We start from the raw sequence: 64,069 nt of genomic DNA on the forward strand, positions 1-64,069 counted from the left end.
AGACACACACAGACACACACACACAGACACAGACACACACACACAGACACTCACTCATAGACACACAGACACACACATACAGACACACACACACACACAGAGACATATACACACACCCTCATAGACACACACACAAACACACAGACACAGATGCACATACAAACACAGACACGCACACACACTCATAGACACACAGACACACACACATACAAACACACACACAGACACACGCACACACAGACACTCACACACACAGAGACATATACACACACACTCATAGGCACACACACAAACACACAGACACAGACACACACATACATACACAGAGACACATACACACAGATACATAGACACACACACTCATACACACACACACAGACACACACACACATAGACATATACACACACAGACACAGACACACACATACAAATAGACACACACACACAGACACTCACTCATAGACACAAACACACACACACAGACACACACATAGACACAAACACAGAGACATATACACACACACTCATAGACACACACACAGACACACACACATACAAACACACACACGGACACACACACAGACACTCACACACAGGCATATACACACACACTCATAGACACACACACACAGACACAGACACACACATACAAAGACAGAGACACATACACACAGATACACAGACACATACACATACAAACTCACACACGGACACACGCACACACACAGACATGCAGACACACACAAACACACACAGAAACACACATACAGACACAGAAACACACAGACATACATGCTATTTTCATCATTGTAACTCTAGGAATTATAGTCTTATTAAATTAAAAGAGTTTACTAAAGAGTTGGGACCTCCCAACTGATTGTACAGGAAATTACAAATCATGAAATGTATTTGATGCTTTAATATAATTAAATGTAATTAGTTAATATGTAATATGTATATAATTTAATGTGTATATAATTTATTTTATATAATTTACTATAGTTATAATGCATTATATATAGAGTATATTATATATATATATATAAGACATATAATTGATATAGAATCATCTGACAGGCCTGAGGGAGACGTCTGCAGGGAGATGAAATCCATGGGACACAAGAGGAGAACCAACAGGCAGTTAGAGACTTGAGAAATGCCAGACTTAAACCCAGCCATGCAATGAGCTGCATTAAATACAAATGAAATGAACAGTGTAATAAAGAAAAAGGCAGAAATTGTCATTTTGGATTTTCAAAGGAAGACTGATGTACATGAATTCTTTTTTCCTTTTTTTTCCCCTTTGTTTTTATGATTAAGATTTCTCTACAAACACCTTGCTGCTGCTGCTGCTGCTGCTAAGTCGCTTCAGTTGTGTCTGACTCTGTGCGACCCCATAGACGGTAGCCCACCAGGCTCCTCTGTCCCTGGGATTCTCCAGGCAAGAACACTGGAGTGGGTTGTCATTTCCTTCTCCAACGCATGAAAGTGAAAACTGAAAGTAAAGTCACTCAGTCATGCCCAACTCATAGTGATCCCATGGAATGCAGCCTACCAGGCTCCTCCGTCCATGGGCTGTTCCAGGCAAGAGTACTGGAGTGGGTTGCCATTGCCTTCTCTGCTACAAACACCTTATAATTCCTTTGATCATGACCTTTGGAAATCTTAATATAAACAGAACTGCATGTATTCTAATCACAATGCATGGCATCTCTTTGTGGACAAAACCCCCTTCCCAGGTATCTTACTGAAACGGAGCGGGACCCTATGGTCCTTGCCCCTCACGTCCTCCACCAGCCTTTGGTCTGTGAAAAAACTTTGGCCAAAGAATCAGTTTAATCAGAGAAATTAGAACATGCAGACAAAGGAAAACAGTCCAAGGCTAAACAGTAATAGTATAGCATCAAGGCCCTTTAGTTTTTCCTGAAGCACTATAGACAATATTCTGAGCCACGTTCTGTGACCTGTCCTGTATTTACTGAAACCTCCACTAGGTGGAGAAGGTAGCTAGACTGTAGCCAGGATGAACGCTGTCACAGTTCCAAGAACTAGCCTCCAGAGAATGGGAAGGAGCGGACCCTGGAACTGAAGACTGCTGTTGTTCAGTCGCTAAGTCATGTCCATCTGTCCACTCTTCTCACCACATAGACTGTAGCCCACCTGGCTCCTCTGTCCATGGGATACTCTGGGCAAAAACACTGGAGCAGGTTGCCATTCCCTTCTCTAGGGGATCTTCCCAACCCAGGGATCAAACCCATGTCTCCTGCATCGGAGGTGGATTCTTTACCAGGTGAGCCACCTTGAAGCCGTTTCTGTTAGACACCTTTAAATAACTTCCAGAACTCTAAAACAGTCGTCTTTGATAACGTCATAGTTTTGCGAGCTTCATAGTTGTCTTGGATGTTGGAAGAGAGAATTTTCCGAGTTCCTCTTTCAGTCTTTCCAGAAGTCCTATAACAAGCTTTGGATGTTCTGTCCGCTGAAACTGCTCAATAGACCTTCCCATCGGTGAATTTTTGTTGAGAAAACAAGGGTCTCCTGCATGCTAAGTGTATTGTTCATTGCCAGTAGGTAAGTGGAAATTTTGTTTACCTAAAATAGGTCCTGGCTTCGTGTGTGTACCATGCTGGTGTGGTCTCCTAGTCAAACTGGATTCTGTAAGTATTGGGGGTTTGTGCATTATAGCCACGAGTTCATCTTCCATCTGCATTGTCTTCCTGCAACTTAAACTTCTCAGATTTCAGCTCATCTTTAATGGCTAGTCATTATAGTCTATTGGAGAAGGAAATGGCAACCCACTCCACTGATCTTGCCTGGAGAATCCCAGGGACAGGGAAGCCTGGTGGGCTGCCGTCTATGGGGTCGCACAGAGTCGAACATGACTGAAGCGACTTAGCAGCAGTAGCAGCAGCAGCAGCAGCAGCATTATAGTCTATAGGAGCTTCCCTGATAGCTCAGTTGGTAAAGAATCCACCTGCAATACAGGAGACCCTGGTTCAATTCCTGCGTGGGGAAGATCTGCTGGAGAAGGGATAGGCTACCCATTCCGGTATTCTTGGACTTCCCTGGTGGCTCAGACAATAAAGGATTCGCCCACAGTGTGGGATTCCTGAGTTTGATCCCTGGGTTGGAAAGATCGCCTAGAGAAGGGAAAGGCTACCCACTCCAGTATTCTGGCCTGGAGCATTCCATGGAGTGTATAGGGTTCCATAGGGTTGCAAAGAGTCGGACACAACTGAGGGACTATCACTTTCATCATAGTCTAAGGGAAATGATATCTCTCATTTTCAGGAAAGAACTATAAGTAGATGAGGTGTGGAGACAATATACCAGTTGAAGCTTTCTCTAAATTACAGCACTGGTCATTTTGTCTTTACATGGGTGTATGTGTGAGCTCAGTCTTTGTGACCCCATGGATTGTAGCCCCAAACACAGAATGGTATTTTGAAACAGTCCCATCTCTCACTGACATCTGGTGGGAACTTCATGTCAAAGTTAGTCACTCAGTTGTGTCCGACTCTTTGGGACCCCCATGGATTATAGCCCACCAGGCTCCTCTGTCCATGGGATTCTCCAGGAAAGAATACTGGAGTGGGTTGCCATTCCCTTCTCCAGGGGATCTTCCCGACTCAGGGATTGAACCCAGGTCTCTCTCATTGCAGGTGGATTCTTTACAGCCTGAGTCCCCAGGGAAGCCCTGTGCAATATTTTATTAAAATGTAAAACTACCATCTGTGATTTATTCTCTCTTCTCACCAAGACACTTGCAGGATTCACACCCTGTGTCCTAAGCAGAGCTACCCTCCTGTCACATTCTTTACTCAATTTCCTGCATACTTGCATTTACATGAATCGTGCATTTGGAAACATGGCACCTTTCTTCACTGACACATTTGTGCGTTGATCAGTTTATTGATCAGCTTAGAAATTCAGTAACATCAAGAAGAGCAGAGAGGATTCATGGCCAAGAAAGCCATGGGTCCAAGATCATAAATTCTTGAGAAAGAAGAAATGATGATTTTGAGGAAAAGGCCCTTTATCTTCATATGGATGATTGTGACTCATTATTCATGATGATCGGTCTTATATTCTTGCTTCCTTTTCTTCTTTAAACATGAAAAAGATGTAAAACATTGTTGAGTTGATTAGGATTAACATGATATTGGTCAGAGCATGAAAGAAAAAGTGGAGGCAGCGGCTAATGGGAGCAGTGGAGAAATTTCCTGACAAGGCCCATTTCACAGAAGTCCCTCTGTGTGTGTGCCCATGCGGGGTTGCCTAGAACTACCGCCTGGTGAAACTAGCTGAGCAGTGCAGTATCAGGTCTTATCTGACAGTTCACAGGTCCACGATGTAGGGGATCGTATATGATGTAACCTGTGTCACTTACATCTTCTGTAATCTTATTTGTCATCATGCATGTGTTATAGCTACAAGGGCCTTCATTCTCAGGAGGATTCCGTATCCCCTGATATGGACGTCCATATCCCCTGAGCGATCGTCATATCTCACAGCTCAGGGCTTCACACCGTCTCCACCTTTGTCTTCCAAGCATCTCACTGTGGAGTCTGGACCAGCGTGACTGTTTGCACGAAGTTTAAATCCAAACACTTATGGGAGCTCCCGCCTTTGTCACCTGGCAGGGTGCAGTGTTTGGTTGTCCTATTGTTTTTCTAAATCAGTTTTTATTGAACAGAGGATGAGATGTTTGGATGGCATCACCAACTCAACGGACGTGAGTTTGGGCAAGCTTTTGGAGTTGGTGATGGATAGGGAAGCCTGGAGTCCATGGGGTTGGAAAGAATCAGACGTGACTGAGAGACTGAAGGGAACTGATACTGAGATGTAGTTGACTTGCAATGTTGTGTTAGTTTCAAGTATGCAGCCAAGTGATTTCTTATTGTTTACTTGCTAAGTTGTCTCCCACTCTTTTGTATCCTATCGACTGTAGCCCACCAGACTCTTCTGTCCCTGAGATTCTCCAGGCAAGAATACAGGACTGGGTTGCCATTTCCTTCTCTAGGGGATCTTCCTGACCAAGGGACTGAATCTGCATCTCCTGCATTGGAAGAGGGATTCTTTATACTGAGCTTCCAGGGAAGCCCTCAGTTACACACATATGTAGGTAAATGTATACCTTTTTAGATTTTTTTTTCTTTATATGTTATTTCAAGACATTGAGTATAGATATCTTTGCTTTAGAGCACATTCTAGTTGTTTATTTTATGTTTGGTAGTATGTCTCTCTTAATCCCAAACTCCTATTTTATCCCTCCCTTCCCCCGACATTTCCCTTTGGTAACCATCAGCTTGTTTGCTGTGTCCGAGACTTTCTGTTTTGTAGATATTTGCATCATATTTTATGTTCCACATGTAAGAGATATCATATGATACTTGACTTCCTCTGTGATGTATTTCACTCAATACGATCATTTCTTGGTCCGTCCATGTTTCTGAAACGGCATGATTTCAGCCTTTGTTATGTTAGACTAAGAGTCCACTGTGTCTATAACCCATTCTTAAAGCAGTATGCCCCAGGAAAAAAAAAAAACTCTTAACCTGCTAAAAAATACTCAGCGTTGTTCAGTATCATGTCTCTACTCACCCAACGGAGGTTCTCCGTTCTTATTTAGGACAGCTGTCTGTGAAAGAGAATGAAAAAGGGGGGAAATGACCATTGATATGCCTCTATTTCCAATAATTATTTCATAACTGCCTTTATAAAAGATGAATGAGTGAATACGAAGTTTGAATCAAGAATCCTCATGCTGTGTTTTCATTTCTGATCCCTGTTGTTCTCCGGGGCTTTACCTGTTTTGGTGGCATCATCTATATTTTCATTTGGAATCCCCCTTTCACTGTTCAGTTCCTCATGCTTCTGAATATCTTCTTGAGTCAAACTGTCTCCTTTGCCTGGGTGTTATAACAGAGCAGAAGAGGTGTGCGTTAGAATCCTTCCAAGGTTACAGAGTGTCCTCTGGCTCTTACCTGTAGTGATCGCTAAGTCTCACAGTCATCACTGCCCTCCCCCATCAACTAGACCCGGCTCACCTGGGAATTTTCTACAGAGGTGCCACAGTGTGCACACAGGTCTTCAGGTGGGTCCATGGGGTGGAGTCCACATAGTTAACATGTTAGTTCTCCACATTCCAGTTCTCACAACTACTGAGACAACTGCACACCACTAACCTGTAAGATTAAGCAGCCCCAAGTCAACCTGTCTCTAATGGTACAGCCCAGATGGTCATGGTGGGACTTGAGACGTAGAATTCCTCCCAGCTCTAAGTCTTGCTGTCCACTTTGTCTGCATACTAGAATTCCATCCCTGGGGTTTTGATGCACTCCCGTCAAATGTGGTGGGTAAGATAGCCTCATGGACTCTGGACATGATTTTGAGCAAACTCTGGGAGATAGTGGAGGACAGAGGAGCCTTGTGTACTGCAGTCCATGGGGTCGCAAAGAGTCAGGCAGGACTTAGTGACTGAATGACAATATTCAAACAATGGGGGAGAAATGATTTGAACTTTTTGCCAGGCACACTAATTTCATCACACATGCTACTGAGAGAAAAACTCACGTTTGCCATTCTTAGGGACCAGACACAGCCCCCACCCACCCCAATGCACATGTAATACTATAAAAACTAATGGGACTTAGCAGTGACCCCATGGGGTTGTCTGGACGGCAGAGTGATTGACATAACTGACCAAATGCCTCTGAAGGATTCAATATGAAGGAGTGATTATTTGAAGAGCATTGATTTCAGGTCTCAGGATTTATTTTAACAGTTGTGACAAAGAACAAAGCATTTGTGGTGGAGACGAATGCATTCATGATGGGGAACTGTGAGTCTGCTAAACTCAAAATTCAAGCTTTGGTTCACTTTGGTGTCAGAATCTGGCAACTCCAATATGGGATATTTGAGAAGAAATGCATGGACCATCCTGGACTATTTCATTGCACCTCCAGGTCAAGTGTATCTACTTTTTGTAAAAGCCACAGCACCTCCAGGTCAAGTGTATCTACTTTTTGTAAAAGCCACATGATAGAATTGCCAGTGGATACACTTGTTCAGTTTCTTAGTAGACAACCTTTCCTCTGCTTTAACTCATGTCACGTGAAGTCAGTTCTCCCGTGTGAACACGTCTGCTTCAGTGTGCTTAATAAAATATAACGTTGGTGTGCACTTCTGTCCTTTGTATAAAAATACTGATAATATGGACATGATTGGTTTCCATAGAATAAGCTACAGTACATACAAAGGGCATGAGTCACTTTTTTCTTCCTGACTCCGTCAAAGTTTTCAGCATAGAATAGTATCAAGTTTTCTGAAGCACGATTAACTTCAAAAGAATTTTCACCTATGTCTGTAACAGAAAAAAATTCAAACCTCAGTGCAATCCACTACTTTCCTTTTCAACTGGATATGTCCTGTTCTTCTCGAGCTATCATTAGTCTTCCCTCCGATGGTGATCTTTCTCACTGAGATTTCTAGGAGTATGTTGTTAGAACCAGTTAAGACAGGTAATGAACTAGGAAAGCTTTCTCCAAAGACTCCTCCTCTTGCTAAGACAGCAAAACCTTCCAGTTTTCTAGACTGTACAGTCTGTGAATGATAGCAAAGTTACTTTTCACTATAATAGTAGGAAGTGGACTTCAGCGACCTCATACCAGCTTCTAAGACCCGACAGTTAAATTTTCAGGAATTTTGGAACCAAATTCTTAAGTACAGTCATGATTTAAAAAGCAGTTCTACAAATTTATGTACATCATGTCAACTCATAATTTAACTCAGATGACCACTACATCTACTACTGTGGGCAAGAATCCCTTAGCAGAAATGGGGTAGCCATCATAGTTAACAAGAGTCCAGAAAGCAGTATTTGGATACAATCTCAAAAATGACAGAATGAACTTTGCTCATTCCTAAGGAAAACCATTCAGTATCACAGTAATCCAAGTCTATGCCCCAACCAGTAATGTTGAAGAAGCTGACGTTGAACAGTTCTATGAAGACCTACAAGACCTCCTAGAACTAACACCCTAAAAAAGATGTCCTGTTTATTATAGGGGACTGGAATGCAAAAGTAGGAAGTCAAGAAATACCTGGAGTAACAGGCAAAAATGGCTTTACAGTACATAATAAAGCAAGGAAAAGGCTAATAGAGCTTTGCAAAGAGAACACACTGGTCATAGCCAAACTCTCTTGCAACAATAAGAGAGAAGACTCATGGAGATCACCAGATGGTCAATACTGCAATTAGATGCATTAGATTCTTTGCAGCCAAAGATGAGGAAGCTCTATAGAGTCAGCAAAAATGAGACTGGGAGCTGACTATGGCTCAGATCATGAACTCCTTATTGCCAAATTCAGACTTAAATGGAAGAAATTTGGGAAAACCACAAGACCATTCAGGTATGACCTAAATCACACCCCTTATGATTATACAGTGGGAGTGACAAATAGATTCAAGGGGCTAGATCTGATAGGCAGAGTGCCTGAAGAATGATGGATGGAGGTTCTTGCCATTGTATAGGAGGCAGGGACCAAGATCATCCCCAAGAAAAGGAATTGCAAAAAGGTAAAATGGTTGTCTGAGGAGGCCTTACAAATAGCTGAGGAAAAAAAAAATAAAGAGAAGTTAAAGTATAAGAGAAAAGGAAAGATATACCCAATTGATTGAAGAGTTTCAAAGAATATCAAGGAGAGACAAGACAGCCTTCCTCACTGATCAATGCGATGAAATAGAGGAAAACAATAGAATGGGAAAGAATAGAGATCTTTTCAAGAAAATTAGAGATACCAAAGGGACATTTCATACAAGATGGGCTCAATAAAGGACAGAAATGGCATGGACCTAACAGAAGCAGAAGATATGAAGAAGAGATGGCAAGAATACATGGAAGAGCTATAGAAAAATATCTCCATCACCCAGATAATCACGAGATTGTGATCACTCACCTACAGCCAAACATCCTGGAATGCAAAGTCAAGTAGGCCTTAGGAAGCATCACTACGAGCAAAGCTAGTGGAGGTGACTGGATTCCACTTGAGTTATTTCAAATCCTAAAAGATGATGCTGTGAAAGTGCTGCACTCAATATGCCAGCAAATTTGGAAAACTCGGCAGTGGCCACAGGACTGGAAAAGGTCAGTTTTCATTCCAATCCTTAAGAAAGGCAATGCCAAAGAGTGCTCAAACTACCATACAATTGCACTCATCTCACATGCTAGCAAAGTAATGCTTAACATTCTCCCAGCCAGTCTTCAGCAGTACATGATCCATGAACTTCCAGATGTTCAAGCTGGATTTAGAAAAGGCAGAGGAACCAGAAATCAAATGCCAACATCCGCTGGATCATGGAAAGAGCAAGAGAGTTCCAGGAAAACATGTACTTCTGTTTTATTGACTATGCCAAAGCCTTTCACTTTGTGGATCACAACAATCTGTCAAAAATTCCTAAAAGATGGGAATACCAGACGACCTGAGCTGCCTCCTGTAGGCAGGTCAACATGCAACAGTTAGAACTGGACATGGAACAACAGACTGGTTCCCAACTGGGAAAGGAGTACATCAAGGCTGTATATTGTCACCCTGCTTATATACAGAGTACATCATGAGAAATGCTGGACTGGATGAGGCATAAGATGGAATCAAGATTGCTTGGAGAAATGTCAATAGCCTCTGATACACAGATGACACTACCTTTATGGCAGAAAGTGAAGAAGAACTAAAGAGCCTCTTGATGAAAGTGAAAGAGGAGAGTGAAAAAGTTGGCTTAAAATTCAACATTCAGAAAACGAAGATCATGGCATCTGGTCCCATCAATTCATGACAAATAGATGGGGAAGCAATGAAAACACTGACAGAATTTATTTTGGAGGCTAATAAATCACTGCAGATGGTGACTGCAGCCATGAAGTTAAAAGACGCTTACTCCTTGAAAGAAAAATAATGACCAACTTAGACAACACATGAAAAAGCAGAGACTTTACTTTGCCAACAAGGGTCCATCTAGCCAAAGCTATATTTTTTCCAGTAGTCATGTATGCACATGAGAGTTGGACTATAAAGAAAGCTGAGCACCGAAGAATTGATGCTTCTGAACTGTGGTGTTGGAGAAAACTCTTTAGAATTCCTTGGACAGCAAGGAGATCCAACCAATCCATCCTAAAGGAGATCAGTTCTGAATATTCATTGGATGGACAGATGCTGAAGGTGAAACTCCAGGCCACCTGATGGGAAAAACTGACTCATTTGAAAAGACTCTGACTGGGAAAGATTGAAGGCTGCAGAAGGGGATGACAGAGGATGAGATGGTTGGATTGCATCATTGACTCAATGGATATGAGTTTGAGTAAGCTCTGGGAGTTGGCGATGGACAGGGATTCCTGGCCTGCTGCAGTCCATCCAGTTGCAAAGAGTTGGACATGACTGAGTGACTGGACTGAACATCAAATTAAAATAAAAGTTAAGTTAAGCCAAAGTTGTTTAATAGTACAAGAGGTTACAAAATGGGAAGAAATAAGGTTATTGCCAAATGTTGGAGATATATTCTCTGAAATGATTCTTATTTAGTTCCTGTTGCTGCATGGCTATTTTGCAAATTTAAAAAAAAAATGCAGGACACATAATTAGAATGCTCCATTGTACTTTTTCTCCTTGGAAATCATATATGGAGACATTAGATCACTCAGCACTACCGGATTTGTATTTGAGAATTATTTCCAGTTTCATAAACTATAGAGATTTTCTTGGCAAAACTCTATTAGTCTTTGCCTTGCTTCATTCTGTATTCCAAGGCCAAATTTGCCTGTTACTCCAGGTGTTTCTTGACTTCCTACTTTTGCATTACAGTCCTCTATAATGAAAAGGACGTCTTTGGGGGGTGTTAGTTCTAAAAGGTCTTGTAGGTCTTCATAAAACCGTTCAACTTCAGTTTCTTCAGCATTACTGGTTGGGGCATAGACTTGGATTACTGTGATATCGCATGGTTTGCCTTGGAAACGAACAGAGATCATTCTGTCGTTTTTGAGATTGCATCCAAGTACTCATTTCAGACTCTTTCGTTGACCATGATGGCTACTCCATTTCTTCTGAGGGATTCCTGCCCATGGTAGTGGATATAATGGTCATCTGAGTTAAATTCACATATTCCAGTCCATTTTAGTTCACTGATTCCTAGAATGTCGACATTCACTCTTGCCATCTCCTGTTTGACCACTTCCAATCTGCCTTGATTCATGGACCTGACATTCCAGGTTCCTATGCAATATTGCTCTTTACAGCATCGGACCTTGCTTCTATCACCAGTCACATCCACAGCTGAGTATTGTTTTGCTTTGTCTCCATTCCTTCATTCTTTCTAGAGTTATTTCTTCACTGACCTCCAGTAGCATATTGGGCACCTACTGTTCCTCTTTCAGTATCCTATTATTCTGTCTTTTCATATTGTTCACAGGGTTCTCAAGGCAAGAATACTGAAGTGGTTTGCCATTCCCTTCTCCAGTGGACCACATTCTGTCAGACCTCTCCACCATGCTTGCCCATCTTGGGTGGCCCCATAGGGCATGGTTTAGTTTCACTGAGTTAAACAAGGCTGTGGTCCCTGTGATTAGATTGACTAGTTTTCTGTGAGTATGGTTTCAGTGTGTCTGCCCTCTTGCAACACCTACCGTCTTACTTGGGTTTCTCTTACCTTAGATGTGGGATATATCTTCAGGGCTGCTCTAGCAAAGGGCAGCTGCTGCTCCTTACCCTGGACGAAGGGTATCTCCTCATCCTCGCCCCTGACCCTGACCCTGAACGTGGAATAGCTCCTCTAGGCCCTCTGGGGCCGTGCAGCCACAGCTCCTTGGACGTGCTGTAGCTCTTCCTCTCCTACGTCCCTGGCCTTGGGCACGGAGCACCTCCTTCCGGCCACCACCCATGGCCTCGGATGGGGGTAGCTCCTCTTCACTGCTCCTGCGCTGTCACAGCCTAGCACTCTTGGCACCACAGCTGACATAGGACATGGCTTAGACCCTCTCTGCTGCCGCCCCTGACCTCGGAGGCGGGACAACTCCTTTCGGCTGCAGCCCCTGACATCAGATGTGGGGTAGCTCCTCTCCGCCACCACACGGTGTGGGGTCCTCCCGACTTCTGCCCCTGACCTTGGACTTGGGGCACCTCCTCTCACCCACGCTGCGTGCATTGTCACAGCCGCCCATGCTCTGCGCGTATAATTCCTCTGAAAATGCACTGGTCATAGCGAACACCCTCTTCCAATAACACAAGAGAAGACTCTACACATGGACATCACCAGATGGTCAACACTGAAATCAGATTGATTATATTCTTTGCAGCCAAAGATGGAGAAGCTCTATACAGTCAACAAAAACAAGACCAGGAGCTGACTGTGGCTCAGATGATGAACTCCTTATTGCCAAATTCAGGCTTAAATTGAAGAAAGTAGGGAAAACCGCTAGACCATTCAGGTATGACCTAAATCAAATCCCTTATGATTATACAGCACAAGTGAGAAATAAATTTAAGGGACTAGATCTGATAGAGAGAGTGCCTGATGAACAATGGATGGAGGTTCATGACATTGTATAGGAGACAGAGATCAAGACCATCCCCATGCAAAAGAAATGCAAAAAAGCAAAATGGCTGTCTGAGGAGGCCTTACAAATGGCTGTGAAATGTAGATAAGTGAAAAGCAAAGGAGAAAAGGAAAGATGCAAGCATCTGAATGCAGAGTTCCAAAGAATAGCAAGAAGAGATAAGAAAGCCTTCCTCAGTGATCAATGCAAAGAAATAGAGGAAAACAACAGAAAGGGAAAAATTAGAGATCTCTTCAAGAAAATTAGAGATACCAAGGGAACATTTCAGGCAAAGATGGGCTAGATAAAGGACAGAAATGGTATGCACCTAAGAGAACCAGAAGATATTAAGAAGAGGTGGCAAGAATTCACAGAAGAACTATACAAAAAAGATCTCCATGACCAAGATAATCAAGATGGTGTGATCACTCATCTAGAGCCATACATCCTGGAATGCGAAGTCAAGTGGACCTTAGAAAGCATCGCTATGAACAAAGCTAGTGGAGGTGATGGAATTCCAGTTGAGTCACTTCAAATCCTGAAAGATGATGCTGTGAAAGTGCTGCACCCAATATGCCAGCAAATTTGGAAAACTCAGCAGTGGTCCACAGGACATGGAAAAGGACAGGTTTTCATTCTAATCCCTAAGAAAAGACAATGCAAGAGAATGCTCAAACTACCACACAACTGCACTCATCTCACACACTAGTAAAGTGATGCTCAAAGTTTGCCAAGCCGGGTTTCAGCAATATGTGAACTGTGAACTTCCAGATGTTCAAGCTGGTTTTAGAAAAGGCAGAGGAACCAGAGATCAAATTGCCAACATCCGCTGGATCATCAAAAAAGCAAGAGAGCTCCAGAAAAACATCTACTTCTGCTTTATTGACTATGCCAAAGCCTTTGACTGTGTGGATCACAATAAACTGTGGAAAATTCTGAAAGAGATGGGAATATCAGACCACCTGACCTGCCCCTTGAGAAACCTATATGCAGGTCAGGAAGGAACAGTTAGAACTGGACATGGAACAACAGACTGGTTCCAAATAGAAAACGAAGTACTTCAAGGCTGTATATTGTCACCCTGCTTCTTTAACTTCTATGCAGAGTACATCATGAGAAAAGCTGGGCTGGAAGAAGCACAAGCTGGAATCAAGATTGCCAGGAGAAATATCACTAACCTCAGATATGCAGATGACACCACCCTTATGGCAGAAAGTGAAGAGGAACTCAAAAGCCTCTTGATGACTGTGAAAGAGGAGAGTGAAAAAGTTGGCTTAAAGCTCAACATTCAGAAAACAAAGATCATGGCATCTGGTCCCATCACTTCATGGGAAATAGATGGGGAAACAGTGGAAACAGTGTCAGACTTTATTTTTCTGGGCTCCAAAATCACTGCAGATGGTGATTGCAGCCATGAAATTAAAAGACACTTACTCCTTGGAAGAAAAGTTATGACCAACCTAGATAGCATATTCAAAAGCAGAGACATTACTTTTCCAACAAAAGTCCGTCTAGTCAAGGCTGTGGTTTTTCTAGTGGATGTATGGATGTGAAAGTTTGACTGTGAAGAAAGCTGAGTGCCGAAGAATTGATGCGTTTGAACTGTGGTGTTGGAGAAGACTCTTGAGAGTCCCTTGGACTGCAAGGGGATCCAACCAGTCCATCCTGAAGGAGATCAGTCCTGTGTGTTCTTTGGAAGGAATGATGCTAAAGCTGAAGCTCCAGTACTTTGGCCACCTCATGCAAAGAGTTGACTCATTGGAAAAGACTCTGATGCTGGGAGGGATTGGGGGCAGAAGGAAGAGGGGACGACAGAGGATGAGATGGCTGGATGGTATCACTGACTCGATGGACGTGAGTCTGAGTGAACTCTGGGAGCTGGTGTTGGACAGGGAGGCCTGGCATGCTGCGATTCATGGAGTCACAAAGAGTCAGGCATGACTTGGTGACTGACCTGAAGTAAACTATAGAGATAATAGTTTTTGCCAGTCCTCCTTTTCTTTTCAAATTACATAAAGATTAGTTTGAAATTTGTCTGTGATTTTCACTAATCTCATCCTTATCTATGGGATTTAAATCAACCAGTTTCTACTGCTTAAACGTGCTAATAAAAAACGTTTAATACTTAAAGAAGTTCTTCAGTTAAACCAAATTTGATCTTGTAAGCTTCAATACAGGGCTTCTCGGGGGCTCCACTGTAAACAATCTGCCTGCTAGCACTGGAGATGCCAGAGATGTGGATTTCGTCGCTGGATTGGGAAGATTCCCCTGGAGGAGGAAATGGCAACCCACTCCAGTATTCTTGCCTGAAGAATCCCATGGACAGAGGAGCCTGGCAGATGATGGTCCACAGGGTTGATTAGAATTGGGCAAGACTGAGTGACTTTGCATACACACATGCAGGTCAAATCAGAGAGAGAAATTTTTTAAAGGATTGTTGTACTCATAAGTAGTTTTCAACACTTCCCCATGTCTGAGGAACATGGGGAATCCACGTCCAGGGCTTCTTTTCAGATGCCATCAATGGCACCTTCCAAATTGGACCTTATCTTGATTTTCTGGTGCAGAATTAATTCCTGGACAATTAAGTGTCATTTCCAAGGTTGCTTTTGTAATGAGTAGAAGAAATAATTCACAGTTCCAGACATCTACTTGTCTTGGATTGAGTCAAGACCATCAATCTGAACACATTCTGTGATTTTGCCCTCCCCTGGTGGCTCTGAGTATAAAGAAATCTACCTGCATTGCTGGAGACCCAGGTTCAATCCTTGGGTGGGGAAGATCCTCTGGAGAAGGAAATGGCTATCCACTCCTGGAGCCCCTTAGAAAGCAAGGAGATCAAATCAGTCACCCCTAAAGGAAATATTCATTGGAAAGACTGATGCTGAAATGAAGCTCCAATATTTTGGCCACCTGATGAGAAGAGCTAACTAACTGAAAAAAGCCCTTTTGCTGAGAAAAGTTGAGGGCTGCAGGAGAAGGGGATGACAGAGGATAGGATTGTTAGATGGCATCAATGAGTCAATAGACATAAGTTTGAGTACTCTCCAGGGGCTAGTGAAGGATAGTGGAGCCTGGGGCTATGCAGTCCACGGTATCGCAAAGAGTTGGACACAACTGAGTGACTATCAAACTTGAGAAGAGGCACATCTCGGCAGAACTTGCATACTCACAGTTTACGACATAAACATCTCCTTCTCTGGTTCCCACTACTGTGAGTAACGTGCAGTTATAGTAAGCCCTGAGAAACAGACAAACACAATGTTCCTTCCTCACCATCCATTCACCAGCGCTTGAGCTCACCCTTCCATGAACAGATCTCACAACTCACACCCTCACAGCCATGACTCACACCTTTCTTGCACATTGGAGACTGGACTCCATGTCGGAAGTCAACAGTCTCATTGTTCTCAGTTTAGGCAGGTTGGGCTTACTAGATGTAAAAAGTAACGGAGAGTTGTTCATAGTTGTTGATACATTCAAAGTGATGGATATATGCCCGCAGTGGGCCTCCTTGCTGAATCTTCTCCTTGTTATCCGCAGCAATGTAAATGGTGTTCCAGTCCCCTGTAATCTAAGAGGGAAAATCTTTGTAGTGTCATTCACTCATTCACTCTCTTCACCAACACACAGCACCATCTTTGTGACTGCATTTATCTCAGAAGTAAATTCAATCTTATTAAGTAAAGAGTCGGGTTCACCTCCCTCCCTTGCTGAATAGCATGAAAGGAAAGCATGCTCCGTATTTGAGCAGAAAGCCTAGAATACAGAGTTTTTTGAAATGGCTAAAACAATGCCAGTAAAGACCATGACAGTTCATAGGTCTCTGAATGATAGCATATTAGGTTTTTATTTCCCCTACAGACAAATAAGATGAAAAAAAAAAAATACAAAGGGCAGAAAGACAGAGGGTTGCATTGTCGCATGTAGATAGATGGACCATGGTATATCTATACAATCTGGTCATAGATATAGTCAAGAAATACAGCAGAAGAAAAAAGATCTACAAAATCAACCCCAAACAATTAAGAAAATGGAAATAGGATCATAATACCAATAATTACTTTCAATGTAAATGGATTAAATGCTCCAACCAAAAGACACAGACTGCCTGAATGGATACAAAAACAAAACCATATATATGCTGCCTACAAGAAACCCCCTGGAGACCTCAAGACACATATAGACTGAAAGTGAGAGGATGGAAAAATATGTTCCATGCAAATGGGATGCAAAAGAAAGCTGGAGTGCATATCAGACAAAATAGACCTTAAAATACAAAAAGGTTGCAAGAGATAAGGAAGGACACTACATAATGATCAAGGGATTAGCCCAAGAGGAAGACATAACAATTGTAAATGTCTATGCACCCAATACAGGAGCACCTCAGTACACAAAACAAACACGAACAGACATAAAAGGAGGAGTTGACAGTAATGCAATAATAGTAGGAGACTTTAACACCCCACTCACACCAATGGACAGATCACCAAAACAGAAAATTCATAAGGAAACACAAGTCTTAAATGATACATTAGATGAGATAGATCTCACTGATATCTTCAGGACATGCCATCCAAATGCAGACGAATGCACCTTCTTCTCAAGGGCACATGGAACATTCTCCAGGATAGACCTCATCTTGGGTCACAAATCAAACTTCAGGAAATTTGAGGAAACGGAAATCTGATCAAGCATCTTCTCCAACCATGATGCAATGAGACTATATATCAATTACAAGAAAAAAGTGTAAGAAACACAAACACATGGAGATAAAACAACACATTTATAAAAAACACATTTATAAAAAACACAATTATAAACAACCAAGAGGTTACTGAATAAACAACACATTTATAAACAACCAAGAGGCTACTGGAGAAATCAAAAGGGAAATTCAAAAATTTCTAGAAACAAGTGATAATGAAAACATGACAACTCAAACCCTAGGGGATTCAGCAAAAGCAGTTCTAAGAGGGAAGTTCATAGCAATACAATCCTAGCTTAAGAAAGAAGAAAAACATCAAATAGAAAGGCTAACCTTACACCTAAAACAACTGGGAAAAGAACAACAGCAAAAATAAAAAAGAAAAACCCTAAATTAGTAGAAGGAAAGAAATCATAAAGATCTGAGCAGAAATATGAAAAAGAGATGAAAGAAACAATAGTAAACATTAAGAAAACTAAAAGCTGGTTCTTTGAGAAGATAGAGAAAATTGACAAACCTTTAGCCAGACTCATTAAGAGAAAAAGAGAGAAGAATCAAATCAAGAAACTTAGAAATGAAAAAGGAGAGGTTACAACAGAGAATGCAGAAATACTAGGATGATAAGAGACTATTATGAACAACAAAGTTCCGTTTAGTCAAGGCTGTGGTTTTCCCTGTGGTCATGTATGGATGCGAGAGTTGGACTGTGATGAAGGCTGAGTGCTAAAGAATTGATGCTTTTGAACTGTGGTGTTGGAGAAGACTCTTGAGAGTCCCTTGGACTGCAAGGAGATCCAACCAGTCCATTCTGAAAGGAGATCAGCCCTGGGATTTCTTTGGAGGGAATGATGCTGAAGCTGAAACTCCAGCATTTTGGCCACCTCATGCGAAGAGTTGACTCATTGGAAAAGACTCTGATGCTTGGAGGGATTGTGGGCAGGAGGAAAAGGGGACGATGGAGGATGAGATGGCTGGATGGCATCACTGACTCTATGGACGTGAGTCTGAGTGAACTCCGGGAGTTGGTGATGGACAAGGAGACCTGGCGTGCTGCGATTCACGGGGTTGCAAAGAGTTGGACACGGCTGAGCAACTGAGCTGAAGTGATAAGGCAGTAAAGTAGATAACCTGGAAAAATGGACGGATCTTTTAGAAAAGTTTAATCTTCAAGACCAAACAAAGAAGAAACTGAAACTATGGACAAGCCAATTACAAGCACTGAAATTGAAGCTGTGATCAAACATCCCCCAAAAAACAAAAGCTCAGGACCAGGTGGCTTCACAGGAGCATTCTATCAAACATTCAGAGAGGAGCTAATGCCTATCCTTCTAAAACGCTTTCAAAAAATTGCAGAGGAAGGAACACTTGCAAACTCATTCTATGAGGCCATGATCACTGTGATACCAAAACCAGATAAAGACAACACAAAAAAAGAAAACTACAGGCCAATATCACTGATGAACATAGATGCAAAAATCCTCAACAGAGTTTTAGCAAACAGAATTCAGCAACACATGGAAAAGCTCATATACCATGATCAAGTTGGGTTTATTTCAGAGATGCAAGGATTCTCCAGTATACACAAATCAATCAATGTGACACAGCATATTAACAAATTGAAAGATTAAAAACCATATGATAATCTCAATAGATGCAGACAAAGCCTTTGACGAAATTCAGCACCCATTTATGATTAAAATTTTTCAGAAAATTGGCACAGAAGGAACCTACCTCACCATAGTAAAGGCCATATATGATGAGCCTACAGCAAACATTATTCTCAATGGTGAAAAACTGAAAGCATTCCCCCTAATATCAGGAAGGGTATCCATGTTCACCATTATTATTCAATATAGTTCTGGAAGTCCTAGCTACAGCAATCAGAGAAAAACAAGAAATAAAAGTAAAGCTCTCACTGTTTGCAGATGACATGATACTATACATAGAAAACCCTAAAAATAGTATCAAACAATTGCTAGAGCTGATCAGTGAATTTAGCAAAGTTGCAGGATACAATGTCAATACTCAGAAATCACTTGCATTTCTATATACTGACGATGAAAAATCAGAAAGAGAAATTAAGAAATCAATCCCATTCACCACTGCAACAAAAGGAATTAAATATCTTGGAAGAAACTTACATAAGGAGACAAAAGACCTGTACACAGAAAATTACAAGACACTAATGAAAGAAATCAAAGACAACATAAACAGATGGAGAGATATTCCATGTTCCTGGGCCGGAAGAATCAATACTGTGAAAATGACTATACTAGCAAATGCAATCTACAGATTCAGTGTCAAATTACCAGTGGCATTTTAACAGAACTAGAGCAAAAATTTTCACAATTCATATGGAAACACAGATGACCCCGAATAGCCAAAGGAGTCTTGAGAAAAGAATGAAACTGGAGGAATTAACTTTCTTGACTTCAAACTACACTATGCAGCTATAGTCATCAAGACACGATGGCACTGCCTCAAAACCAGAAATAAAGACCAATGGAACAAGATAGAAAGCCCAGAAATAAGCCCATGCACCTATGGGTACCTTATTTTTTACAAAGGAGGCAAGAATATACAATGGGGCAATGACAGCCTCTTCAATAAATGGTGCTGTGAAAACTAGACAGCTTCCATGTAAAAAAAAAACAAAACAAAAAACCTCTTAACAGCATACACAAAGATAAACTCAAAATGGATTAAAGACCTAAATGTGAGGCCAGTAACTATAAACTCATAGAGAAAAACATAGGCAGAACACACAATGAGATAAATCAAAGCAAGATCCTCTGTGACCCACCTCCTGCTGCTGCTAAGTCGCTTCAGTCGTGTCTGACTCTGTGCGACCCCATAGACGGCAGCCCACCAGGCTCCCTCGTCCCTGGGATTCTCCAGGCAAGAACACTGGAGTAGGTTGCCATTTCCTTCTCCAATGCATGAAAAGCAAGAGTACTGGAGTGGGTTGCCGTTGCCTTCTCAGACCCACCTCCTAGAGTCATGGAAATAAAAACAAACAAGTGGGCTCCAACATCACTGCAGATGGTGACTGCAGCCATGAAATTAAAAGACGCTTACTCCTTCAAAGGAAAGTTATGACTAACCTAGACAGCATGCTGCGATTCATGGGATCGCAAAGAGATCAGTCACACGACTGAGTGACTGAACTGAACTGAACTAAGACAGCATATTAAAAAGCAGAGACATTACCTTGCCAACAAAGGTCCGTCTATTCAAGGTTATGGTTTTTCCATTGGTCATGCATGGATGTGAGAGTTGGACTATAAAGAAAGCTGAGCGCAGAAAAATTGATGCTTTTGAACTGTGGTGTTGGAGCAGACTCTTGAGAGTCCCTTGGACTGCAAGGAGATCCAACCAGTCCATCCTAAAGGAGATCAGTCCTGAGTGTTCATTGGAAGGACTGATGCTAAAGCTGAAACTCCAATATTTTGGCCACCTGATGTGAAGAGCTGACTCATTGGAAAAGACCCTGATGCTGGGAAAGATTGAGGGCAGGAGGAGAAGGGGACGACAGAGGATGAGATGGTTGGATGCCATCAGCTACTTGATGGGCATGGGTTAGCGTGGAATCCGGGAGTAGGTGATGGACAGGGAGGCCTGGCGTGCTGCAGTTCATGGGGTCACAAAGAGTCAGATACGACTGAGTGACTGAACTGAACTGAAACCTGCAGGACCTGATTAAACTTCAAAGTTTTGCACAGGAAAGGAAACTATAAGCAAGATGGAAAGACACCTATCAGAATGGGAGACAATAATAGCAAATGAAACAACTGACGAAGGATTAATTTCCAAAATATACAAACAGCTCATACAACTCCATACCAGAAAAACAAACAACCCAATCAAAAAGTGGGCAAAAGAGGTAAGCAGACATTTCTCCAAAGAAGACATACAGATGGCTAACAAACACATGAAAAGATGCTCAATATCACTCACTATTACAGAAATACAAATCAAAACTACACTGAGCTATCACCTCACACCAGTCAGAATGGCCCTCATCAAAATGTCTACTGACAATAAATGCTGGAAAGGGTGTTGAGAAAAGGGAATAGTTTTGCACTGTTGGTGGGAATGTAAATTGATAGAGCCGCTATAGAAGATGGTATGGAGATTCCTTTCAAAATAAGAAATAAAACCCCCACATGACCCAGCAGCAATCTCACTCCTAGGCATATACTCTAAGGAAACCAAAATTGAAAGAGGCACATGTATCCAGTTGTTCATTGTAGCACGATTTACAATTGCTAGAATATAGAAGCAACCTAGATGTCCATTGATAGACTAACAGATAAAGAAATTGTGGTACATATATGCCGGGAGCCAGCACGGGAGATCCCACCCATGACAAGGTCATGTGGAGAGGCCTGATGGGCAAGGCGAGTCAGGTCTCAAGGGGTCCTCTGTCTGAGCATCTACCCCAAAACCAAAATGTGTCTGTTTACTGTTATACTGTACTCTTCTGACATAACAGGGGGCTATCCCTGAAAGAGTTGATTCAGAGCTCCAGTTAACAGTCTCCTGCATATAAAAAGAATGTCTCAGTTTAAACTGCTTTGATGACTTTCTAACTTACCTGACTGGTCTGCCCAGACTTTTACAACTTGTGAATTGTTTACGGCCCCCAACCGTGAGAGGCATCAAGCTTAAAACATCTTAAAGATATAGAGCCTTTTAGAGCTAAGAATTAGTTTGGTGAAGGGTTTGTTGAGTTAATGTTTGCCACCAGACCTCCATATCCTTTATCTTTTAGGCACCTGGGAAGATATTAATCAATGTAAACAGGATGCAGAAATAAGAATATAGTAGTTTTGATGTTAGCAACACTAGACTTTTGAGTTAATGAACTTTCTCTTTGTTATAAATCACTGTACTCCTTTTCCTTGTTATAAATTGTTGTGTCCTTCCTATGTAAGAATGTAACTTTATTCAGTGCTTTCTGAGAGTGGCACCAGACTTTGGGAAGAACAACACTATTACCCTTATCAGAAGAGGGCTGTAAAATGCTAATTGGCCCTCTGGCCAGAAGATGATGTAAATCACCTAAGACTTGCGTATACAACTAGGTATGCAGAGAGAAAGCCTGGTCTCGATAAGAGTCAGGGCTGCTGGCGCTGCATAATTTTGTATTATCCATTGATCTCTATGTAAAATCAAAAGTATAAAAGGCCTTTCTGGACAATAGAGGATGGGCCAGTCACTGGAAAGACTGGTTTCCCCCGTGTCTTCTTTACTCTATTTTCAGGCTGAATTCCCATCTGGGGTTTGGAGGCTCTCCGAGTCTACTTACTCACCCTGGCTTTTAAGACCCACGTGAGAGGGAGCCTAAGACGGGGCACCTTCCGCTACTCAAGTGGGCGCCGGTGGCCTAATGTAGACGGTGCAAGTTCCTTGTCTGAAGCTTCATTGGTTTTCCATGTAAATCAAGTTACTCAGCCTCTTTTCTCCACTAAATTTCCCACTACACTATTCTTTCCTAATCTCTCTTTATATTTCTAAATAAATAAGTTTTTCCTCACCACGCCGTCCCCACTTTGAATTACCCTGGATCCACCGGGGCAGGACCCCGGCACATATACATAATGGAATCTTACTCAGCCACAAAAAGGAACACATCTGAGTCAGTTCTAATGAGCTGGATGAACCTGTCATCTATTATACAGAGGGAAGTGAGTCAGAAAGAGAAAGATAAATACCATATTCTAACACATGTGTATGGAATCTAGAAAAATGGTACTGAAGAATCTATTTACAGGGAAACAACGGAGAAACAGACATAGAGAACAGACTTATGGACATGGGGAGAGGGGAGGAGAGGGTGAGATGTATGGAAAAAGTAACACGGAAACTTACATTACCATATGTAAAATAGATCGCTAACGGGAATTTGCTGTATGTTTCAGGAAACTCAAACAGAGGCTCTGTATCAACCTAGAGGGGTAGAATGGGGAGGGAGGTGGGAGGGAGTTTCAAAAGGGAGGGGATATATGTGTACCTATGGCTGATTCATGTTGAGGTTTGACAGAAAACAGCAAAATTCTGTAAAGCAATTATCCTTCAGTAAAATAAATAAATAAAAGCGTCTCATACACACACGCATTCAAGGAGACAAGACCTTCTCCCAGATCAGCTGAATTTGAGTACCTCTGAGGCTTCTGTCTCAGCTGGAGTTTCCTGTGCACCACAAACCAGACCAAGGATAAGAGTCAGGAACACAGCCTTCATCTTGCTGACTTTTGTGGAACTTCTTCTAGAGAAGCTGAGGGTGTCTCAGGTGTTTGAGAGGTTGTGAATTGGTCCCACCTCTTACAGGATGGGTTTCCTGGCAGGATACATAATGACCAAACAGAGCTTAATCACAAGACCTTGGTTACATAGATATCATCTTCTGATATCCTGCTTGGCAGGTGATACCTTTTTGCAATCTGCGGTTTTTACAAAGAGATTAATTTTCAGGGTAGCTTAAGTTGGTCTGGACATTTGCCTTCAGATTAAATGAGAAATCACAGGACATGTGAGGTATTTCAAGGGCAGTGATTTATATTCTTTTATACCCTCAGTTTCCAAAATGGGACAGACAGTCCAAGACACATAGCCACGACTCCCATATTACGACTTTAACACTGAAGAGGTCTGTTTAAGCTTCTTTCCTAAAACTAAAGATGGTACTCTTGTCCAGTTTAAGGAGATTACTATACGGTGTCTCTGCCAGGAATCGTTTATCAGGGCATTCCTCAGAGGAGTCTATATATTTTTTGTTTTGAAATTGAAGTGTAGTTGATGTGAAATATTGTATCAGTTAGAGGTGTACCATATAGTGAGTCATAATTTTTATATGCACCATTTATAGTTGTAAGAATATTGGCTTTATTCCCTCTGATGTACAATGTATCTTTCAACATTATTTATTTTATACAGAGTACTTTGTAGCTCTTACTCCCCTCCTGTTACCTTAACTCTATTCATTTCCTCTCCACAATAGTAATCACTATTTGTTCTCTGTATCTGTGAGTTGTTCCTATTTTGCTATATTAGTTTATTTTTTAGATTTTACACATAAGTGGTATACAGTATTTTTCTTTCTCTGCTTAACTTATTTCACTTAGCCTCATACCCTTGAAATCCATCCAAGTTGCTGCTAATGGCAAAAGTGTCTACTTTTAATTATTGTTCCATATTCCATTGTGTGTGTGTATGTACACTACAGCTTCTTTTTATTTTTATTTTTATATTTAAATGTCATGAAATATCTTCAATAAGATCAAATTCTTTTCTCCTATCCTACTCAAGGATCCCTCCTAAGTTCATCTCTACCGTTTTATTTTGCCTTTGAGGTATAACCTACTCTCTCTACAGTGGGTAAGGTTTCTGACTTACCTGTAGCTCCAGGTTCTTTCAACCTTCCTCCTAAACTATCCACACATCAGGGAACCTAGATGAAAGAAACCATGGACCACCGCTATCTAAATTATACTCACATGGACAGTTTGCTGTCAGAACAATTGCAGCCCTATGATGGTCATGTTAATAATAATAATAAGAAAATGGTGGATAGTGATTGGAGATATAAAAATATAGAAATGGAACTGAAGCTTTGCAACTGAACTGAACTCTATAACTAAACTGAAAAGAGTTTTTAAAACTAACTTAGTTGAGATACAATGAAGGTTCACCTATTTCAGGCATACAGTTGATAAGCGTTGTATGAGTAGAGCTGTGAAAATTGTTTTCCCCCGTCAGCATGGTGAGCATATCTATGAAGTTCAAAAGTATCCTGGGGCTCCTTGGTCATCCCTCTTCCTGCTGCTTCTCAACCATCTTCCACCTGATTCTGGGAACCCACTTTTCAGTTTACTGACACAATTCACTAGTTGGTATCTTTTCAGTTCATGTGCAGTTCAGCTGCTCAGTCATGTCTGACTTTTGCAAACCCATGGACTGCAGCACGCCAGGCCTCCCTGTCTGTCCATCACCAACTCCCAGCGTTTACTCAAACTCATGTTTGTCAAGTCGGTTATGTCATCCAACCATTTCATCATCTGTCATCCCCTTCTCCTCCTGCCCTCAATCTTTCCCAGCATCAAGGTCTTTTCAAATAAGTCAGTTCTTCACATCAGGTGACCAAAGGATTGGAGTTTCAGCTTCAGCTTCAATCCTTTCAGTGATTATTCAGGACTGATTTCCTTTAGGATGGACTGGTTGGATCTCCTTGCAATTCAAGGGACTCAAGAGTCTTCTCCAACACCACAGTTCAAAAGCATCAATTCTTCAGTGCTCAGCTTTCTTTCTCGTTCAACCCTCACATCCATACATAACCACTGAAAACCATAGCCTTAAGGATGGACATTTGTTGGCAAAGTAATGTCTCTGCTTTTTAATATGTTATCTAGGTTAGTCATAACTTTCCTTCCAAGGAGCAAGTGTCTTTTAATTTCATGGCTGCAGTCACCATCTGCAGTGATTTTGGAGCCCAGAAAAATAAAGTTAGCCACTGTTTCCACTGTTTCCCCATCTATTTCCCATGAAGTGATGGGACCAGATGCCATGATCTTCGTTTTCTGAATGTTGAGCTTTAAGCCAACTTTTTCACTCTCCTCCTTCACTTTCATTAAGAGGCTCTTTTGTTCTTCACTTTCTGCCGTATTCCATTTTGGAACCTGCCAATTTCTACAGGATGTGGTTTTCTGTGTAGTATCGTAGATTCCAAATCCCCTAATTCATTTCTCCTTGCCCCCATCATCTTTTTATTTTTTCTTCTTACAAGCAGTCTTCATTCAGTCATGAGTAAATTCTGCCATGTCATGGTCTTTGGATTTGGGTAATGACTCCGTCCCCAGTGCCTACAGCTGTTTAATGAATGAGGCAGTGTGTGTCCCAGGAAGTTTTGTTCTTGAGGCCAACATGCACTGTCTCGGGTGTGCTTAGAAGGAAACAGGCATCAACCAGTATTCCCTACTCTGGGACTCATTGTACCTTAAATCCCCGAAGAAAGGAAAGATAGTCAAGGTGGGGTCGATGTTTAAAAAATAAGAAACCTGGCATTCTCGATGAACCTCATAATAGTTGTGGAAACTCTTAGGCTGCAGGTGCATGTGGACAGGGCAAAATTTCCTCCAAATGTCACAGACGGCAGCTTCCCCATAGAAGGGTCCAGTCCTGGCTTGCCACTGTTTACCTTCGGGTTTATGTCCCTGTCTTGGTTCCCATATTTATCACTTGGTGTCTCTTTGTTCTTTGTTTCCAGCTCAAGGTGTGCGTTTCTTAATTCCTATGTGGGTTCTTTGTTCTTTAGTCAGTCAGCCTCTGGACAGCATCCTGGATCATCATGTTTGATGTCACTAAAGCGAATCGGATTTTCCACTGCTCCACCCTACTCTAGTAGTTGGTGAGTGTTAGCTGATGCCAGAGAAGGCAATGGCACCCCACTCCAGTACTCTCACCTGGAAAATCCCATGGATGGAGGAGCCTGGTGGGCTGCAGTCCATGGGGTTGGGAAGAGTCAGACATGACTGAGCGACTGAACTGAACTGAACTGATATATGTATAGCCTCTTTTTTGGATGTCCTTCCCATGTAGGTCACCACAGAGCGCTGAGTAGAGTCCCCTATGCTAGTTACTGATTTTATACATAGTATAAACCATGTGTATGTGGTATCCCATCTCCCAGTTCATCCCACCCCATGCCTTCTGCCTTGGTGTCTATATGTTTCTCTTCCAAGTGTATGTCTCTGTTTCTGCCCTGGAACTTGTCATCTGTGCCACTTTAGTCTATTCCACATACAATACATTTGTTAATATGAGATATTTGCCTTTCTGTTTCAGACTTACCTCACTCTGTATGGCAGAGTCTAGGTCCATCCATATCGCTGGAAGAGGCTGAGTAGTATTCTGTCTTGTATATCGAGTATTCTTGCCTGAGGAATTCCATGAAGAGAGAAGCCTGGTGAGCTCCTCCAGTGCATGGGATCACAATGAGTTGGACACAACTGATTTGGTAAACCATAACAACAACCACGTATTATCCATTCCTGTGTTGGTGGACATTTAGGTTCCTTGCCTGTCCTGGCTTTTGCAAATACTGCTGCTGCACATTATGGTACATGTACCTTTTTGAATTATGCTTTTCTCTGGGCATGTAGCTAGTGGAGAAGGCAATGTCAACCCACTCCAGTACTCTTGACTGGAAACTCCCATGGACAGAGGAGCCTAGTAGGCTGCAGTCCATGGGGTCACAAAGAGTTGGACATGACTGAGCGACTTTACTTTCCCTTTTCACTTGCATGCATTGGAGAAGGAAATGGCAACCCACTCCAGCATTCTTGCCTGGAGAATCCAGGGGACGGAGGAGCCTGGGGTGCTACCGTCTGTGGGGTCACAGAGAGTTGAACATGACTGAAGTGACTTAGCAGCAGCAGCAGCTGGGCATGTAGAATTTAACCTAATCTGTTGGAAGTGCCTAATCCTGTCTAGGGGATAAGAAGGCAAATGATAGCTCAGTTGGTAAAGAATCCGCCTGCAATGCTGGAGACCCCAGTTCAATTCCTGGAAGATCTGCTGGAGAAGGGATAGGCTATCCACGCCAGTATTCTTGGGCTTCCCTTGTGGCTCAGCTGGTAAAGAATCTGCTTACAATGTGGAAGACATGAGTTCGATCTCTGGGTTAGAAAGATCCGCTGGAGCAGGAAAGGCTACTGACTCCTATATTCTCACCTGGAGAATTCCATGGACTCTGTAGTCATGGAGTCGCACATAGTCAGACACCACAGAGCGACTTTCACGTTCATAGAATTTTCAAGAATGGAAAATAGTTTAATGTGAATCATATGATCGTGTGTCAATGGCTGGCTTTCTCCAGTTTAGTGATAATTCTTGTTTACTTCTAGGGTATGAATTAAATCTTGAACTGCAACTTTATGGAGCATTCTACTCAATGTCTTTGGCAGATAAATTCTCGTGACACATCCTTCCAGTAATGTGTCCATTTCTACAGGAGTGCTAATTTCAATAAATCTGTTTATAATTTTGTCATGTTGTCTATTTGTGTAATATGTGGTGATAATACATTTTTAATAAATACAGTTATGAAAAGATGCACAGTCAAACACATACAAGTGTGTGTATGTACATGTATGAATGAAATTCGCTCAGTCATGTCCAACTCTTTGTGACCCCTTGGACCGTACACTCCATGGAATTCTCCAGGCCAGAATACTGAAGCGGGTAGCCTTTCCCTTGTCTGAGTTATCTTCCCAACCCAGGTCTCCCGCATTTCAGGCAGGTTCTTTACAAGCAGAGCCACAAGGAAAGAATGAATGGAGTGGGTAGCCTATCCCTTCTCCAGCGGATCTTCCGAACACAGGAATTGAACCGGGTTCTCATACATTGCAGGCAGACTCTTTACCAACTGAACTTCAGAGAAACTCATGTATGTATATGATAGTTCACAATTTTTGAGTTGTTTATATCATGTCTTGGCCTTAAATATCCTTGTAAGAGATTCACTATGTTGCTCTGTGTTCAGTTACCTCTGTGTACTTCCACTCATCCAATCCAGCATTTCCAGAGGGAGTGTGAAAACCAGAGTCAGAACTCCAAGGGCATACATTCTGCTAAAAAAAAGTGCAAGAACTTAAACATTGTCCTTGACCTCCATTACTACCAACTAAGCCATAGAAATAAGCTTTGGCTTGGCCAGCATTTGAAGGCCATGTCTATGCAGAAACTGAAACATTTATTCTCTTAAATATTGCTTAATGTACTACTATTTTCCAAGCTCTTGGACTAAATCTATGAGCTTTGGCTTAATGCTTGGAATAAGCTGTCCATTTTCAGTATCTGCTAGATCTTCTATGTGGGAAAAAGCTTGACCACCATGGGGAGGTGATCAGTGTGCCCCACCCATGACAGTGGGAATGTCCAGTCCTTCCAGATATTAGCGTTCACTGCTCTTCTAAGCCTAAGAGGATGGAAGACCATCTTTAGATGTTGTGAGTAATTCCAACTTACTGACTGAGCTGTCAATTTCTTGTTCCTGCAGACACTGCCCTGACTTCCTGTTACGATGCATTGACCGAGACTCAGCTGCTGCACACATTTGATTCCTAGTCAGGGAATGTTACCAAATATCAGTCCTTCAGCTCAGTTGCAGAAGTGCTGGTGTGGTCAGAATACACATGTGTTCTCAATTGTGGCCCATGGCATCTTCCACTTTCTCTCTATGAAACGCAGAGAGTGGAACACAAGTTCCTTTCCCTGCGATAAATACAATGCTTTCTAGGGACATCTTTCTGGAACAGATTGCCCCCTCCCACTGCAGTAAGAGGATCCATACCTCTGTACCCTGTCCCATGATGGTTTAGTCTTTTTTCTCCTTCTCCCTTCAATATCTCTAGGACATCTCTATTTACCCATCCTCAGAATTGTCTCTGATGGAACACATATCCCTTAAAAGGCATATGTTTCTGGATGGGTCAATTTAACATGTGTATTTGTGTGTTCTAAAATAGAGACCTTAAGGAAAGACACACATAACTCCATTGTGAATTAAACTAATTTATTTAAGCCCTCAGAAATCCAATGCCACCAGACAGGACATGATTAGTGACCAGGAGAGATGAGATGCAAAAAGGAGTGTGAGTGTGAAGAAAGAAGGATCATGTTAATCAGGAACCAGGAAAGTCATCTTCTGGTTGTTAGCCTTGATTCCAGGGATATGAGGATGTGTCCGGTCTCAGCGACTCTTCTGTAGGTGAATTTAAAAAAAAAAAAAAAAACACAAATAATTAGTAGAGTCGACTTTTTGACATCCACCAGGGATGAGGCTCAGGCAGTAGACTGTCCAGGGTACAGGAGCTGCTAGCTGATCCAATGTTAGAATCCTGGTGGACCTCACTAATGCACATCTCTGTAATGTGGGTGGGGGTCCCTGTGGAATTTTCCCCAGGAGGTACATATGGGGCGACCCTTCCCATTTGAGATCGATTCTAGGACGAATGGTTTCTGAATTCAAGTTCATGGGAAAGGTTCATCTCAAGATGGTTTCCTGTATCTGTGATTGGGGCAAGCTCCTCTAATTCCGTGGCTTTGTCTTTAGGGTCTTCAAGAATCAATGTTTAAATTTTTATTTTATATTCAAGTATGGTTGCCTAACAGAGTTGTATTAGTGCAGTAGTACTGCAAGGTGAATATTTTATACATACATATGTTAATATCTGGAGAAGGCAATGGCACCCCACTCCAGTACTCTTGCCTGGAAAAGCCCATGGACGGAGGAGCCCGGAAGGCTGCAGTCCATGGGGTCGCTGAGGGTCGGAGACAACTGAGCGACTTCACTTTCAGTTTTCACTTTCATGCGTTGGAGAAGGAAATGGCAACCCACTCCAGTGTTCTTGCCTGGAGAATCCCAGGGACAGGGGAGCCTCGTGGGCTGCCGTCTCTGGGGTTGCACAGAGTCGGACACGACTGAAGCGACTTAGCAGTAGCAGCATGTTAATATCTATTCTTTTTCAAATTCTTTTCCCAATTAAGTTTATTTACAGAATATTGTGTTTCGCTTCCTCTAGGTGTATAGTACGACTTTCTAGTGTATCCATCTTGTATATAGTAGCTTACATCTGCTACTCCCAAATTTCCAATCCTCTTCTTAGCCAGCCTCCTGTTCCTTGGCGAACACAAGTGTGTTCTCTATGCCCATGAATCTGGTTTGTAAATAATGTCTTTAATTTATACGTTAGATTCCACCTACAAGTAATATCATGCCATCTTTTTTTCTCATCCTGACTCGCTTCAGTTAGTATGATAATCTCTAGGTGCATCCATGTTTCTGAAAACGACGTGATTTCCTTCTTTTATGACTGAATAACAGTCTATTGAATATATGCAACACTTCTTTCATATCCTGTTTACCTGGAGGCTAAAGTTTTCTTTTGCTTTTTATCTTTCTTCTGTTTTTCTCTACAGAAATTTAAAAGCCACACATCAGTCTAGATCAGTGTCATTTTCAAATCTCTCTGAGGTGTAAATTAGAAAGTTTAAAAGATTCCACTTTAAGAAAGTCTTTTTCTGAGGGGGAATATAATTCAAAGGCATGTTTCAGTGCGGTTGGAAGGCCTTTACTGGTTCTATCAAAACCATGTGAGATGAAACACGGGTGTCGCAGGAACCACAAGCTCTGTTTAATCCAGTTCTCCTCGAGGGGGAGCGTGTGTGGACAACCATGAAGTCGGGACTGACGAATTGGTTTCTACCAGCTTGTGGCCATTCGGGCTTCTCTCTAACGACTTTGGTCTGCACGATTCCTGCAGGATAAGGCTCTCTCACCAGATACTCAGCATTGATCAACCAACAAATTTACAGTTTAATATGGCTCAGGAGAAGAGAAATAACATAATGTAACCAAGTTCTCTAGTTATAGAATGTAAGCTGATGGGACAGAAAACCATTACCTGCAAAATTTGGCAGGTACAAAATCACCATGCTTCCTTTTGAATTATTTAATGGGAACAGCAGTAGTAACAGACACTTTTCACTTACACTGAGGATGTTTTGAAATACGTAGCTTTCCTCAGGGAAGCTAGTCATCTGGGGAAGATGAAAAGGACAGAAAAAAATTACACAAGATTACTACCATTTCCCAGAATTTCCAGGGCTTTTTCTTTTTAAGTAAGAGATTGTATAAAAGATTATTTATGAAGAAAGACATTTTAAATAAATTGATTTTTTTCCTAATAATATATTTACCTATTGGGTGAATGACACATTTAGGGCAAAGTATAATTCCATTACCACTTTTGATGAAATTCACGATATTTTTTCTCATCAGTCCCTTTCTCTTCCATCAGCTCCTGGAACTTCTGCAAGCCTTCCTCTTCAATATTTGGTTTAACTGAAAAGTGCCATGCAGAAAACAGAGTTTTTATCTCTTTGATCCCAGAGAAATTTTTGGATACAGAACAAGAAGTTGAGTGTGCAAGTCAGATTTTCACTTGTTACCATTAAGCCTCAAACAATTTCCATTTTCCATGACACAGTTGTCTTCTGTTTGTCTTAAGACTTATTCCCCGTCCAACTCTGTAGCTAAACCCCGCCAGCATAGGCAGCAGGACCCAAAGACTCACAAGAGCTCCATGGATTTGGGGCTCCATCTGTCACAGTATGGAGCCTCCTTCATTCTTTATCAAATTCCTAATTTATGTACCTGCCACCCCTGTCTTCTGGTCCCAAATAAATAGGAAACAGGGTTCTCCCCTGAGAGAGATATGTTCACTACATCAGACATACTAATGGGAGATAATTTTTTGTTGTTGTTGTTTTTAAATTAGCCCACTGTTCTCAGTAGTAAATTTTCTGTAATAGACTTATGCTGTTCCAATGATATTCACACCTTTCATTGCTTCTATATGGCTATTTAGGCTGACGTCAATGTTCATAAAAACAATGATTTGAAAAATTGAAGAGGATGAATATTTATTAAGCAAGTTTCTGTTCCAAGACTTTGAGTGTACTGTGAAACTGGTATCAATTGAAGCCATTGAGAGTAACCTCATTATAGCCATGGCTTGAAATAAATTGAGGTGTTGGAAAAAAAAAAGAAAAAGAAAAGTACACACCAATGCAAAATTTTAATTTTCCTCCCATTAAAATTATATTTTTAAAAATTAAGTATATTTACTGAAACTCAGTTTATATTTAAATTACCACAGGTGGGAAAATTTTGAAATTTCTGATGATCTGACCCCCTCTAAACCTATGAGCTCCTCTTTCTTGGTAGATTACATTTCAGAGCCCTTAATTGCATGAACAAAAAGGCCTAGGTCCTGTAGACTGAGCAATGGGTATTGTCACCATATAATGACTTTATGGGTGAAAATAGTAATGATGGAAATGTTACATGATCTTGTCCTTGTGAATAGGAGGATTTCATACAAACCAAATAGTCCAGTCAGTACTGTTTTCTTGCCATGTTCATCCACGTTGTTATGTGCTACCAGAACGTTGTCGGATGCATAAAGAATGTCAAATACATTTTCAACCTCATCTGTGAGAGAGAGAAAAGATGCATATATACGACCTTGCTTTACTTTATTGTCAGTTGAATATATTGTGACATTTTGAATGTAGTAGCAACAGTACATGCTATATCGATCTGTGTCTCACTCTGTGGGTGGGCTGAATGCAACGGTTATTAAGACAGCAAGCAAAGCAGGCAAGACTTTTCCATTCCCCAATTTTCATACACTTGATTGGATACACTTAAACTGTAGTGAAATATGTACCATGTAGGCCATGGAATATTAGGAATATGTTTTGGGGCTGTTATTAAAGAATCGAGGGATATAAATGTTAGCCGGCATCCCCATGGCTTTCAACAGAAGCTGACTTTGCAATTGAACTCAGGATGATTTATTTGGATTTAAGTTCATCCACTGAGCCTTGAATGGCTTAAGATGTTTTAATATTATTTTTTTAAGTGAATGATACAAATGTGCAAAATTTAGTCTCTTGCAATGTCAGTTCATAAGGCTGTTGTAAATTATTTGTGAGAACCATATGAAATACAGGTCTCCACACGCTATCTAATTGGGTAAAACTCATAACTGGGTGAGACCCCCAACCGGTGTGTTTGAACCCTTGTCTCATGTCAAAATAAAGTGACTGGAGACCTTAGGGATGAGAAGCTGCTCAGCCCTCTGATTGTTCATAGCAGTAGAATTCAGGATTCTACTGCTATGGGATTTCTGAAGGAAGTTGTGCCAAGATTTCCACCCAAGCATACTCTGACCAGTGAAATACTCATACTTACAGTCAGCAGCATAAGTGCCATCATCTTGCTTTATTCCCATGACATGTTTATTTTCCCATTTTCCCTGGTTTATTAAAAAAAAATACATTCAAGCAGGTTGATTAAAGTCATGAAAAAATTTGATATAAAATTAGGATTTTCTTTGTTTCTCCTCAAAGATTAACTGTAGCATGTAAGCTTAGTGCCTGTAACAATGTGACCTTGAAAAGAGAAGAAACATGGTCTCTAAGGACAAGTCACTGTCAAGAGGTCAAGCAGGGCTTGTCTATTAAGTCAGAGCTGTAGTGCCAAAGATAAACTACGAATACAAAGTAAATCATGTTCAAAGCCAAATATGGAAGAGTCTAGAATTTTAGAAAAATAAAAGTATACCTGTTTTTAAAAAATACTTCATGCAAACAATGAGTTGTGGCCATCATGACACATCTTGGGGGTTCTCACAACCCTGGCAATGATTCATTAAATAATATGACAGGGGGGAAATTACAAACTTAGGAAAAGAAACTTTTCATTTTACCAAAACCCATACTCTTCTTCCATCACAGTGTCATTAAGAGGATTAAACCCTGAAAAACATGAACATTGAGACATACACACACACCCACAAGGAAACACTCAAGTACATATTACATGCTTATTTGGCATAGGGAGATTCTATTCGTGACCCTCTTTCCTGTAATGAATTGATGCCAGTGGAGCTTTTGGGACCCCCTTTTAAGCAAAGGCTCCAGGACATTCCCTGGAGGCTCACAGGGGAACTCCCCCTGCCAGTTCAGAGACCCTGCTCAGCCCTACAACTCAGGGCGTCATGCTCTCAACATCTTCTAGAGAGTTCTCTGCACATGGGGAAGACACACCCTCCCTGGGGCTCAGGGTTTACATGTATTTTCCTTCTGGGTGATTTTTACTTACTTGACATCAAAGTAGAAGTCTACTGTGCCCTGTTCATCATCAAACAGAAGTTTCTGGAGGTAAACCCTGAATGGCCCGTTGGCGCTATCTTCCCCAGGTTACTGGATGCAATGTATGTGGTTCTCCATTGCCCTGAAAGCTAACAGCAAAATTCCCCTTCAAATTTGTAGTCTTTTGTCTTTTTATTTCACCCAGCATCATCGGTCATGAGTTTCCCATTACTTGTGCAAATCAGAGATGTTATCAAAATGGACAATAATGTAAAAATGAAGTCAGAGTGAAAAAAGGAATTGAGACTTTTCTGAGATAGCTTGAGCTCTGATGTCAAATGCAAGAAATCCAACAGCTGTTTGACAGATCCTTTTTCTATGTTACAAGAGCAGGAAAAACTCACAAGAGGCAACGGATATACAGTAAAGATGACACAGAGACCAAAGCGAGCAGGTATAGAGCCAATAAATGGAGCAGTGTGGAGATGGAGGGAGATGGCTCAGCTCATGGATCCACATAACAAAACCACAAAAGGAACACACATACACACACCCCCAAGACCTGCTCCCAGATCAGACCATCCCTGGTACCTCTGAGAGACTTGGCTGAGCTTCCTCTTCTTGGGCGCCACAAACCACACCAAGTAGTAAACTCAGGAACAGAACCTTCATTTGGATGCTCCCATAGTCTTTCTTTGGTCAAGGCTGAGGTTGTCCCAGTAGCTGGAGAGGTTGTGACTTGCCACTTTTTATACGATCATTGTGTTGGTGTGATGCATCGTGAACCAATGGTTGTTCCTCCTAAGACCAAGGTTACACAGAAGTCATCTTCAGTATCCTGCTTGGCAGGAATCATCTTTCGTGTCATTTTGTCATTTTTTATCATGATGATTGTTTTAGAGGAAGCTTGAGGGAATCTGGACATTTGACCTTTAGAGTGAATGAGAAATCACAAAACAAGTGTGATATTTCAAGGTCAGGAATATTTATTTTCCTTTGTATCCAGAGATCAAACTGGGATACGCTGTCCAAGGTACATATCCCCCACTCCTGTGTTGTTTCCTTAACATTTAGGAGATAGTTTAAAGTACATTTTCTAAAAGTAAATATTGCCTGTGTGGATTAGCCAGGGTAAAATGATTTCCTAAGAGATCTTGGGAGAACCTCCTATTTCTCTGAGGTGATGATCACATCAGAACTAAGTGTTCACCACCTCGTCCTACCCTTCAGTGGGATCTGTCCTCTTTGTAACTAAGAGGCAGATCCGTTCAAATGCCCCTTAACCTCGTCTGAAGAAGGCATGCCTGCAGTCCAATTCTATCGCTCCTTTTGCAGACACCTTTTTACCCATCTAATCTGTAGTATATTATCTACTCACTGACTCACTTGTTTCTCAGGCAAGTGAGAAACCAGGATAGTAGTTCTTGTCCTTTTTTTTTTTTTCGAATTTTTAAAGAAAAAGCAATTTTCCTAACTCTATATACACACTTATATCCAAGATCAGACTGGCAAGGAATCTATTCTTTGTATTTTTTTAAGCTTGTTTTACTTAACTTCATCTTCATTCATGGTAACTTATCAAATAGATATCCTACAGATTCATCTTGATCTGAGTATAGAAATGAGGAAACTGTGAGAATCAGGATTGAGTCAACTGAGTGAGAAAAGCTGGAGTCCTGACCAGTACTGGCTGCTCCCGGGACAGATCAGAACTCAGAATCCTTGTTTTATACTGTAGTCAGACTTTTGAGGCGAGCTTGGCTCAAGGGTGTCTTCAGCTCACATCTTCAGTTGGCCACTTCTCTTCATGCTCACATGGACCAACAATAATATCTATTTCTTTTTCTTTTTATTGTAATATAATATTTTCTCTTTCATTTACATGCTCCTTCTTTATCTGCTGTCCTTTCTTAACTTCTGATGTGAAATCTATCTGATAGAAGGTTTTCATATCTTAAAGCATCCTGAACTGTTTTCTCTCTTAAGTCTCTGATTCAGATAACCATTTGGTTTGTTGGTTTGTCCTACCACGAATCACTGCAGGACCTTAGTTCCCCAACCCATGCTCACTGCAATGGAAGTGCAGAGCCTTAACTACTGGAACAACAGGATCAGCCTGATACAGATATTTTCAAGCAGGGAGTTGATCCAGCTAACACGTCTTATACACCTGTCATCACCCTTCTGTCTCTCCTTAGGCACCTTCAACATCCCCAGGTTTTCCTTTTGGATTCTTACCAACATGTGTCCCCTGGGAATGTAGGACTATCCCGTCCTAGGAAGACCTTTTTAACTGCTAATCAAGGGGAAATTAAACAGAGTTTCTCCAAGAGTAACAGGTTGTGACAGTTCTGTCATTTTGTAACTGAAGGAAGTCATGGGACTTTTATCCCCAGCTATCTCTCATAAATGTTGATCAAAATGTGGATAATAGAATAATAAATAAACACGGAACACTCCTGAACAAACTTTACTCTTGTAACTGCTTCAAAATAATGCTAAGCTGTGATGGGAATATCTTCTTGGTGTCTTCTTGCATTAACCCAGGTTTCTGTAACTGTGAAGCCTCTTTCTCCAAGCTTATTGAATGTGTCTTATTTTTCTATTTTCTATGTGATCACTAGTTTTGTGTCTTTGATCGCACGACTCCTGTCTTAACAATGCAGTGAATCTTTAGACCTTGGCTACCAAAAACAACCGGTTCCCTCAAGGATTCCTGAGCAAAGTTTCAGTGTAGTTAGAATCTAAGTTTGGATAATAAACCACCAGCCCACTATTTTATTTTTTGAGAAAATAATTACATGTATAGCTTGTATTCCCAAAAAGGTTCTTTTTAACATTCATGTATTTATTTATTCATTCGTTTGGCTTTGTCATGTCTTAAATGTGGCACACAGAATCTCTGTTCCGTCAAGCCATGCAAGAGCCTTTAGTTGCAGTGCATGGATTCTCTACTTATGGCCTCCAAGGGTTCAGTAGTTGAAACGCTTGGGGATAGCTGCCGCAAAGCATCTGGGCTCATGGTTCCCCAGCGAGTGATTGAACTGTTGACTCCTGCTTTACAAGGAGGGTTCTTAACCACTGGACAATTGGGAAACTCTCACAAGCACGCTTTTTGAGCTCTGACCCTGGTGACATTCTCTGCATAGCGACTCTCCCAATAGGAACATGATCAGTGACCCACTGCTGGGGTCCAGCCCCAGCAGGATCCAGGGGTACCCTCAGAGGAGACGGCATCAGCAAGAGAGAGAGAGAGAGAATGACATGGGGAGACCAAGCTTTGGTGAGTGAGGCCCATAATTTTATTTTCAAAAGGAACTTTTATACCTGACTTGTACATAGAGGGAAATGAAAGATGCAAAGTCATGCAGAGTTAGCCCAATCATTCCAGCAGTTTTGCCCTTATTGAAACCAGGATTTTTTCTGCAGCATGGGTGCAGGAGGGCCTAGAGGAGCCATCCCACATTGAAGGTCAAGAAGGGCAGCCATGAGGAGATATTCCTCATCTAAGGTAAGGAGCAGCAGCTGTGCTTTGCTCTAGCAGCCGTGAAGAGATACCCCATACCCAAGGTAAGAGAAAACCAAGTAAGATGGTAGGTGTTGCAAGAAGGCATCAGAGGGCAGACACACTGAAATGATACTCACAGAAAACTAGTCAATCTAATCACACTAGGACCACAGCCTTGTCTAACTCAATGAAACTAAGCCATTCCCACGGGGCAACCCAAGACGGGCGGGTCATGGTGGAGAGGTCTGACAGAATGTGGTCCACTGGAGAATGGAATGGCAAACAACTTCAGTATTCTTGCCTTGAGGACCCCATGAACAGTATGAAAAGGCAAATGATAGGATACTGAAAGGGGAACTCCCCAGGGCAGTAGGTGTTCAATATGCTACTGGAGATCAGTGGAGAAATAACTCCAGAAAGAATGAAGGGATGGAGCCAAAGCAAAAACAATACCCAGCTGTGGATGTGACTGGTGATAGAAGCAAGGTCTGATGCTGTAAAGAGCAATATTGCATAGGAACCTGGAATGTCAGGTCCATGAATCAAGGCAAATTGCAAGTGGTCAAACAAGAGATGGCAATGGACTGGAATGGGTGAATTTAACTCAGATGACCATTATATCTACTGCTGTGGGCAGGAATCCCTCAGAAGAAATGGAGTAGCCATCATGGTCAACAAAACTGTCCGAAATGCAGTAGTTGGATGCAATCTCAAAAACAACAGAATGATCTCTGTTCGTTTCCAAGGCAAACCATTCAGTATCACAGTAATCCAAGTCTATGCCCCAACCAGTAATGCTGAAGAAGCTGATGTTGTATAGAGTGGAGAAGCTGTATAGAGCGGAGAAGCTCTATACAGTCAGCAAAAACAAGACCAGGAGCTGACTGTGGCTCAGATCATGAACTCCTTATTACCAAATTCAGACTTAAATTGAAGAAAGTGGGGAAAACCACTAGACCATTCAAATATGACCTAAATCAAATCCCTTATGATTATATAGTGGAAGTGAGAAATAGATTTAAGGGACTAGATCTGATAGACAGATTGCCTGATGAACTATGGATGGAGGTTCGTGACATTGTACAAGAGACAGGGATCAAGACCATTCCCATGGAAAAGAAATGCAAAAAAGCAAAATGGCTGTCTGAGAAGGCCTTACAAATAGCTGTGAAAAGAAGAGAAGTGAAAAGCAAAGGAGAAAAGGAAAGATATAAGCACTTTGAATGCAGAGTTCCATAGAATAGCAAAGAGAGGTATGAAAGTATTCTTCAGTGATCAATGCAAAGAAATAGAGGAAAACAACAGAAAGAGAAAGACTAGAGATCTCTTCAAGAAAATTAACAATACCAAGGGAACATTTCATGCAAAGATGGGCTTGATAAAGGACAGAAATGGTATGCAGCTAAGAGAAGCAGAAGATATTAAGAAGAGGTGGCAAGAATACACAGAAGAAGTGTACAAAAAAGATCTTCACGACCCAGATAATCACGATGGTGTAACCACTCACCTAGAGCCAGACATCCTGGAATGTGAAGTCAAGTGGGCCTTAGAAAGCATCACTACTAGCAAAGCTAGTGGAGGTGATGGAATTCCAGTGGAGCTATTTCAAATCCTGAAAGATGATGCTGTGAAAGTGCTACATTCAATATGCCAGCAAATTTGGAAAACTCAGCAGTGGCCACAGGACTGGAAAAGGTCAGTTTTCATTCCAATTCCAAAGAAAGGAGAAAGAGGGAAAGATGGCAGAGGAATAGGACGGGAAGATCACTTTCTCCCTCACAAATTCCTCAAAAGAACATTTCAACGCCGAGCAAACTCCACAAAACAACTTCTGTAGGCTGGCAGAGGACACCAGGCAACCAGAAAAGCAGACCATTGTCTTCAAAAACAGGTAGGGAAAAATATAAAAGACGAAAAAGGAGACAAAGGAGGTGGGGAGGGAGCTCCGTCCCGGGAAGGGAAGCCCGTCCCGGGAAGGGAATTTTAAGAAGAGAGGTTTCCAAACACCAGGAAACACTCTCCCTGCTGAGTCTGTGGCGAGCCTTGGAAACACAGAGGGCAACATAACAGGAAGGAAAAATAGATAAATAATTAAAACCAACAGATTACAAGCCCACCAGTAACTCCCCCAGCGGAAAAGCAGCACAGACGCCTGCATCTGCCATTGGGAAGTGGGGGCAGGGCAGGGACGCGCGGGAGGCGCGGGCTGCAGAGCTTTGTAAGAATGGGACAGGAACGCCCCACACGCAACCAGAACGATCTAACTTGGGCTAGCAAACCAGACTGTGGGATAGCTACCACGCGAAAAACTGGAACATAAGACACCGCCAGGACCGAGCACAGAACAAAGGACGGAACGGAAAAAGCCGGCTGCAGACCATCCCCCCCGGGGACAGGCAGCCAGAGCCGTAAGGACTGGAAAGGGGCAATTGCAGCCCTGGAGAGACTTTACTTACCTAACTGCAAGCAGGCTCCTTTGCTAAGACTTCTGGGGGTGCTGGACAGTCACAGTCTGCCTCATGGGGTGCGCCAGCGGTCCACCCAGAGAGCTGAGCGGCAGCGGCGGAAAAGGTGACAAGCCGCGGCGATCGCGCTCGCCAAACTCCTGAGCTACTCGGACCTGGGAAGGGCACAAAGCGCAGTCCCAGCTGAATCTGTGCCTCTGAGGGCTGCCTGAGCGCCGAACCTGAGCGGCCTGGACCGGGGAAGTGCACGCAGCCTAGGGCCGGCCCCAGACGGTTCCTGGCTGAGCATCGTAGAGCAGGAGCGGTTTGTGTGCCGCGAGAAAGGACAGGTCAAGTGGGGTTGAGATGCGGTGTGCACACGACAGTGCTGTTTGTTTGCAGCATCCCCCCTCCCCACAGCGTGACTGAACTAGTGAGCCTAAAAAACCAGCAAACAGAAGAAGTTAAACAGAGGGAACCACCTTGGAAGTGAGCCCACACGGCCCATAACATCAGAGAAGGGCTAGAAATATTTTTAATATTTTTAAAATCATTCCTTTTTTTTTTTTTGCTTTTTGCTTTTTTTTCCCTAGCTTTTTTTTAATTGTTAAGTCTTCTATTTCTCCTCTAATTTTTATTTCTATAACCTATTATCACTATTTTTTTTTTTAAGGCAAACACCATATATACTCTTTGGATGGTTGTTGGTGTTTTTTTTTTTTTTTCTTTTGTTTGTTTGTTTGTTTTTTAATAATTTTTTTTCTTTCTTCCTTTTTCCTTCTGCTTTTCTTTAATATTGTATCTTTGAAAATCCAACCTCTACTCTAGATTTTTAATCTTTGCTCTTAGGTTTTTGTTGTCAATTTTGTACATTTAAAAACCCAAACTTCACTACCCAAGTTTACCTGAGAGCGAGATTACTGGCTTGACCACTCTCTCCTCCTCTGGACTCTCCTTTCTCTCCACCAGGTGGCCTCTGTCTCTTTTCTCCCCCATCTCTTCTCTATCCAACTCTGTGAATCTCTGTGTGTTCCAGACGGTAGAGAACACCTAAGGAACTGGTTACTGGCAGGATTTGTCTCTCTCCTACTCATTCCTCTCTCTTATCCTCCTGGTCACCTCTGTCTACTTCCTCCCTCTCCTCTTCCCCGTATAACTCTGTAAATACCTCTGAGTGGTCCAGACTATAGAGCGCACATAAGGAAGTGACTACTGACTAGCTTGCTCTCTCCTCTCTTGATCTCACCGCTTCTCATTCCAGTTACCTCTAACTACCCCCTCCATCTTCTCTTCTCCTTGTAACTCAGTGAACCTCTCTGAGTGTCCCTCAATGTGGAGAAACTTTTCATCTTTAACCTAGATGTTTTATCGTCGGTGCTGTATAGATGGAGAAGTCTAGAGGCTACTTTAAAAATAAAACTGAAAACCAGAAGCAGGAAGCTTAAATCCAAAGCCTGAAAACATTAGAGAACTCTTGAATTCAGGGAACATTAAGCAATAGGAGCTCATCAAATGCCTTCATACCTACACCGAAACCAAGCTCCACCCAAGGGCCAACAAGTTCCAAAACAAGACATACCACGCAAATTCTCCAGCAACACAGGAACACTCCCCTGAGCTTCAATATACAGGCAGCTCAAAATTATCCCAAAACTTTTGATGTCTCATAACCCATTACGGGTCACTCCACTGCACTCCAGAGAGAAGAAACCCAGCTCCACCCATCCAAAACTCCAACATCAAGCCTCCCTAACCAGGAAACCTTGACAAGCCACTGATAGAACCCCCCCAAAGTGAGGAAGCTCCATAATAAAGAGAACTCCACAAATTACCAGAATATAAAAAGGCCACCCCAAACGCAGCAATATAACCAAGATGAAGAGACAGAGGAATACTCAGCAGGTAAAGGAACAGGAGAGTTGCCCACCAAACCAAACAAAAGAGGAAGAAGTAGGGAATCTACCGGAGAAGGAATTCCGAATATTGATAGTGAAAATGATCCAAAATCTTGAAATCAAAATGGAAACACAGATAAATAGCCTAGAGACAAAGATTGAGAAGATGCAAGAAAGGTTTAACAAGGACCTAGAAGAAATAAGAAAGAGTCAAAATATAATGAATAACGCAATAAATGAGATCAGAAACACTCTGGAGGCAACAAATAGTAGAATAACGGAGGCAGAAGATAGGATTAGTGAAATAGAAGATAGAATGATAGAAATAAATGAATCAGAGAGGAAACAAGAAAAACGAATTAAAAGAAACGAGGACAATCTCAGAGACCTCCAGGACAATATGAAATGCTCCAACATTCGAATTATAGGAGTCCCAGAAGAAGAAGACAGAAAGAAAGATCATGAGAAAATCCTTGAGGAGATAATAGTTGAAAACTTCCCTAAAATGGGGAAGGAAATAATCACCCAAGTCCAAGAAACACAGAGAGTTCCAAATAGGATAAACCCAAGGCGAAACACCCCAAGACACATATTAATCAAATTAACAAAGGATCAAACACAAAGAACAAATATTAAAAGCAGCAAGGGAAAAACAACAAATAACACACAAGGGGATTCCCATAAGGATAACAGCTGATCTTTCAATAGAAACTCTTCAGGCCAGGAGGGAATGGCAAGACATACTTAAAGTGATGAAAGACAATAACCTACAGCCCAGATTACTGTATCCAGCAAGGATCTCATTCAAATACGAAGGAGAAATCAAAAGCTTTACAGACAAGCAAAAGCTGAGAGAATTCAGCACCACCAAACCAGCTTTCCAACAAATTCTAAAGGATATCCTCTAGACAGGAAACATGAAAAGGGTGTATAAACCCGAACCCAAAACAATAAAGTAAATGGTAACGGGATCATACTTATCAATAATCACCTTAAATGTAAATGGGTTGAACGCCCCAACCAAAAGACAAAGACTGGCCGAATGGATACAAAAACAAGACCCCTCTATATGCTGCTTACAAGAGACCCACCTCAAAACAAGGGACACATACAGACTGAAAGTGAAGGGCTGGAAAAAGATTATACCACGCAAATAGAGACCAAAAGAAAGCAGGAGTGGCAATACTCATATCCGATAAAATAGACTTTAAAACAAAGGCTGTGAAAAGAGACAAAGAAGGCCACTACATAATGATCAAAGGAACAATCCAAGAAGATATAACAATTATAAATATATATGCACCCAATATAGGAGCACCACAATATGTAAGAGAAATGATAACAAGTATGAAAGGGGAAATCAACAATAACACAATAATAGTGGGAGACTTTAATACCCCACTCACACCTATGGACAGATCAACTAAACAGAAAATTAACAAAGAAACGCAAACTTTAAATGATACATTAGATCAGTTAGACCTAATTGATATCTATAGGACATTTCACCCCAAAACAATGAATTTCACCTTTTTTTCAAGTGCTCATGGAACCTTCTCCAGGATAGATCACATCCTGGGCCATAAATCTAAACTTGATAAATTCAAAAAAATCGAAATCATTCCAAGCATCTTTTCTGACCATAATGCATTAAGATTAGATCTCAATTACAGGAGAAAAACTATTAAAAATTCCAACATATGGAGGTTGAACAACACATTTCTGAATAACCAACAAATCACAGAAGAAATCAAAAAAGAAATCAAAATATGCATAGAAACTAATGAAAATGAAAACACAACAACCCAAAACCTGTGTGACACTATAAAAGCAGTGCTAAGAGGAAAGTTCATAGCAATACAGGCATACCTCAAGAAACAAGAAAAAAGTCAAATAAATAACCTAACTCTACAACTAAAGCAACTAGAAAAGGAAGAGTTGGAGAACCCCAGAGTTAGTAGAAGGAAAGAAATCTTAAAAATTAGGGCAGAAATAAATGCAAAAGAAACAAAAGAGACCATAGCAAAAATCAACAAAGCCAAAAGCTGGTTCTTTGAAAGGATAAATAAAATTGACAAACCATTAGCCAGACTCATCAAGAAGCAAAGAGAGAAAAATCAAATGAATAAAATTAGAAATGAAAATGGAGAGATCACAACAGACAACACAGAAATACAAAGGATCATAAGAGACTACTATCAGCAATTGTATGCCAATAAAATGAGGTATTATTGAGATAGCTTGAGATATCTTGTCAAATGCAACAGCCCTAATCCAGCAGCTGTGTGATCTTCCTTCGGTTTTGCAAGAGTACTGAACATGCATGAGAGCCAATGAATGGATGGTCGAGATGATACAGACATCACAAACAGCAGGTATAGAGCCCGTGAAGGGAGCAATTCTCAGTTGCAGGGACATGGCTAGACTTAGCCATCCACATGACCAAACCTCGAAAGGGACACTCACATGGATATACGCCAAGACCTCCTCCCAAGCTTGGACCACCGTTCAAATGCCCCTGGTACCTGTGAGGTGTCTCCATGAGCTTCCCCTTGATTGGCAACAAGCAGACCAAGGACAAGAGTGCACAGCAGAGCCTTCATCTTGTTGACTCTTGTGGTCCTTCTGTAGAAGCTGAGGGTGTCCCAGTGGTTGGAGAGGATGCAAAACTGCTGCCACTTTTATAGCCTGCATCTGCTGGCGTGACACATCATGAGCCAATGGCTCTTCCTCTTATGACCACAGGTGCAACAGAAAGCACCTTCAGGATCCTGGTTGGCAGAGATACACTCTGCTGGCATTCTGTCATTTTGATAATGAGATTTGTTTTAAGAGAAGCATACGTGGATGTGGGCATTTGACCTGTAAAGTAAGTGAGAAATTGCAGTACATCCAATATTGCAAGGGGACAATTATTTATTTTCCTCTTTACAATGAGATTCAAAATGAGATGAGCTGTCCAAGGTACATATCCTTCAGGTCTGCATCGTTTCCTTAACGTGGAGGAGACAGTGTAACATTTATTTTCTAAAAGTAAAGATTGACTGTGTGGTTTGGCCAAGGGAACACTATTTCCTCAGAGACCCTTGGAAAGACTCCTATTATTCTGAGGTGAGGAGCAGGTCACCTAGCATTTATCACCTCCTCCTGCCCCAATGTGGTCTTTCTCCTCTTAAGTACTAAGAGGACAATCCGTTCAAATACCCCATAACCTCATCTGAAGAAGGCACACCAGTAGTTTATTTACAGCGATTTCTTTCCAGAATCTCTTTTACCCATTTTCTTTGTAATATGATATTGACTCACTAACTCAGTTGTTTCTCCCAGCAAGCAAAAAAGTTGGACATCAGTCCTTGCAATTTTTAGAATTTTGAATGGAAAAAATACATTTCTTAACTCAAGGTCACTGAAACAGCCTTTTTTCTTTGTATTTATTACCAAATTTTACTTATCTTCATCTTCATTCATGGTAATTTGTTAACTAAATACATTAAAAGATTTATTTTGTTCTCAGTATACAAATTACGAATGAGATTCATTTTTCCTGAGTCAATTAAGTGAGAACCGACCCAGTACTGGCTGCTCCTGGGACACATCAGAGCTCAGAATCCTTCATTTGGGTTGAAGTCAGGCCTTTGAGGAGAGCTTGTCATCTCAAGGTCATCCTCAGCTCACATCTTCAGAGGATCACTTCCCTTCATGTTCATGTGGACCGACATATCTATGTTTTTTTCCTTTTATTCTCTTTCTTTCAGTTGCAATATCATGCTATCTCTTTTGTTCATACATTCCTCTGTATATTACCCTGTTGTATTTTCAGCTGTGAAGTCTGTGTGACAGAAGGCTTTCATATCTAAGAATACCCTGAGACTGTCTCCTGTCTTTGGTCTTTGATCAAGATGCTAATTTTCCTTTTCTGCTGGTTTGTTTCTTTCTCTTGGCTACACTATGCAGCATGCAGGTTCTTAGTTCCTCAATGGGGATGAAACCTGTATGGACCCTGTACTCTGTGCGAGGGAAGGGCAGAATCCTAACCACTGGACCACCAAAGAAGTGCCTGATTTAGATAAATTTGAGTAGTCATGTGACCCCAGCTCACACCTCTTATCATCGCATCATCGCCCTTCCATCTCTACTTGTTTATATCTAGCATTCCTAGGTTTTCGTTTTGGACTGTTAGCAACATGTGTCCCCTGGGAGTGTATCCTAGGACCATCCTATCTTAGGAAGATCTTTCTAACTGCCAATCAAGGGGAGATTAGACGCTAGTTCTTCTAGGAGATTATTGCAACAGTTATAATAACCGTGTTGGTTTCCCCTGGTCTTAGCACTCTTCTTCCCTCACTGTGTTCACAAGTCTGTTCTCTATATCTGCATCTGTGTTCCCTCCCTGCAAATAATATGTAGCTGGTGAGAAGTTGCTGAAACACAGGGAGTCCAGAGAGGCGCTCTGTGATGACATGGAGGGGTAAGATGGGGTGAGGGGAGGAGGCTAGGGTGCTCAAAAAGTGATGATTAATAATAATTATGGCTGATTGCATTGTTGTATGGCAGAAGTGAAGAGAATATTGTCAAGCATTCTCCACCAGTTAAAGATAGAATAGAAAGGAAAAAAGTTTTCATCCTTAAGGTAACTGATAAAAGGAAAAAAAAATCCTATTGTTTTGTACTGAAAGGACTCATATGCCCTTGAATCCCAACTGTTATTAATATTGGTCAAATTGTAGGCAATAGACTAATAAATAAAAACAAACAAGCTTAAAAACATTACTGCTGTAACTCCCTCCAAATAACACTAAGTACTGCTTGGTACATGTTCCTGTGGTCTCCTCAAATTTATTCAGGCTTTTGGAACTGAGAAGTCTCTAACGACAGGTTATTAATTTTGTTTTCCTTGTCTCTTTTTTTCTGTAACCACTGTTTTTACATATTAGGTTGTGCAACTCCTAACTCAACAGTGCAAGGAGGCTATTGATCTTGGCCACTGAAAATTCCAGGTTCTCTCAAGGATACACGACCAAGGTTGCAATGCAGTTAGAGTCTGAAGTTGAGACAATAAAACACAAGCCCACTATTTTAAAGAAAGTAACTGTGCATATAACTTTATTACAAAAATGAACATTATATTTATTTATATGTGCATTTATTTATTTGTCTGGGCCGGGTCTTAGTTGCAGCACAAAATCTTAGTTTTGACATAGCTGGGATCTTTCATTATGGCACGTGGACTCTCTAGTTTTCTACTGACAGACCAGTGAATCCGAAAAAGTTGGGGAGACAAGCAATATGACTTTCTTTGGACAGTCGGCTGAGAAGATGGTAGACCAATGTCTCAAAGTAACCATCTTGTCAGTATCCGGAGGCCAAGTTCTTTTATACAGCCAGAGGGAGGGAAGATATGAAAAACTAAAGTGAAAAGGCAGAACAGAGAGCTAGAGACAGTGAAGAAGAAGAGCACAAAGGATCTTCAGTCTTGCAGAACATCTCAGGATTGGCCAGCCTCTGGAATGTGCGTGTTAAGTTCTTCTTTTCATAGCTGGGCAGGGTCAGTTTATCTCCCTGTGAGCTGAGAAAAAGCTCCTTAACAGGCAGGCTGAAGGCTAGGGTCTTCTGAGTTAGGCCATAATGTATGATGATAATAACAATGGCAACAAAAAGCAAGTCAAAGAAACAGTTCCAACATGGAGTCACCTTTGGTTCTTCACGAAAGTTCCCCACTGTCAAAGCCCATTCCACAGTCTTGTGGAAAAAGAGGGCAGTAAACATTCTGCTTCATCAGAAGGATCGTTCAAGGAGTGTCAAGGGACAGGGACTCTGGGTGTGGGTATGGCATAGTCCTCTTGGAAGAATTCATCATTAACCACAGCATAGAGTTGCCAGAACTGACACAGGACAGGGAAGTAGACTGTTGGAGGGCACAACAAGAATTTGTGCACCAGGACCCAGGAGAAAGGAAGAGTGACCCCACAGCAGACTGTCCTGGACTTGCCTGAGGGTGTCCAGAAGTCTCCGGTGGGTGAAGCTGTGAGTCAGTGGTGGCCTGCTATGGGTTAAGCACAGGGACTCTAGAGGTACATGCATGGGATATTTTGAGGGAGGTCACCATTATCTTCAGTCCTTTGGCCACCTCATGCGAAGAGTTGACTCATTGGAAAAGACCCTGATGCTCGGAGGGATTGGGGGCATAAGGAGAAGGGGACGACAGAGGATGAGATGGCTGGATGAAATCACCAACTTGATGAACATGAGTTTGGGAAAATCCGGGAGTTGGTGATGGACAGGCGGGCCTGGCATGCTGCAATTCATGGGGTCACAAAGAGTTGGACATGGCTGAGCAAGTGAACTGAACTGTACTGAACAGTAATGTCACCCTGCACTTCCCGTGCATGAGTCTTAGTGAGTGGATCCGATGTTCCTTTCTCAGGAATGAATAAGATGCATTTTAGGGACTCTTCTTTGATTAGACTGCCCCCTTCCGTACAGTAGGCTGAAAGTGAAAGTGTTAGTTGCTCAGGCTTGTCCAACTCTTTAGGGTCCTATGGACTGTAGCCAACCATGCTCCTCTGTCCATAGCATTCTTCAGGAAATATTGGAGTGCGTTACCGTTTCCTCTTCCAGAGGATCTTCCTCATCCAAGGATAGAACTTGGGTCGTCTGCATTGCAGGCAGACTCTTTACCATCTGAGCCTCTGAGAAGCCCATGAGCTGGAGGAGTCATAACTCTGCCCCAGGATGGTTTAGTCTGGTTTCTCCCTCTTCCCTGGACACCTGAGGGCATGTCTACCAAGTCTACATAAAGACTGTCTCTGATGAACACCTGTTCTATGAAAGGCACAGTTTCCTGGACACTTAATCTGGACATTTGTGTATTTTAAAAGAGGTGAGTATTGCACAGACATACCTGGGCAGGGCAGATATTAAATCAATTTATTTAAACCCTCAGCAATCAAATAACATCAATGAGGACATGATTTAGTGACAAGGAGAGATGAGATGGGAGAGGCAGTGTGAGTGTGAAGAGAGCAGGATCACGTTAATCAGGAACCAGGAAAGTCATCTTCATGTCATCGATCTTGATTCCACGGAGACGAGGACGTGTCTGGTCTCAGTGACTCTTTCTGTAGATGAATAAGAGAGAATCAAACGTTTAGTAGAGCTGCCTGTGTGCCAGCTCACAAGGGTGAGCCTCAGGCAGTAGGCTGATCCAGTGTCCAATTCCAGGTGGACCTCAACACTGCACATCTCTCTGACACACAGCACTTTTCCTGTGGAATGGTCCCCAGGATGTACATAAGGTTGGAGATTTCCCACTGGGGATTGATTCTATGAGTAATGATTCCACAGTGCATGTACATCTTCATCTAAGGATGATTTTCAGGCTCTGTATTTGGAGCAAACAACTCTAATCCTGAAACTTTTGTCTTTTGGGTCCTCAAGAATTACCTTCTTTACCTTTTTTAAATATTAGAATATAGTTGATTATAAATGTTGCTTTAATTTCAGGTGCACAGCCAAGTGATTATACATACAAAAGTTAGTATCTATTCTTTTTCAGATTCTTTTCCCGTTTGGGTTTTACAGAGTATTGCATACAGTCCCCTGTGCGATGCAGTTGGACCTTGTTGTCTATCCATCCTGTATATAATAGTTTCCATCTACTAACCCCAAATTTCTCAGACAGTAAGGTATCTGCCTGCAATTCAGGAGACCCACGTTCGAACGCTGTGTTGGTGAGATCTTCTACAGGAGGGAATGGCTACCCTCTCCAGTATTTTTGCCTGGAGAATCCCATGCACAGTGGAGCCTGGAGGGCTATGTTCCATGGGGTCGCAGAGAGTCGGACGCAACTGAGCAACTAATGCTATCTTTCACATTCACTTTTCAATTGCAAAACTCCCAATCCTTCTCTTCCCAACCCCCTGCCACTTGGCAACCTCAAGTCTGTTCTCCACGTCTGTGAGTCTGTTTCTGTTTTGTAAAGAAGTTCCTCCGTGTCATGTTTTAGATTCCAAGCAGAAGTGATATCTATGTGAAAGTGAATGTCACTCAGTCGTGTTCAACTCTTTGTGATCTCATGGACTGTAGCCCACCAGGTTCCTCTGTCCATGGAGATGCTCCAGGCAAGAATACTGGAGTGTGTTGCCATTTCCCTCTCCAGGGGATCTTCCAGGCCCAGGGATTGAATGTGGGTCTCCTGCATTGTTGGCAGATTTGTGACCATCTGAACGATGGCATTTTATCTACACTAAACTGAAAGGTGGAGTATAAAGAAAGATGAGCGCCAAAGAATTGATGCTTTTGGACTGTGGTGTTGGAGAAGTCTGTTGAGAGTCCCTTGGACTGGAAGGAGACCCAACCCGTCCATTCTGAAGGACATCAGCCCTGGGTGTTCTTTGGAAGGAATGATGCTGAAGCTGAAACTCCAATCCTTTGGTCACCTGAAGCCAAGAAATGACCCATTTGGAAAGACCCTGATGCTGGGGATGATTGAAGGCATGAGGAGAAGGGGACGAGAAAGGATGAGATGGTTGGATGGCATCACCGAATCAATGGACATGAGTTAGAGCAAGCTTCGAGACTTCATGATGGACAGGGAGGCCTGGGATACAGCAGTCCATGGGGTCACAATGAGTTGGATACGACAATGAGTGAACTAAACTGAAAACTATAAGTGACGTTTATGACATCTGTGTTTCTCTTTCTGACTTATTTCACTCAGCGTGATGAATATTCAGGTCCATCCATGCTGCTATAAATAGAGTTATTTGCTTCTGTTTCTCGCTGAGTAACGTTCCATTGAATATACGTACCACTTCATTTTTATCACATTCACCTGGACCCTAGTGCTTTTAGTCACACTTTTTGTTAAGAATCTTTCTCGACAGAACATTAAAAGCCATACTTTAGCTAAGATTAGTGTCCTTTCTGGATGCTGTATTAGTTGAGAATGTTTAAATATCTCCCTTTTGGAACATCTTTCGAGTAGGAATATATCGCAAATGCATGTTTCAGACAGTGTCGTTGGAAGGCGTTTACTGGTTCTGTGAGAATCATGTGAGATCAAACACAGGTCTTGCAGAAAGCATGAAAGTGGAATTTGCTCAGTCGTGTCCAACTCCTTGTAATCCCATGGACCGTGACAGTCCATGGAATTCACCACACCAGGATACTGGAGAAGCCTTTCCCTTCTCCAGGCAATGTTCCCAACCCAGGGATCAAACCCAGGTCTCCCTGGCTGAGCCGCAACGGAAGCCCAGGGATACTGGAGTGGGTAGCCTTTCCCTTCTCCAGCAGATCTTCCAGACCCAGGAATCAATCTGGGGTCTCCTGCATTTCAGGTGGATTCTTTACCAACTGAGCTATCTGGGAAACCCTGCTTCAGGGAAGCAGAGCTCTGTTTAATACCGATTCTACTGGAGGAGGAATGTATGGGGACAACCACGAGATCAGGACTGATGGGAACACTAATAATTTCCACCAACTCGGGATTCCTGCTTCTGTCTGATGACTCTGGTCTGCAAGATTCCTGCAGGATAAGACTCTCTCACCACAGCTGTTTGGCATTAATCAACCAAACTGTTTGCAATAGTATGGCTCAAGAGCAGTGAAATTATGGAACAAAAAATTCTTTAGTGACACATTTAAATTTTGGGGGCAAATATTTCACACATATGAAATAACAGTGTGACCTTATTACTTCATCTGGAAGGGGCAGCGCTAATAACGGACTGTGTTTACTTACGGAAGTGTCAGAGTCACTTTTTTTCACTCCTCTGGACAGTTATCTAGGGGAAAAAAAAGGGGAGAAATAAAAGAGCCACCGATTACTAACATTTCCCAGCATTTCCAAGTTTTCTTTCTTTCTTCCTTCCTTCCTTTCTTGTAATATCGGATCTTTAAAGAGATTACTTGTGGAAGAAGAAATTTTGAATAAGTTGACTTGTTTTCTGCTTTTTACACACCAGTTGAATGGTATGGTCAGGGGAAAAGGTATAATTCCTTTACCAGTATCGATGAAGTTCACGATATTTTCTTCTGGAATCTCTTTTTCTCTCACTGCGTTGTAGTACTCTTCTTTGTCTTGCGATTCAACATTATTTCCTGTGCCTGTAAAATCACCATGCGAAAAACAGGATTGTTGACCCCTGGGAACCCACGGAAATTTCTGAATCTATAGAACAAGAAATGGAACGTGACAATCAGATGTTCACTTGTATAATCTCAGAGCTTTCAATTGTTCCCATGACACAGACATGTGCTTTCTGTGTTAAGAATTGAGCCCAGTCCAACTTGGTGTTCAGGACACCCTACTTCTCAGCATCAGGAGCTGGACGACAAAGACTTGCCAGGATCATCATGACTAATATGGAACCTACCTGCTTCTCTCGCCTTCCTCGCATATGGACCTGTCAGTCATATCTGTTTGTACACCAAGCTTAATAGGAAACACCTTTCTCCCCTTCCACGGACACATTCACCTCATGACACATAATAACAGGGGGTGATTTACTCTTTCATGAACCTACCATTCTACCCATAACCTTTGCTGAAATGGACCCCTGTTGTCCCCATCACACACACCACTCTCAGTGCCTTGAGGGGGTGATGTCAGTGTTCATAAGAACAATGCACTTGAAACATGGAAAAGGGCAAAACTTTATAAGTGTCTGTTCCAAGGCTTACAGTGCATCAGAAAACTGATATCACATACTAACACATACATATGGAATGTGCATATATGGAATCTAGAACAATGGTACTGATAATGAATTTCTTTGCAGGGCATCAGTGGAGAAACAGTCATAGAGAAGAGACTTATGGGCATGGGGAGAGGGGAGGAGACGGTGAGATGTATGGAGAGAGTAACATGGAAACTGACTTGTCCATATGTAAAAGAGATGGCCGATGGAAATTTGCTGTATGTCTCAGGGAACTCAAACAGAGGCTCTGTATCAACCTGGGGTGGGGGGTAGATGGGGAGGGAGATGAGAGGGAGTTTCAAAAGGGAGGGGATATATGTATACCTATGGGCTTCCCTTGTGGCTCTGCTGGTAAAGAATCCTCCTGCACTCTGGGAGACCTGGGCTTCATCTGTGGGTTGGGAAGTTACCCTGGAGAAGGGAAAGGCTACCCACTGCAGTATTCTGGCCTGAAGAATCCCATGGATCAGGGGGTCACAAAGAGTCAGGCATAACTGAGCAACTTTCGCACAAGCATATGTATAACTATGGCTGATGCATGTTGATGTTTGGCGGGAAACAGTACAATCTATAAAGCAGTTATCCTTCAATTAAAAAATAAATAAAATTTTAAACATGAAGTAAAGTCAGCCTCATTCTAGATATGGCTTCAAATTTGTTGACATGTGTAAAATAAAATATTCTAGTAAAACTTCATTTTAAAAAATGTCAAGAGATAGAAATCACTTTGCAATGTCTGATGATGTGATATTCTTCATTTTATGGCCCCCTGTTTCTTGGAAGAGTACCTCCAGGATCCTTAATTCAGTGAGCATAAAGACACAGGCCTTGCGCCATGAATATGGAATACCGTCAGCACCTCCTGCTGTTCTGAATGAATCTCCTGACAGTGTACATGTTACATGACAATGGTTATGGAAATTATAGGATGTCATACCCACCGAATAATTGCACCAGTTCTGTCTCCTTGCCATGTTCATCCACATTGACAGTGTGCGTTAAGAGAGTGTTCTCGTCCCCTCTAATGAGTTGAAATTCATTGTGACCCGCGTCTACAAGAGAGAGAAAAGATACAAACAGCTCCACCTTACCTTGTTGTCAGTTAGATTATCGTGACACGTGGCGGGCATGAACAACAGCCCATCGAGTACGGACCCACTCACTTCATGCGTGCACAGAATGCTACTGTTAACTGTGGCAAGGAAAGGAGGCAAGAATTTTCCTCATCCTCACCTTTTCCTACAATGAGCCAGTCACTCTTTGCTCTCTTACTAAGATGCTTCATAGAACGTGTGTTCTGATAAACTTAACGGATTCTTTTTCTGCTTGTTTATGTATTTATTTTCGACTTGCTGAGTCTTCCCTGCTGCCCGTGGGCTTCCTCCACGTTTGGTGACTGTGGAGTGCAGTCTAGGTGTGGTGTGCAGACTTCTCATTGCTATGCCTTTTCTTGTTGCTGAGCACAGACTCTGGGGAGCATGGACTTTGGTAGTTTCAGCTCGGGGGTTCTAGAGTGCAGGATCAGTAGTTGTGGTGCATGAGCTTAGTTCCCCATAGCACGTGGGATCTTCTCGGATAAGGGATTGAACCTATGTCTCCTGCCCTGGCAGGCAGATTCTTGTCCCCTGGACCACCAGGGAAGTCCCCAAGAGTGTTCTAAACAACGTACACATATTATCAAATCCAGGTTCAAAAATTCTTTGTATTTCTGTGACCCCAGCCATGACATTGTTTTCTCTTGACAAAAATCAACCTACCTTGTGTTCATTACCTTCCTGACTGCCTGCGCAAGCCAGGCAACCATGTGAACACTTTAAGTATTGTGTTTCCCAAGCCCCTCAGTCGGGATTATGACACAGACTACCGCCATGTCTGCTGGTGTGAAGACAGCTTACCTGCTGGGACATGTAGGCAGTGACTACCTAGAGGTGACATCCTTCCAAACCTGGAGTGCTGCCCCTCCTCTCTGTCCTGCCTGTCTGCTCTGCAATGCCTGTCCACTCGGCCCCATGTGTCTTGACAAGGAGCAGCTCCGACCTACTGTGTGTCACACTGCACTCTCTATGTCCATTCTCTCTGTCCTGGCCTCCACCTCACCTTCCTGCAGTCTCAGCAACATGGAATGTAAAGATCCCCATCTGTGTTCCTGGAGCATGCAAACACCATTGCTCAGTCTCTGAAACACTGAAAATTATTAGTGCGCTTGTGAAAAAGAAGGCAGCCAAAGCAGCTTCATGTCGGGAGCCATGTTACGCATTACTGACAAAATGGAGGCACCCCCAACCCATTCTCCTTCCCACAGGCACAGACCCGGGATGAAGGAGTTAGGCCTTGTGATTCTGACTTTTTTTTTTTTCCTCTCCTTGGCTGAGTTGACTTAAAAGGAATATTAAGGTGCTTATTGTTTTTGAGAGGAGCATGAGAAGGCACAAAACCTTCTGCAGCTATGCTCAGAAAAGAATTCATAAAGTTAGTCACTGACATTTGTTCAAGGAGTTTTACAAAAGAGTGTCCCAGGATGAGCACATAGGCTGCAGCTTGAGGACATGGGAGGGATTGCTATCTGAAGCCTATTTGTGAAGGAAATGTTTATGGCAAAGGAGTTTACTGAATTTAAGGCTTAGAAATAATTAAAATAGAAGCTGAAGATTTAAGGAATGTTGTAATGTTAGTATATTTTACTGTAGCTTATAGAGGTTAGGAATTTTAGAGATACTATAGCTAGAAGCCTTTTTAAGAGACAGTGAGCTCAGGATGTTAGGGGCAAACAGGATTTAGAAAGATAAATAAACTGAGGAATGTAGCATGAGTTACAATGTAACCACACGTTAACTATAGGACACATAAGAAGAAGTAGATAATAGATGTTAAAGCTGATTTGGGGGGAATCGCTGAAGCAGGAGCTCTGTTTGAAAGGCAACAATGATTTACAGAGATAATAAGTCTGGGTGAGGGGGAACTGAAAATGTCAAACCTCTGACCTAATGTTTTTGTAAAAGTATAAAAGAAAGTCTTAAACTTGAAATAAATAGGCAGTCCAAGAAAACTGGGAGGCTGGCTCGTTTCTCACTGACCACTCACCCTTTCAGGTTGAATCCCTGGCTGCTGGAGCTGGACTCTGGCAGCTTCAGAGTCTCAGAGCCCTGACGAGAATATGCAATTTTCCCAAGGCCACGCTGAGTCCACCAGCCTTGCTTCACGTTGGGACAGCTTAGTTCAGACTATGCATGTCCTCAGATTATCAGTGACCACCTGTGGTTCACCATGGCTTCACCAAGGTGGGCATAGCATCATCACTGAATTGACTGTGATGTTTATGAAGGGATGGGGTCATGAGAGTAAACCTGTCTTCTGGGCGTCAGCTCACCATCAAGGCCACTGCTGTACTGGGCCTGATGCAGGTGCACCTCACAGTCCCCAAAACAAAGCTGAAGGCTGCAATGGCTGGTCCCCAAGAGACCTTCCGAGAAGTCTTGCACTTACATTTTTCTCCCTTGTTTAGTCATTGCGTAAAAATCAAGCTAAAAGGGGTTGCAAAAATGGAGAAGAGTAAAGACAGTGGAAGCATTCATGATTCAGCCAAAGGAAACCATAGAGTGGGAGTAAGGAAAAAATGAAGGCATAATATAGGAAACCTCAAATATCAGAAGTTATCAATCAAAGTATGGGGAAATATTTCAGGCATGAATTTTACTAATTTGTGGCTATCGCATATGTACTGTATGACTACTTAATTTAGGCAAGGGTTATAATCACATATTGATCTACTTAAATTTTAATCAAACATGTTTCCCTTAGGGCATGTGAAAACAATATTGTTATTTAGGGCCATTATAAAGAGCTCAGAGATACAAAGCTGGGCCAGCATGCCCATTGCTTTGTATAGAAGCTGCCTTTATGGTTGAACTCATGATGATTTCCTTGAGTTCAAGTTCATCCATCTCATCTTGAATGGACTAAGATATTATAAGATTGTTTTTAAATAGTGAATGACACTAATATGCCACCTCAAGATAAACCCCGAGACCTCAGTTCATAAGCCTGTTGTAAATTATCTGTGAGAATTCTATGAAAGAGAAATTGTACACTCATGTTTAGCCACATTGTTCTGGTTGATATATAATCGCTATGCCATGTCTGACTCTCCATGACTCCACGAACTGTACCACACCAAGTTCCTCAGTCCTCCATGATCTTCCAGAATTTGCTCAACTTCTTGTCCTTTGAGTCGATGATGCCATCCGACCATCTGATTCTCAGTTATCCCCTTCTCCTCCTGCCTTCAAACTTTCCCAACATCAGGGTCTTTTCCAATGAGTCAGTTCTTCGCATCATGTGGCCAACGTACTGGGACTTCAGCTTCAGTATCGGTCCTTCCAATGAATATTCAGAATGTATTTCCTTTACAATGGATTGATTTGATCTCCTTGCAGTCCGAGGGACTCTCAAGAGTCTTCTCTAGCACCATCATTCAAAAGCATCTGTTCCTTGGTGCTCAGCTTTCTTTACACTCCAAATCTCCAATCCATACGTAACTAGGGGGAAAAAAAATACTGTTGAGTAAATGGATTTTGTTGGCAAAGTGATGTCTTTGCATTTTAATAAGCTGCCTTGGGTTGTCATAGCTTTCCTCCGAAATACAAATTATCTTCAATTTCGTGGATGCAGTCACAATCCACAGTGATTTTCGAGCCCAAGAAGATAAAACCTGTTACTGCTTCCAGTCTTTCCACTTTCTATTTCCATAACGTGAGGGGACCAGATGCCATGATCTTAGCGTTTTTGAATGTGGAGTTTCAGGCCAGCTTTTTCAGTCTCCTCGTTCACCCTCATTATGAGACTCTTAGTTCCTTTTCATTATCTTCCATTAAAGTGGTATCATCTGCATATCTGATGCTGTTGATATTTCTGCCAGCAATCTTGATTCCAGCTTGTCATTCATCCAGCCTGGCATTTGGCATGATGTGCTCTGCATATAAGTTATAGAAGCCACATGAGGATATCTTGTACTCTTTTCCCAATGGGAACCAGTCTGTTGTTCCATGTCCAGTTCTCACTGTTGCTGACTGACCCACATACAGGTTTCTCTGGAGCCAGGTAAGGCAATCCGGTATTCCCATATCTTTTAGAATTTTCCACACTTTGTTGTGATCCACACAGTCAAAGGCTTTACCATAGTCAATGAAGCAGAAAGAAAAAAAAAATGTTTTCTTTTTTTTTTTTTTTTTCTAGAATTGCCTTGTATTCTCCATGATCCAGTGAATTGATCTGGTTCATCTGCCTTTTCGGAATCATGCTTATACGGCTGGAAGCTGTCTGATCATGTACTACTGAATCTTAACTTGTAGGACTGTGAGCAGTACCTTGCTCACATGAGAAATGAGCCCGACGGTGTGGTAGTTGGAACATTCTTTGTCATTTTCCGTCTTGGCGATTGAGACGGAAACTGACCTTTTCCAGGTCTGTGGCCACTGCTGAGTTTTCCAAAGTTGCTGACACATTGCTGCAGCCCTTTAACAGCATTGTTTTTTAGGATTTTAAAGAGCGCAGCTTGAATTCTGTCACCTCCACTAATGTTGTTCATATAATGCTTCATAAAGTCCACTTAACTTCACAGTCTAGGGTGTCTGGATCTGGTCTCGTTGAGTTACACTCCATTGAGGGGAGACGTTTCAGTCCCTGACCTCTGATTTTTAGTAGGAGCAGAATTCAGATGTATGGGGTTATTGAAGAAAGATGAGACCAAGATTTCTACCTGAATGTACTCTTTCCAGAGAAACGTTCATACTTACAGTCAACAGCATAAAAGTTTCCTTCCTTTGTGCCTGAGACATATTTTTCTATGCATTCTCCATTCTCCCTTAAAAAAAAAGCATATTCAAGTTAGTTGAGTAAGACAATAAAAATTTGATGTATAATTAGCATTCTTTCTGTATGACACCCAAGAATATGTGTCAGGTATCACCTCAGTGCTGGTGAACAATTTGACCTTCAAAAGGGACAAAATATGTTGTCTCATATGCAGTCACTGTCAAGTGACAAGGATGGTTTGTCTACACACTAAATCTGACTAGTAGTTACAATGACAACCTGCAGATACAAACAGGTCAGGTGTAAAGCCAATAAACATAGAGAAATCTAGAATTTTAGGAAGAAAGGAAAAGAATGAACTTTTCCTTTATATATATAGTTTCTGAAAACAGAGAGACATAGGCATCATGACAAACCTGAGGGATTGTCGCAACCCTGGCAGTGAGTCATTAGACAATGAAAGTGGAAGTGTTTGTCACTCAGTTGTGTCCGACTCTCTGTGACCCCATGGACTGTAGCCCGCCAGTCTCTTCCTCTGTCCGTGGGATTCTCCAGGCAAGGAGACTGGAGTGAGTTACCCTTTCCTTCTCCAGGGGAATTTCCGAACCCAGATTTCGAATCTGGGTCTCCTGTATTACGGGCAGATTTCTTACCCTCTGAGACACCAGGGAAGCCCTCAGTAGACAGTATGAGAGCCATCAGGCCTTATGAGACAATATGAGATCCCCCAGGCCTCATTACACAATATAAGAACCACCAGGGAAGCCCTCAGTAGACAGTATGAGAGCCAAAAATCACAAAATTTAAAAAAAAGTTTAATTTTCTCCAAATACACAGTGTTCCTCCACCACAATACCAATATGAGGATTAAACCTGAAAGACACATATCTGCATACAGACACATTTCACACTCACAAAGACACTTGCACAAGCAAACACTTAAGTACACTTGATGTGCTTATATGTTATGAAGAAATTTATGCATATAATATATGATAAGTATATATTATTACCTTTGTAACCAAAGAGGAAGTGGCTTCACATATGTCCTCTGCACATGTATGTGAAAAAAAGGGGTATTTGGCATATATAAAGAATCTTCGTGAAACTAATACTAAAGAGAAATAACCCTACAGGAACTGGATTAATTTTTGAACAGACACCTTGGAAAAGAATGCCCACAGTGAAGTGTGGTGAGTGTTCTTAGTCATTGAAAGTGAACGTGGCAAGTCATTCAGTCATTTCTGCCTCTTTGTGACCCCAATGGCCTATACATTCCATGGAATTCTCCAGCCCATAATACTGGAGTGGGTAGCCTTTCCCTTCTCCAGTGGTTGTTCCTGACCCAGGAATTGAACTGGGGTCTCCTGCGTTGCAGGCAGATTGTTTCTTTACCAAGTGAGCTTCAGGGAAGCCCTCTTAGTCATTAGGGAACTGAAAATGCATAGAAATCACTGAAAAAAACAGCCACAAAGTGGGAACACAACAATTATCCATATAACTTCAAATACACACAATTTTATCTGAGCAGACAAACTCCTTTCATTTGGCGTGGAGAACGTGATTCTTTGCATATGCAGACAGTGACAACTGCTTTAAACATTGTGCTGAGTGATGGAAGGTGGGGAAAATGATTCATAGAGCGTGTTTTTCTCGCATGAAGATCCAGAAAATTTAGAAAGTGCAGATCTGTCTAATCTATGGCTCTAGAGGTAGAAATTTGATGATGAGAAAAGAAAAAGACAGTATGAAATGGCAAAAAGATAGGACACTGAAAGATGAAAGCAAAATTCTGTCTGGGCAGGCCTTACGAATAGCTGTGAAAAGAAAGAAGCAAAGAGCAAAGGAATAATGGAAAGATATTCCCATTTCAATGCAGAGTTCCAAAGAATAGCAAGGAGAGATTAGAAAGCCTTCCTCCGTGATCAGTGCAAAGAAATAGAGGAAAACAGTACAATGGGAAAGACTAGAGATTTCTTCAAGAAAATAAGAGCTATCAAGGGAATATTTTCATGCAAACATGGGCTCAATAAAGGACAGAAATGGTATGGGCATAACAGAAGCAGATAATATTAAGAAGAGGTGGCAAGAATACACAGGAAAACTCTACAAAAAGATCTTCATGACCCAGATAATCACGATGGTGTGATCACTCACCTAGAGCCAGACACCCAGGCATGTGAAGTCAAGTAAGCCTTAGGAAACATCACTACGAATAAAGCTAGTGGAGGTGATGGAATTCCAGTTGAACTATTTGAAATCCTGAAAGATGATGCTGTGAAAGTGCTGCACTCAATATGCCAGCAAATTTGGAAAACTCACCAGTGGCCACAGGACTGAAAAAGGTCAGTTTTCATTCCAGTCCCAAAGAAAGGCAATGCCAAAGAATGCTCAAACTACTGCAGAATTGCACTTATCTCACACACTAGCAAAGTAATGCTCACAGTTCTCCAAGCCAGGCCTCAAATGCACATAAACTGTGAACTTCCAGATGATCAAGCTGGATTTTAAAAAGGCAGAGGGAACAGAGATCGCATTGCCAACATCCATTGGATCATCATAAAAGCAAGAGAGTTCCAGAAAAACATCTACTTCTGCTTATTGACTATGCCAAAGCCTTGGACTGTGTGGATCACAATCAACTGTGGAAATTCTTCAAGTGATGGGAATACCAGAACACCTGACCTGCATCTTGAGAAATCTGTATGCAGGTCAGGAAGCAATAGTTAGAACTGAACATGGAACAACCGACTGATTCCAAATCAGGCAAGGACTATGTCAAGGCTGTATACTGTCACCCTGCTTATTTAACTTATACGCAGAGTACATCATGAGAAAAGCTGGGCTGGAAGAAGCGCAAGCTGGAATCTAGATTGCCAGGAGAAATATCAGTAACCTCAGATATGCAGCGGACACCACCCTTATGGCAGAAAGTAAGAAGAAGTAAAGAGCCTCTTGATGAAAGTGAAAGAGGAGAGTAAAACAGTTGGCTTAAAGCTCAACATTCAGAAAACGAAGTTCATGACATCCGGTCCCATCACTTCATGGCCAATTGATGGGGAAACAGTGGAAAAGTGGCTGACTTTATTTTTGGGGGGCTCCTAAATCACTGCAGATGGTGACTGCAGCCATAAAATTAAAAGATGCTTACTCCTTGGAACGAAAGTTATGACCGACCTAGACAGCATATTGAAAAGCAGAGACATTGCTTTGCAAACAAAGGTCAATCTAGTTGAGCCTATGGTTTTTCCAAGTAGTCATGTATGGATGTGAAGATGGACTCTCAAGAAAGTTGAGTGCTGAAGAATTCATGCTTTTGAAATGTGGTGTTGCAGAACACTCCTGAGAGTCCCTTGGACTGCAAGCAGACCCACCATCCTAAAGGACATCAGTCTTGAATATTCATTGGAAACACTGATGCTGAAGCGGAAACTCCAATACTCTGGCCACCTGATGCAAAGAGAACTGACTCCTTGGAAAAGACCCTGATTCTGAAAAAGATGAGGGCAGGAGGAGAAGGGACGACAGAGGGTGAGATGGGTGGATAGCATCACGACTCAATGGACATGAGTTTGAGCAAGTTCTGGGAGTTGGTGATGGACAGGGAGGCCTGACGAGCTGCAGTCCGTGGGGTTGCAAAGAGTCGGACACGACTGAGTGGCTGAACTGAACTGAACTGAAGAAAAGGAGGTGTGCTGGAGAATTTTTATAACTGTTTTTAAAAACAAAACTGTTTCTATTGCTGAGTGTGTTGTGTCTTTTTGCCACTCAGGCTGCTCTCTGTTGCTGAGGGCAAGGGTCATCACTCTCTAGTTGCAGTGCCGGGATTTCTCACCATGGTTTCTTCTCCTCCTGTGGAGCATATAGCCCAAGGCTCAGTCATCATAGCACATGGGCTTACTTGCTCCCGGGCATGTGGCTTCCCTCCAGACTAGATGGAGCTCATGTCTCCTGCATTGGCAGACGATTCTTAGCATGGAGCCACCAGCTAAGACTAGGAGAGAATACTGGAGTGGGTTGCCATTTCTTATTCCAGGTAAAATTGATTTCAGAAAGATTCAGTTCAGTTCAGTTGCTCAATCGTGTCTGACTCTTTGCGACCCCATGAATCGCAGCACACCAAGCCTCCCTGTCCATCACCATCTCCCGGAGTTCACTCAGTCTCGCATCCATCGAGTCCGTGATGCCATCCAGCCATCTCATCCTTGGTCGTCCCCTTTCTCCTGCCGCCCAATCACTCCCAGCATCAAAGTCTTTTCCAATGAGTCAACTCTTCACATGAGGTGGCCAAAAGTACTGGAGTTTCAGCTTTAGCATCAGTCCTTCCAAAGAAATTCCAGGGCTGATCTCCTTCAGAATGGACTGGTTGGATCTCCTTGCAGTCCAAGGGACTCTGCTTGTTGCATTTTTTTGTCATGGTATGCTCAGATAGACGCTCTCAGGTACGGCAGGGGCTTTGACGGTGAGTCCTAGCTTGGGAGGAGTCTTAGTGAGTATATATGTGAGTTCGCCTTTCGAGTTTGGTCATGTGGACTGCTAAGTCTAGCCATGTCCCTGCAACTGAGAATTGCTCCCTTCACGGGCCTATACCTGCTGTTGTGATGATGTCTGTATCATTGCTCATGTTCACATATCTTGTAAAAATGGAAGGAGACGCACACAGCTGGCTGATTAGCTGTGGCATTTGACAAGATA

At 42.0% G+C, this 64,069-nt stretch overlaps 1 protein-coding gene and 1 long non-coding RNA gene across 4 annotated transcripts; both read right to left on the reverse strand.

Moving 5' to 3' along the window:
* Positions 1–29,849: 29,849 nt before the first annotated feature.
* LOC102188029 lies at positions 29,850–45,530 on the reverse strand. Of its 3 annotated transcripts, XR_001297554.2 has the most exons (8): positions 45,389–45,530; positions 35,608–35,946; positions 35,027–35,165; positions 34,115–34,680; positions 33,242–33,349; positions 32,098–32,197; positions 31,846–31,893; positions 29,850–30,055 (listed from the first exon to the last, which is right to left on the reverse strand). It is a non-coding gene; the product is annotated as an uncharacterized LOC102188029 (long non-coding RNA). The 3 variants fall into 3 exon arrangements; XR_311284.2 differs by having other exon boundaries at positions 34,115–35,165; positions 35,608–35,817; XR_001297553.2 differs by having other exon boundaries at positions 34,115–35,165.
* Positions 45,531–49,773: 4,243 nt separating this feature from the next.
* Positions 49,774–59,423, reverse strand: LOC102188300 (odorant-binding protein; the record flags this gene model as incomplete). Its single annotated transcript, XM_018044050.1, is given in 5 exon segments — positions 49,774–49,981; positions 52,606–52,648; positions 52,869–52,970; positions 54,505–54,615; positions 59,356–59,423. Coding segments are annotated over 4 exon segments (301 nt in total), but the record flags the coding sequence as incomplete, so codon positions are not given.
* Between the last annotated feature and the right edge of the window lie 4,646 nt (positions 59,424–64,069).

Source organism: Capra hircus, assembly GCF_001704415.2.
Source record: "Capra hircus breed San Clemente chromosome X unlocalized genomic scaffold, ASM170441v1, whole genome shotgun sequence".
In the NCBI taxonomy this organism is placed as follows: domain Eukaryota; kingdom Metazoa; phylum Chordata; class Mammalia; order Artiodactyla; family Bovidae; genus Capra; species Capra hircus.